Source organism: Chionomys nivalis, chromosome 13, assembly GCF_950005125.1.
Source record: "Chionomys nivalis chromosome 13, mChiNiv1.1, whole genome shotgun sequence".
NCBI lineage: Eukaryota > Metazoa > Chordata > Mammalia > Rodentia > Cricetidae > Chionomys > Chionomys nivalis.
The window spans coordinates 41,365,319-41,435,791 of NC_080098.1; the positions used below are offsets into that span (position 1 = coordinate 41,365,319).

General features: G+C 43.1%; 2 protein-coding genes and 10 non-coding genes across 12 annotated transcripts; 7 read left to right on the forward strand and 5 right to left on the reverse strand.

Annotated features, from left to right (window-relative positions):
- Positions 1-2,074: 2,074 nt before the first annotated feature.
- Positions 2,075-3,013, reverse strand: LOC130886075 (putative olfactory receptor 2W6). The gene has a single exon (XM_057787980.1). The coding sequence runs from the start codon at positions 3,011-3,013 to the stop codon at positions 2,075-2,077; it is 939 nt and encodes a 312-aa protein (XP_057643963.1).
- An 18,408-nt stretch (positions 3,014-21,421) lies between these two features.
- On the reverse strand, positions 21,422-21,493 carry Trnae-cuc (transfer RNA glutamic acid (anticodon CUC)). Its single transcript has one exon. It is a non-coding gene; the product is annotated as a tRNA-Glu (tRNA).
- A 514-nt stretch (positions 21,494-22,007) lies between these two features.
- On the forward strand, positions 22,008-22,080 carry Trnaf-gaa (transfer RNA phenylalanine (anticodon GAA)). The gene has a single exon. It is a non-coding gene; the product is annotated as a tRNA-Phe (tRNA).
- Positions 22,081-25,382: 3,302 nt separating this feature from the next.
- On the forward strand, positions 25,383-25,455 carry Trnam-cau (transfer RNA methionine (anticodon CAU)). Its single transcript has one exon. It is a non-coding gene; the product is annotated as a tRNA-Met (tRNA).
- Positions 25,456-25,862: 407 nt separating this feature from the next.
- On the reverse strand, positions 25,863-25,935 carry Trnak-uuu (transfer RNA lysine (anticodon UUU)). The gene has a single exon. It is a non-coding gene; the product is annotated as a tRNA-Lys (tRNA).
- Positions 25,936-27,303: 1,368 nt separating this feature from the next.
- Trnam-cau (transfer RNA methionine (anticodon CAU)) lies at positions 27,304-27,376 on the reverse strand. The gene has a single exon. It is a non-coding gene; the product is annotated as a tRNA-Met (tRNA).
- Positions 27,377-27,662: 286 nt separating this feature from the next.
- Trnal-aag (transfer RNA leucine (anticodon AAG)) lies at positions 27,663-27,744 on the forward strand. The gene has a single exon. It is a non-coding gene; the product is annotated as a tRNA-Leu (tRNA).
- Positions 27,745-29,689: 1,945 nt separating this feature from the next.
- Trnaq-cug (transfer RNA glutamine (anticodon CUG)) lies at positions 29,690-29,761 on the forward strand. The gene has a single exon. It is a non-coding gene; the product is annotated as a tRNA-Gln (tRNA).
- Positions 29,762-30,096: 335 nt separating this feature from the next.
- Trnal-caa (transfer RNA leucine (anticodon CAA)) lies at positions 30,097-30,201 on the reverse strand. Its single transcript has 2 exons — positions 30,164-30,201; positions 30,097-30,142 (listed from the first exon to the last, which is right to left on the reverse strand). It is a non-coding gene; the product is annotated as a tRNA-Leu (tRNA).
- An 8,911-nt stretch (positions 30,202-39,112) lies between these two features.
- Positions 39,113-60,488, forward strand: Trim27 (tripartite motif containing 27). Its single transcript, XM_057787802.1, has 8 exons — positions 39,113-39,912; positions 41,012-41,107; positions 42,940-43,170; positions 49,393-49,415; positions 51,509-51,624; positions 51,744-51,776; positions 52,992-53,018; positions 58,046-60,488. Exons 1-8 carry the CDS (start codon positions 39,493-39,495, stop codon positions 58,639-58,641), a joined length of 1,542 nt encoding a protein of 513 aa, XP_057643785.1. The 5' UTR covers positions 39,113-39,492; the 3' UTR covers positions 58,642-60,488.
- Positions 60,489-64,861: 4,373 nt separating this feature from the next.
- Positions 64,862-64,934, forward strand: Trnak-cuu (transfer RNA lysine (anticodon CUU)). The gene has a single exon. It is a non-coding gene; the product is annotated as a tRNA-Lys (tRNA).
- A 2,662-nt stretch (positions 64,935-67,596) lies between these two features.
- On the forward strand, positions 67,597-67,701 carry Trnal-caa (transfer RNA leucine (anticodon CAA)). Its single transcript has 2 exons — positions 67,597-67,634; positions 67,656-67,701. It is a non-coding gene; the product is annotated as a tRNA-Leu (tRNA).
- The last annotated feature ends 2,772 nt before the right edge of the window (positions 67,702-70,473 follow it).

The window sequence follows — 70,473 nt, forward strand, 5'->3', positions numbered from 1 at the left end:
CTATTGGGAATATACCCAAGAGATGCCACATCAAATGACAAAAGTATCTGTTCAACTATGTTCATAGCAGCATTGTTTGTAATAGCCAAAACCTGGAAACAACCTAGATGCCCTTCAATGGAGGAATGGATGAAGAAAGTGTGGAATATATACATATTAGAGTACTACTCAGCAGTAAAAAACAATGACTTCTCGAATTTTGCATGCAAATGGATGGAAATAGAAAACACTATCCTGAGTGAGGTATCCCAGACTCAAAAAGAGGAACATGGGATGTACTCACTCATAATCGGTTTCTAGCCATAAAATAAAAGACATTAAGCATATAATGTGTGATCCTATAGAAGCTAAATAAGAAAGTGAACCCAAAGAAAATCATATAGTCATCCGCATGGAGAGGGGGAAGTAGACAAGATTCCAGGGCAAAAACTGGGAACTTGCGGGTGAGGTGGCATGGGGCAAAGAGGAAATGGCATGAGAAATATGAGAAGGGGAGGATGGGAGGAGCTCGGAGGATTGGGATGGTTGGGATATAGGAAGGATGGATACGGGAGCAGCGAAGTATATATCCTATCTAAGGGAGCCATCTTAGGGTTGGCAAGAGACTTGACTCTTGAGGGGTTCGCAGGTGTCCAGGAATATGTCACTTTTAGAATTTAAAATTTAGAGAATTTTCAAGAAGAGGGTCCTAAATTATAGACCCTAGATGGTCTATTGCTGTGGTTCTCAACCTTCCTAATGCTGCGACCCTTTAATACAGTTCCTTGCATTGTGGTGACCTCCAACCATAAAATTATTTCATCGCTACTTCACAACTGTAATTTTGCTACTGTTATGAATCATAATGTAAATATCTGATAGGGGACTCACAAAGGGGTTGCAACCTGTAGACTGAGAACCACTGTTATCTTTGTACTAAAAGCCTGGGATGATGGATTAGTAGAACAATAACTGAAGGGGATTAGACACAAATTACATCTAAACGCCTGCTTTCACAAAGAGATCCTTTATTAAACAGGGAAGAAAAGTTAAAATGGTTGATTTCTGAGTCAGGCAGAAAAACAGCAACAAATGTCATTGCAGGTATAATTCTTAAGAGGAGAAGAAGGGGAGGTCTGTGTTAGAATGGGCTAGGATGCAGTGGTAAAGGACATGGGTTGAGAGAGAAGGGGCGGTCAAGGGAAAGGGGCAGGAGTATTTGTCCCAGAGGGACAAAGGACTGCCTCTGGATAGAGAGGAGATGAATGCATCACAAAGATAAATAGCAGTTTACAAAGGTAAAGAGGGAACCCCATGCTAGGATGAAGTGTTTCGTAATTGTGCATGTGAATTAGGTGAGGCAAAGGAACTTCTTAATGCTGGACCACGGTAGTCAGCCTCAGGGAGAGGAAGTGGCCAAATGAGGGAATAGCTCTTGGTGGCTAGCTTTAGGAATGTAATCTAACAGTTTTGAGCAAGGCAGAGGGAATGAGGCCTGCCAGAGCCATGCTCCAGTAGGGTAGTATCCCTTCTGTAACAACAATAAAAATGGATGTATGTGTGCTGCCTTTGGATAGCCCAGTTAACAAACAAGAACATAAGACATGATTTTTTTGTTTTCATGTGGTCACTATGTGCACTTGCATTCTTTTGAAAGGGTTAAAAGCTTTAATATTCATTCAAAGCCACCTCCTCCTGCGTGTCTGTGTGTGTCTGTCTGTCTGTCTCTCTCTCTCTCTCTCTCTCTGTATGTGCATCTGTCTCCCTCTCACCTCCATATCGCCTTATAATAACTACTTTTCTCAATGATCTGATAAAATTACTGACAAAAGCAGCTTAAGGAAGGAAGGGTTTACTTTGGCTCCCAGTTTTAACACACACACTCCATTACAGTAGGAACAGGATGTCGCTGGTCTTATCGCATCCATAGTCATGAACTTAAACATAGTGATAGTTAACATCATGCCAAACAAAATTCTAGCTACTAAGTGACTGCCAGAGAGATGGTCTTGAATCGACTGATTAAGCTGCCGGTGACAAGGACCGTTATTTCTTTAGCTCTCCACATTCTGGCTGGATTTTTTCCCCACTGGTCTCACATTTTGGCAGAATGCTTGTCTGTTCCTAGAATTCGCTTCACTGCACTTTTTACATCTTTGTTTCTTAAGGTGTAGATCAAAGGGTTAAGACTGGGGGTGACAATGGTGTAAAAAAGAGTAAAAAACTGTCCTTCCTCATGGGATATGGTATTCTGTGGCTTCATGTACATATAAATGAGTGTTCCATAAAACAGGGTTACTACTGTGAGGTGGGAACCACATGTATTCAGAACCTTTTTCCACCTTGCTGCTGCCTTGATCTTCATCACAGCCTGAGTAATGACTCCATAGGAGATGAGAATTAGTGATAGAGGTACTAGAAGAAATATAACTCCAAGGGTAAACACAACAACCTCAATTACTCTGGAATAGACACAAGCCATCTTGATCAATGCTGGCATTTCACAGAAAAAGTTATCCACTTCCCGGTGCCCACACCTTGGCAACTTCAAAGTCAAGGAGCAAAGAATTAAGGCACTGCCGAGACCACCCAGCCAGGCCGACAACACCATCTTCTGGCAAAGAACAGGGTGCATTATAACCATGTAGTGAAGAGGTTGACAAACAGCAGCATAGCGGTCATAGGCCATCACAGCCAAGAGGAGACATTCTGTGGCTCCCAGGTCCAGGGCGAAGAAGAACTGGAGGGCACACCCTCCATATGTGATAGACTTCTTTGACCCCCATAGATTTACCAGCATCTGTGGGACAATGCTCGTCGTATAACAGAGGTCCACAAAGGACAAATTAGATAAGAAGAAATACATGGGAGTGTGGAGCTGCGAGTCCAGATAGGACACTAGAATGATAGTCGTGTTTCCTACCAGAGTCACGATATAGAAGATGAAGACAACGACAGAGATGATGTGCTCCAGCTGGGGTCGACTGGAAAACCCCAGAAGGATGAAGTCTTCTCCAGAGCTGTTCATTTCCATTGCTCCTCAGGAAAGGCTAGGAAACAATACTATCGTAACCAAAAATGGAAAGTCTTTGGCTTTTGTTATGAGTATCTAAAATCCATCCATTTGTGTGTGTCTTCTTATTGTAGCATATTTAAAAATATTTGTCAATGACCAGAGCTTCTCCATGCTTACTTGTATCCAAATGATTCTACAATGTGCTGAACTGAACTCAGTCCCTGTGCATTAGAAATCATTGGAAAGCAAGAATATTCAGTATCACCTCACCCATAGTTCTGTGTTTTTTGATTGTGTGTTAAAGCCATAATAATTATAAAAGTGATGTCATATGCTGTATATGTGTGTATGTGTGTATGCATGTGTGGGTATATGTATATGACTCAGGCCTATGCAGTGTTACCTATGCTGGCCTTGAACCACTATACCCTGCTTAAATGGAAAAGATCTTGAAATATTCCCCTATGACATTTATCACTTGATTATAATAAAGTATTCCTTTATCAAAGGAGCTAAACTTCAAGCAAAAAGTTTTAACTTTTTATATGCTCCACCACTTGATAGCATAATCCTTTTTCTTGTGATCATTTACAAACGCCTACTTCCCAGCCGTTCTAACTACCATAGTCACACCATCACCTCTTCCTTCTCCTCTGAGTTTTCCTCTCTTCAGCATTGCAGGCATTAGGCTTTCTGTATCTATTTTAGGGTTCACAGCTACACTTTTTGTTGTCGTCGTTGATGGTATGCCTTTGTTTCTCAAGAAATAACCTTTCTAATGATTACCCTTTATGAGTTTTGTGTCACTTTGAATACCTTTAAAATGCTACATGGTCTACTCAACTTTATGGATCTATTTCAGGGTTAAACATTGAACTAGTTCCAGAATCACAGATGCATAGCAACAGCCACTGTCAGCTTCTGGTCCCTCACCCATTCCACAGAAGAGGCCAGGCCGATGATTTAGCAAGAGACAGTTCATACGACAAACAGTAGAATGGCCGTCCTTATCAAACTCAGTAGCAAGGGGATTTTCTGGCTACTTTGGAGCCTGTTAAGAAAAACCATCACCTGGTTACCTCTAAAAGAGAAGAGATAAGGAATAATACTTTTATGAGCCTTGCTATTTCTGAATAGTGTGACATATCCTTACACACATGTAAAGTTCAGTCATTCAGCATCTCCTTTGCCAGTGAGCTCTGACCATGAACTGCAGATGTAGAGTTTCTTATCTTTATAGTGTTCTTATGGGCATGAAAATAAAACCTCATTTTCATTCAAATAAGATGATGATAAATTATCTCAAGTAAATCATTGTTATATAAACCTTAGAGCATGAAAAATAAAAAATGAAGTTTTATTCACAGACTATATGGAGTGAAGATGTAGTTTTCTTAGTACGAAAGAATAAATTTAGCCGAATATCAAGTTTTTGTATTAGTAGGATGTTTTTATACCAATGGGAAGTCAAATATAGTACTTAGATGAACTTTTTTCTTTTTCTTTTGATGGGGGATGCTTTTTGAGACAGTTTCTTATAGCCCAAGCTGACCTTGACTTCAGGATCCCTCTGCCTTTACTTCCCAAGTGCTGCAAGTGTGGGGTTGCAAGCACCCCTGATAAATTCCAAGCAATGTACATGACATTAAATCCCAGTCATAAACTGTGCATAAGCTGTACTCTTGGGCAGTAATTTTACCTGTTTGAGTACTAAGATCTTCATATGTGAAGTGAATATACTATTCCCTTCTTCAGTGGGACGTTATGAACATTAATGCTCATGAAAGTTCTGGAATCTGAGCTTAGCTTTAATTTTAAAAAGACAGACTACCCACACTTCAAATAAGCACTATTATCCCTGACACCTTCACCTTCTGTGCTACTGGTTTTACATCATAGTTTAGAGCTAAACTCAAACATCTTGTTTTTTTAACCTGGCTTCTAAAATGTACAAATGTGCTTCTCTTCTGTGCACAAAAGTATGCACAACTGTAGCATGAGACACGTTCTGTTGAGAGAAACCGCAGGATCAGGAGCTGATGTCAGCTCCCGAAATGCTGTGGTTACTAATTATCTGTGCTCATTGGGTTTCTTAAAGTGGAGAATGTTCAGAACTAAAATGCCACGGTTTCTAAGGTAGAAACGGACCTCAGAAGTTCTGACTCTAGCTGTCTGCAGCACAGATGCTCTTTCCAAAGAACAGTCAACAGCTCAGGGGCAGGGAAATGGGCTTTCCTTTTAAGTGGTGCCTGTTACACTGAGCACAAAATCTCCCTTTTGGTGAAACCTAGGCACTAGCTCTTTCTTTTAATTCCACAATAAATACCAGAAGTGGTCTAATCACCATAGCTTCCCATCTAACGTGGGTTAATTAATAAATAAGACAGATACAATGACAAAATAAGGAAGATGCTGAGTAGATAAACAGTCTGGTAACTAAGTGTGTATTGGATCATTTGACTTATCAAAAATTGGAAGTCCAGAAATATAGCTCAGCAGTTAAAAGGCTCTTATCTTGTGAGTCTGAAGACTGAATTCTATGTTAGAACCCACATAAGGGTGAAAGGAGAGCAGTAACTCCTGGTACTTGTTCCTTGACCAATATGTGCATATCACACACACACACAGAGAGAGAGAGAGAGAGAGAGAGAGAGAGAGAGAGATACATAGATAAATGTATATATAGAGATAGATGATAGATAGATAGATAGATAGATAGATAGATAGATAGATAGATAGATAGATGATAGATAGATAGATGTATTAAATACATCTTGTTTCTTTTAGCTTTAGAAGTTATTTTCAAATAAACCCTTATATTTCTCTTTACAGGAAGAGCACCTTATCACATGTTCCTTTGGCTGCCTGACCTAAATTCTCAAGTTTGTTTTGTCCCTGTCCAGGGGCTGTCATGGCTTCACCCATGCCTCAAATTCATGAAGTCAAAGATGAGAGCAACATTGTAGAAATTCAACACTATGGAAGAAAACTGGGGATACCTTTCTTAAACACATGTCAGTATTTTCAGATGTAAATCTTACTGGATTTTCATAAAGTTTGGATCGCTTAAGACCCTGGGCATTCTTATTATAAATGCCACAGCAGAAATGCTCTTTGTAACCTAAACATAGCGTCATTCATGTTTTAACCATTCTGTTTATCAGTGTAAGCCTTTGGCCTCAAATTTGGGGCATCATTTAACTAATGAAAGTGAGTATAATGTTAAAAATAAGGCTTAGAATACTGTACTTGAAAACATAGGTGGTCAAAAGCGGCAGCTACAATGTAAAACAAAGCTGATTTGTCATTGGCATATTTCAGTTTCCAGTAATTTAACATATTGTTTCAATTACTAATGGAACAATAGTCAATAGTTTTTAAGATAAATTAACTAAGCATATCTGGGCATAGATATATATAATGATCTGATGAGAAAACAGAAACAAAATTTTGAAACCATCTTAATAAAACATGTTCATTTATTAATGGTAAACCAAGATGTATATTGCTGTCATACGAAGTCCAAACAGAAAAAGATCAGGTCAAAAGAGTTAAGATCCTGGCTTCAGAAAACCTATCTCCTGCCACGGTCTCTGCCTCTGCTTTACCGTGTGAACTTCATCAGGCTATCGAATTTTGTAGCTCTTGGTTTCTTCACCTGCTGCTATTCAAACGGAACCTGCTTTGTTCAATGCTTGGAGGAGGCTTAAGTGACAGAAAATCTAGAATACTTAGCAAGGTTCTTGATGCCTGAAGACCATTCAGAAACATCAAAACACACAAACTCTTGACCTTGAGTTTTTGTCCTCTCTCCTAAGAGGTCTCCAACGTGTCCATAGTATGTACATATGCTACACCTTTCAGAATTGTGTTTGTATGTTCAGCTGAGGCCCACACTGTCTATGATCTGGTTCTGGCTCTTCTGTTAGATGCAGTAGACAATACTCACCAGAGGACAGGATGGTTAGAATGGGTTTCCAGGCAGGAAGCACTTGAAGTTGTCATGCTTTTCTCTAGACAAATGTGCCCGTGAGCCCACTATGATGACCTCTCCTTTCATTAATAATGCAGAGAAAGTTCTTGTGCAGAAAGATGTGAAAGTGCCAAAGTTGGCACAAAATTGAGTTAGCTACCAGCTTTCTTTATATCCATCCCACAAACCTAGTCATACTTAAAGGTAATAGTTGGACTAAGATGTAATAGTAATAATATCTTTTAATTTGAATGTTGGATTAAAATTAGATCTGAAAAAAAATAAAAAAATGAGTAAATCAGTTTTGGCTCACCATATTTTGGTTCAATATTTGAAATTGTTTACTGCATTTTCTTATTCATAATTACACCTTACATTTTGCAGGAGGGCACTGTGTTGTTTGCTTTGTGTTCCAAGGCTACTTAACTATAGTGAAGAAGTACTTGTGTGCAACTCTAAAGGCTACTTACTGTGTTGGTGTGGTTTAGGCCCAAGGGGAATGGTGTTGCACAGAGGTGATTAAGGAAATCTGTAACTATAGTCAGAATCCTGTCCAAATTCCAATTTTATAAAGGGTTCCCTTAAGACAATGGTTTCATCTCTTAATTTTGCTTTAGATTTTTACTAATAAAATAAAATTTTATTAATTTTATTATAAATTTATATTTTATATCTAAGATATCCTTTTAATTATAATTTTAGTATGCCAAAATAAATTTTGTTAATTATAAGAAGTTAGTTTCATAGGTTTAAATACTTAGTATTGTATTAAGTCCATATTGAAAATTAGAAGTATTACATTATCTCTAAAAATTAAGAATATTTGAAATGTCTTTTGATTGATTTTGAAATGGATATCAGACTGAAGAACTTATCTAAGTGTTTCATCTATGGAACAGAAAATAGTTCGTCTCTTAACATACTTATGAAGTAATCATAATCATTAGTACATGAATTTTATCATCCTTGTTTAATGAATTAAAGTAACAGGTGAAAAATTCTTGAGGCTATCCCCAATTTGAGGACTGGAAACTTAGCAATAGGTTGGAGCCTTCTGCCTTCCCACTCTTCTCCCATGTCTATCTGACTCAAAGTGAGTCATGGTAATGAATCATGTTCATTACACACTCACTTTAAAAATTAAAATATATCTTACCCTACATTCATGTGGGAGTGCTTAAATGACATGTGTTATTAGACTTACTTGCTTTTAATTTAAGCAAAGAAAATATGCCACTTTGGGGGATTTTCGTCTTTTGCTTGACATTTTTATATGATTTATTCATTACTGTGTCCACCTGTCATTCACAGTCCATTGTGTAAGCATGTTATTATTATAGATTCCAATGCTAATAGACATTCACGCATGATGATTTCCAGCTTATGTGAATGGTTTCATAATGATTACATAATGATCACTGAACATATAGTCAAAGTCTTTGTGTATTTGTGTCTACTATAGGAACTGCTGGATTATGGAATAAGCTAGGAGTAAACTTTACAAGTCATTTTTCCCAAGGAAATTTTATCAATTTGTCCTACACTTATTATGTAGAGAGTATTCTGATCTACAAACTCTGCAGCACAGCAGCACAGAAAACCTGTGCTCCACAAAATTGGAAAGCTTAAAGGAAATAGACAACTTTCTGGATAAATATCACTTACCAATTTTAAATAAAGACCAGATAAGCAAATTAAACAGACCTATAACTGCTGAAGAAATAGAAACAGTCATCAAAAGTCTCCCAACCAAAAAAAGCCCAGGACCAGATGGTTTCAGCTCAGAATTCTACAAGATTTTTAAAGAACTAATACCAATACTCCTTAAACTATTCCACACATTAGAAACAGAAAGAACATTGCCAAACTCTGAGGCTACAATTACCCTGATACCCAAACCATAGAAAGACATTACTAAGAAGGAGAATTATAAACCAATCTCACTCATAAACATTGATACAAAAATGCTAAATAAAATACTAGCAAATCAATTCCAAGAACACATCAGAACCATCATTCACCATGATCAAGTCAGCTTCATCCCACAGATGCAGGGATGGTTCAACATATGAAAATTTGTCAACGTACTCCACCATAGAAACAAGCTGAAAAATAAAAACCACATGATCATCTCATTAAATGCCAAAAAAGCTTTTGACAAAATATAACATCCCTTCATGATAAAGGTCTTAGAGAGAGCAGGGATACAAGGAACATACCTAAACATAATTAAGGCAGTACACAGCAAATCAACAGCCAACATCAAACTAAATGGAGAGAAACTCACAGTGATTCCACTGAAATCAGGAACAAGACAAGGTTGTCCACTCTCTCCATATCTATTCAATAGAGTTCTTGAGGTCATAGCTAGAGCAATAAGACACCAAAATGAGTGCAAGGGGATACAAATTGGAAAGAAGTCAAACTCTTACTGTTTGCTGATGATATGATAGTCTACAAAAGTGATCCCAAAAATTCTACCAAGGAACTTCTACACCTCATAAACACTTTCAGTAATGTAGCATGATACAAGATTAACTCAAAAAAATCAGTAGCCCTCCTGTACACAGAGGATAAAAGGGCTGGGGAAGAAATCAGAGAAATATCACCCTTCACAATAGCCACAAACAGCATAAAATATCTCGGGGTAACTCTAACCAAACAAGTAGAAGACTTGTTTGACAAGAACTTTAAATCTTGGAAGAAAAAAATTGAAGAAGACACCAGAAGGTGGAAAGATCTCACATGCTCTTGGGTAAGCAGAATTAACATAGTAAAAATGGCAATCTTATCAAAAGCAATCTACAGATTCAAAGCAATGCCCAGCAAAATTCTTCAAAGACCTTGAAAGAGGAGTACTCAACATCATATGGAATAGCAAAAAACCAAACACAGTCAAACAATCCTGTACAATATAAGAACTTCTGGAGGCATCACAATCTCTGACTTCAAACTCTATTACAGAGCTCCAGTACTGAAAACAGGCTGATATTGGCATAATAACAGACAGGAGGACCAATGGAACCAGATAGAAGACACAGATATCAATCCACACATCTTCAAACACCTGATTTTTTTATAAAGAAACTTATGCTGGAGAGGTTGTTGGGAAAAGGGAACACTTCTGCATTGCTAGTGGGAATGCAAGCTGGTACCACCCCTTTGGATGTCAGTGTGGCTATTTCTCAGAAAATTAGGAAACAACCTTCCTCAAGACCCAGGAATACCACTTTTGGGTATATATCCAAAGGATGCTCAATCGTGCTACAAGGACATGTGCTCAACTATGTTCATAGCAGCATTGTTTGTCATAGCCAGAACCTGAAAACAACCTAAATGCCCCCCAATCGAAGAATGGATAAGGAAAATGTGGTATATTTACACAATCGAGTACTACACAGAAGAAAAAAATAACAATATTTTGAAATTTGCAGGAAAATGGATGGAGCTAGAAAACATTATTTTGAGTGAGGTAACCCAGACCTAGAAAGACAATTATCGTATGTACTCACTCATAGGTGGTTTTTAAACATAAAGCAAAGAAAGCCAGCCTACAAACCACAATCCCAGAGAACTTAGACAACAATGAGGACACTAAGAGAGACTTACATAGATCTAATCTACATGGGAAGTAGAAAGTAAAAAAAGACAAGATATCCTGAGTAAATTGGGAGCATGGGGACATTGGGGGAGGATTGAAGGGGAAGGGAAGGCAGGGGATGGAGTAGAGAAAAATGTAGAGCTCAATAAATATCAACTTAAAATTAAATAAATAAATAAATAAATAAAGTCACAGGCTAATGACTTTTTCATGAATTCGTACCCCAAAAGTTGGGTGCCAAATATATCATGAATAATAAAAACTCAGAGGCAAATATTGGAGTTCAACCTGAAGATCAGAAAAGCAAAGCAGCCAACCACTAGAGAGACCTTTTACCTCTACCAAACCTTCAGACCACAAGGGCCAGATCTTGTCTCCGTGAATCCTGAGACTCTACACTCCAGTGAGTTCTTGTCTCTTCCCCTTTATATTCCTCTCTCTGCCCAGTCGTATCTCTCCTATGTCTTCCTTTCTAGTGTTGGGATTAAAGGTGTGTGACTCCCAAACACTGGGATTAAAGATGTGAGCCACCACCACCTAAATCTGTTTCTGGATCAATCTTGTGTAGCCCGGAATAGCCTTGAACTTGTAGAAATCTGTCAGCCTCTGTCTCCCGCACCCTGGGATTAAAGGTGTGTGCCACCACTCCCTGGCCTCTAGTGGCTTAGCTTTGCAATCTGATCTTCAGGCAAGCTTTATTTATTAAAATACACATAAAATACCACTGCATTCCACCTCTCACCACCTGTGGTCAGTGGGAGAGCTGGCCTTGAGATCATAACAGCAGAAGAGCTACCCCTGTCCCTCATCAGCTGCAGAGCTGGGGAGATTGGCCCTGCACCTTGCCTGGCCAACACAGTAGAGCTGGCCCTGATGGGGTAGGTGAGGGTGAAGCAGCCCAGAGGGTGTGAAGGCAGGAGAATTTACCCCACCCCTTGCTCCTTGTTTCATAGGGTGAACTAGCTGGGGCAGTGCTGGAGAGCTCACCCTGGTGAGAAACAGCTGGTGGGCGGATCAAACCTGCAACTATCCAGTTCCAAAATCAGGGCTGAGTCGACCCACCCCAAAATCTATGCTATCTATGATATGCTGGAGCACATGAAGAGGCTGGACTTGTAGACCCAAAGTTGCAGGACTTCTACAATGCAGGGCAATGATGGTATACTTAAGAGGAGTCCCAGTGAGAACCCACTATTGTTACTATAGCAGAAACCATAGGGTTCGAACCAGACCAATGACTCTTTGCAATGAACACTTGCAAGTAACATATATGGACTAAAGGCTATACTGTATAACTCATTGTATCATACTATAGTATTCACAATGAGCTTTTTGTTTTTTTCATCTTTCTTTTCTCTTAATCTTATTTTATTGTGGGACAGAGGTTGCAAGGGCAAAGGGCGGGTATGAAGGGATGGGGAGATGAATGCAGTTGAGATGCATGATGTGCAAGCCACAAGCAATAAATAGCATTTTTTTAAAAAGAAGGAAAGAAAGAAAACAGAATGGGAAAGCCATGAGAAGCAAGTAAGTAAGCAGCACTCCTTCACAGCCTCTGCATCATTGCCTACCTTGAGGTTCTTTTTTTTTTTTTTTTTTTTTTTTGGTTTTTTGAGACAGGGTTTCTCTGTAGTTTTGGAGCCTGTCCTGGAACTATCTCTTGTAGACCAGGCTGGTCTCGAACTCACAGAGATCCGCCTGCCTCTGCCTCCCGAGTGCTGGGATTAAAGGCGTGCACCACCACTGCCCGGCTTTTTTTTTTTTTTTTTGGGAGGTTCTTGACTTGAGTTTTTTCCCTGACTTTCTTTGAAGATGGGCTATGGAATGGAGTATAAGTCAACCACGCTCTTCCCTTCCCATGCTTCTGGTTGTGGTTTTTATTGCAGCAATGAAAGACTAAGGCAGACATTTGTACCAGGTTCAGGGGATATTACTGTGAAAGACTTGGTCACACTTTGGGGAGGATTGTCGAAGGAATTTGGAACTTTGAGCTGGAAAAACCACTGAGTGTTGAGAGTTTAATGAACTATTGTGGGAGCTTAGAAGATAAGAATATTGAAAAAAAATGGAGATAATGGTGACCTGGCTCATGAAATTTCAGAGGAGATTGAAAGTACCTGAAAGACTAAATCAGGACCATTTGATATTTTGAATGAAGAATCTGTGTTTCTGGTCAGCTAACTGTGATTAACAAGAGACCAGAACACTAAAGTAAAATTTTGATTTTACTGGGACAATTAATGATGGTTAGCTGGAGGAAGCAATGAGTTGTGATCAAGAAGAGGCCAGCATCACCAAGGCAAAGTCTTCCAGAAAGTGTTTCCTGGGACCCTATGAGGGACATATGGATCATCCTGGGAAGAGGAATTAGATAAGATCTCCTGGTTAAACTGGGGTTGGGGGTGGTAAAGGGAAGAGGATGGGAGATGAGAACATGAGAGAACAGAATGTTCAAGGAAGGAAAGGGATGGATGGGAGAGCAATGAAAGAGAGATCTTGATAGAGAAAGCCACCATGGGGCTATGGAGAAACCTGGTGCTAGGGAAATTCCCAAGAGTCGGCAAGGATGATCCCAGCTAAGACTCCTAGCAATAGTGGAGAGGGAGCCTAAACTAGCCTTCCCCTCTAATCAGATTGGTGAATACCCCAACTATCATCATAGAGCCTTCATCCAGTAACTAATAGAACCACAAACTGAGATCCACAACCAAGCACCTGACCGAGCTCCGGGAATCCAATCAGAGAGAGGGAAGAGAAAATATATGAGCAAGGGAGGTCAAGATTGTGATGGAGAAGTCTACAGAGACAGCTGAACCAAGCTCATGGAAACTCATGAACTCCAGACAGACAGCTGTGGAGCCTCCATGGGACTGAAGTTTAGACTTCAGTGGAAGACAGGGGAAATGTTGTGAAATAATCCTTTTGTACACTGTGAAGAAGTGTCACTCTGGTTGGTTTAATAAAAAACTGAATGGTCAATAGCTAGGCAAGATTTCCAGGCACAGAGAATGCTGGGAAGAAGTGGGGGAGGGTAAAGAGACATGGAGGTAACAGGAAAGCAGAATGGACAGTATGTAGATGAGGAAAACAAGTTTCAAGGCAGCGTGTAGATTAGTGGAAATGGGTTAATTTAAGTTATAAAAGCTAGCTAAAAACAAGCCTAAGCTACCAGCTGAGCTTTCATAATACTAAGTCTCCATCTCATGATTTGGAAGCTGGCTGGTGGGACAGAGAAAGATGCATTACATACAAACCCAGTAGGTGTCAAGAAATATTAAAAATCTGAGCAGAAATCTTAAAGCTAAAAATAAGAACAACAACACAAAGAATCAACAAGTCTAAGAGCCGTCTCTTTGAGAAGATAAATGAGATTAGCAGGCCCTTAGTCAGACTAAGTAAAATAAATAATAAAGACCAAAATTAGCAGAGTCAGAAAGGAACAGGGAGACATCAGAAGAGACACCAAAGAAATTCAGAGAATTATAAGGGAATAATTTTAAAATGTTTACTCTATTAAGTTGGAAAATCTAAAAGAAATTAATGAATTTCTAGATTCAACTAAACCAACACATTTAATTAAGAAGAAATCATCAACCTAAAGAGACCTATAACAAGTAAATAGACTGAAATAGTAATAAAAAGCCTTCCAGATAAAAAACAAAATCCAAGGCCAGATTGATTTACAGCAGAATTCTACCAGATATCCAAAGATCTACAATCCATATGTCTTGAATTATTTAAAAAAAAAACAGAAAGAAAGGGAATAATCCCAAACTCTTTATATGAAGCCAGTATTATTCTAATACCAAAACTAGATACATACACAACAACAACAACAACAAAGAAACTAAAGGCCAATATTCCTGAAGAACATAGGTTCAAAATGCCTTAATAAAATATTTGAAACCTTACATAGTGAGTTCCAGGACAGGCTTCAAAGCTACACAGAGAAACCCTGTCTAAAAAACCAAAACAAAAAACTTGAAACTGAATGCAGACACACATCAAAAAGATTACCACCATGCGCATGCTGGATTTATTCCATATAATAATGTGGAATTATGCAAGGATCATTGAACATATGCAAGTCAAATGTAATAAATCACATAGGTGGATTCAAACACAAAAATCAATTGGTCATCTCAACAGATACAGAGAAAGGCTTTAACTAAATTCAACATACTGTTCTGATTAAAATGCTTCATGGGACTACAGGGACCATATCTCAACATAATCAAAGGTATATATGAGAAACTCATAGCCAGCATCATCCTAATTGAATAAAAACTTGAAGGAATGCCAGTGAAATCAGAATTGAGACAGACTTGTCCACTATCTCAGTGTTGTAATAGGAGCGGCGGGGCTGCGTCCCCGGCACCCGGCTGCCCACATGGCTAGCTTATGCACCCAAATAATTACACGGAAACTGTATTCTTTTGAACACTGCCTGGCCCATTAGTTCCAGCCTCTTATTGGCTAGCTCTTACATATTGATCTAACCCATTTCTAATATTCTGTGTAGCACCATGAGCTGGCTTACCAGGAAAGATCTTAACCTGCGTCTGTCTGGAGTGGGAGAATCATGGCGACTCCCTGACTCAGCTTCTTTCTCCCAGCATTCTGTTCTGTCTACTCCGCCTACCTAATTTTCTGTCCTATTAAAGGGGCCAAGGCAGTTTCTTTATTACTTAACCAATGAAACAACAGATAGAAAGATGACCCACCTCCATCAATCTCAGTGTGCTAGTTAGAGCAGTAAAACAAGAGAAGGAAATTAAAGGGATATAAACAGGAAAAGTAGTCAAACTACTCTTATTGGTACATATTATACATAAAAGGTCCAAAAAAAATCTGACAAAAATACATCTAGAAATGGCCAACTCCCATTTACGGAAAATGGGAGCACACAGAGTCAACTTACAAAAATCAGTAGCTTTTCTATATACCACCACCAATTGAGGTGAGAAATAGATCATGGACATGCTCCTATTCACAATAGCCTTGAAGAAAATGAGATATCTAGGCATAAATCAAGCAGGTAAGATATGTCGAAAATATAAACTTTAAATCTTAAAGAAAGAGATAAGGAAGATGGTAGAATTAATGTTGTGAAGATAACCATTCTACCAAAAGCCATTGCAGATTAAACACAATCCCAATCAAAATCCCCATCTCATTTTTCACAGAATTAAAAAAACTATTCTAAAATTCATATGGAACCACAAGTTTCACAGAAAGCCAAAACAATCCTGAGCAAAAATATCAATGTAGGAGCGATTACCATTCCAGACCACACATATTATAGATCTCAAGTGTATTATAGAGCTGTAATAATAAAACAATATGGTACTGGCAAAAAATACATATATAAACCAGTGGAACAAAATTAAGAAAAAAACAAACATTAGTACATGTAATTACAGCCATCTGATATTTGATGAAGATTCCAAAAATATACACTGGGAAAAAGAATACAAAACAAATAGTACTGGAAAAACTGAATGTCCACCGGTAAAAGAATGAACTTAGATTTTATTTATTTATTTATTTTTTGAGTTCTACATTTTTCTCTGCTCCCCTCCCTGCCTCTCCCTTCCCCTTCAATCCTCTCCCATGGTCCCCATGATTCCAATTTGGGTATAGTTAGCCTTTTATTCAAACTAAAGATTTCCTTCTAGTTTTTTTTTTTTTTTCTGTAGCTCTAGGCTGATGAACAGAAATTGTTTAAATTTTTAATTGCTAAATTGTTTTTCTTTATCCATCTATTGTAATTGATACTTTTGTTGAATTTTATAGTCTGAGCTGGCATCTGTGGTTTCTGAGAGTTTGTAAAATATCTGTCCAGGCCCTTCTGCCTTTTAGAGTCTCCATTGAAAAGCTGGGTATTGTTACAATGGGCCTGGCTTTATATGTAACATAGTCCTTTTCCCTGAAGCTTTTCAGTCCTTTCTTCATTTTCTACAATTGGTGTTTTTATTGTGTCACAAGGAATTTCCTTTTTGGTCCTGTCTATTTGGTGTATGTCTTCTATGCCTTAATAAACATCTCTTTCTTTAAATTGAGAAATTTTTTTCTATGATTTTGCTAAAAATATTTCCTGTGCCTTTTACCTGGGCTTCTTTTCATTCCTCTATACCTATTATTTGTAGGTTTGGTCTTTCCATAATGTCCCAGATTTCCTGCATGTTTTGTGGGATTTTTTTTTAACATTTTTTTATCATTTTTTTCTGGGTGACCTTGGAGTCTCCTGGTAATGAGAGCCTCTTATTCTTATTGGCTTAGAGGCAAGAGTTTGCTACCGGAACTGCCCAAGCCTTGGGTTCAGCCCGTTCTTTCAGCCCTACCCCTCGGCTATAGGGAAGCAGAAGGGGCTGGAGTCTGAGTTAATAAAGCGGGCGGTGGTGGCACACGCCTTTTTAATCCCAGCACTCGGGAGGCAGAGGCAGGTGGATTTCTGTGAGTTCGAGGCCAGCTCTGGTCTACAAGAGCTAGTTCCGGGACAGGCACCAAAGCTACAAAAAAACCCTGTCTCGAAAAACAAAACAAAACAAAAAAAAGCTGCTGTGGTTGAGGTGATTGAATCTTTCTAACAATCTCTAAATGCAGCGTTCAGAGTTCAGAGTTTCCAGACTGGAGCCTCTTACATTTGCTGCTCCTGGGTTGTTGTATCCTTTGTATTGTCTGGTGAACATAAGTGAGTTTTCTGAGCTAAATAGGGCATTCCAGAATGCCATCAAATCTGGGGAGGGCTGGATTAAGGTTTCATTCTCTTTAGGGATGTGGGTTTGAATCCCAGCACTGCCGAGGATTTTCCTCATTAGTGATGCTGTACAGATTCTTCACTCGTAATGCACAGCTAAAATACTTTTAATAGCCGACTCAGTAGCATATGATGGGACTCAGAGTGGTGCCTTGTGATTGCCTGACATCCCACATCCCCCAGCACCCAGACCTGAGCACTCTGGATCCTGTCTACCTCTGACTGGATGGTGCCCTCTGCTCTGGGCAGTTCGCTGCCCACACATAGGAAGCTGGCGCCTCTGAGAGCCCCCCATCATCCTTCTCCCAGTTCCAAGGTTACACTGAAGAAACTAAAAGGAACCAGACAGAAGGGAACCGCTGTACAGAATTTACAGATCAGCAGTTCTAGATATGCTCTGATCAGAGTAAAGGTGCTAGAACTAAAATTAATGGTTAATGATAGCTTGTATTTATGTACTAGATGAAAAGTCGATTCCCATCAATTACTGTTGAAATGAACAACTTCATCCTCTAATTTATGATTAGGAAGAGTGGCGGTTTAAAGGAGAATGGACCCCATAGGCTCACATGCACTTTGTCCCCAGTTGGGGGAACCCTTTGGGAAGGCTTAAGAGGAGGTGCGTCACTAATGTCACTGAGGATTGGGCTCTCTTTCTCTTCTCCCTCTCCCTTTGTGCTTGTGGGTGGAGATATGAGCTCTCAGCTCCTGCTCTAGCTATGCTTACTGCCATTGCCATCATGGATTCTAAGCCCCTGAAACCATGAGCCCCGAATTAAATGCTTTCTCTCATCAGTTACCTTGTTCACAGTGTCCTGTCACCGCAAAATAAATGCAACTAAGGCAGGAAGTATATGCCATAAAAGCTTTTTCGTGGAAAACAACATTGAGTGGAACCTAGGGAGCTTAGGGTACATTGTTAAGGAGGAAAATCCTTGGCAGTGATGGGATTCCTCCCAGATACAAACCTAAACCCGGCACCTTAGATGGCCTGGACACTCCTACATGAGTGTTTACCCCATGTGCAACTTTGGGCCCTTGAGGTTCCCCTCGGTGCTATCCCCTCCCCGATTTGACCAGTGCGCTGGAGAACACCAAAAGCCTCCATTCCCCTAATCACCCAGGAAGGGGAGGGAGGCGTGAAGACACCTCATTGACTGACCTGTGTGCCTGTAATCTGTGAGATAAATGTCCTCATGTCCCACCCCAGCCCACTCCGCTGCAGTTTGAGGCCCAGCTGTCACAGAGAGACCGTACACAGAGGACTTCCCACCAAACTGTCCCCAGGCGAAAAGGCCGCTCACTTTGACAGGCCAGGATTCAAACGCGTTAAAGAGCAGTTGCTATTACGACATAATCTGTGTTAGTAAAGTTCTACCTTCCCCCTCAGTCCTCCACCTCCACGTTTCTGGGTCGGGGAGGTGGCCGGGAGCAGCAAGGTGTTGGTCCTGATCCAGAAAGTCAGTGAAAGGAATCTAAGGCACTCAGTCAGGGAATATATATAAAATGAAAAGGTAAGTCATAACAGGAAAAAGAATTCTGTAAAGAAAGTTCCTTGAAGTTCATCTTCCGCCTGCTTTGTCGCCTTCTGTAGGAGCAGACTGGCTGACTCTGTAGCATCTGACCTCCTGGCTCCCTTCTCCGCACTTGGTAGCTGTTATTTCCTGGGGAAACGAAGATAATGACGAGAGAGAGAGAGAGAGAGAGAGAGAGAGAGAGAGAGAGAGAGAGAGAGAGAGAGAGAGAGAGAGAGAGAGAGAAGGATTCCCCCTGCGGAAGAGAGTGAGGGGGATTGTGGGAGCCAGCGGGGTCAAGGACACCACAGGAAAACCCACAGTGTCAACCAGGCTGGGCTCATAGGGGCTCACAGAGACTGAGCTGACAACCAGGGAGCCTGCATGGAACTGACCTAGGCCCTCTGCCTTACAGCTGTGTAGCTTGGTCTTCTTGTGGGACTCCTAACAGCGGGATCCCGGGCTGACTCTGATTCTGTTGCCTGCTCTTGGGACCCTTTCCTCCTTCCAGGTTGCCTCATCCAGCTTAATAGGAGAGGAGATGCCTAGTTTTGCTGCACCTTGGTATACTGTGGCTGGTTGATATCCATGAAAGGTCTGCCGTTTTGTAAAGAGAAACGGAGGAGTGCAAGGGGCGGGGAGGTGGGAAGGACTGGGGAGAGAGGAGGGAAGGAAAACTGCGATAGGGATGTAAAAACAGAAAAATAAGTGAAAGAAAAGAAAGGAGGGAGGGAGGGAGGGAGGAAGGGAGGGAGGGAGGGAGGGAGGGAGGGAGGGAGGGAGGGAGGGAGGGAGGGAGGGAGGGAGGGAGGGAGGGAAGGCAGGGGGGTATTCCTAAGAAAGCCAAACCAACACGGTTCCCCACTCCTTTTGCCCATCCGTTAATCCAAAGCCTTGTATTTACACGTTTCACCTGTTGTGTGACTGACTGTCAATCTCTTTTCTTCCTATCAAGGGTGATCTCGCCACAATTAGTGCCCTGTAAGGATTCTAAGGGCAAGGTTGCAAGGCTTGAAAGTAAACCTTGAGGGACCGAACTGGAGCAGGGGTGCCTCCTTCTGGTGTTATTTGTTTCAACGCTGTCTCAACTGTTTCTTGTCTGCAAAAACATCCATCCAGGAACTGATTTTCTCTCTAGTGTTTGCATTTTGTTTATTTATTTTTGGCAAAGACTACAAGTAGAAAAATGAAGAAAGAATTTCAGAGAATAAGATCATATAAACAACTGAACATCAAGGACTAATGATCAGTGAACTAATGCCTGGTCACTTTGGAAGAAGCCACACCACCGCCTGGACTGCCTTGCACCTGGTCCTAACCCAGTCAGGATCCCGTAAGTGTGTCAAGTTAAACGGCAATAGCAAATATTGATTATGCAGTTACAAGTATGTTACTGGACTTTTTAACTAAGTTCTGGTCCCTAGAGTCCCGACAACAAACGAGAATCAACCGCCGTGTCTCACATGCCAGAGAGGATTTGTGAAGAGCACAAATTGTGTTACAAATGTCACAAAAAAGTGGCATTTAATCAGGGAGGCCACGCTGGAAAACAGATAACTGCATTGGAGGATTCCACGTTCATTATCAAAGGGCAAACGGGAACTTCGTGAATTATGTGCTGTACACATGAATGAAGGTTTGGGGGTATGCATAGTTCTCAGGACAGCTCAGACCATGCATGCTCTCACTGTTCTCTCTGTTCTCCTTCTGCAAGGGAAGTTGTAGACAGGAGGTTGATGTCCTTCACAGGGCAACTTCTCCGTCAGGTTCTCTGGTGCTTGGGGTTAATTCAGGTCCCTTATGATGTCTTAGAATCTTAGTTAAATCGACGCACTGAGAATTTAATGTGCCTTCTCTTTACACAAACTAATTTAAAACACTGTAAACAGTTCTCTTGTGCCAGTAGAACCCAGAAATTTTAAGCCCCTCCCTTTTTCACCCCAAAACTTCCCAGATGATGGGGAAGCACCGAGAGCTCCCACTTAACTGGAAAGCTCTTTAAAAGGCTCTCGCTGAATCACCCTATAGCATGAGTTGTTGAATATTAAAGCCCAGAGAGAGGTGGGGAGGAGTAAGGAAAAGGGCCCGACAAGAAGGAACACTTGCTGCTATTCCAGAGGATTGAGTTCCAGGCTCAACCCCCAACAAGGCAGCTCGCGATTACCCCTAACCCCAGCCTGTGCGGGCACGTGGTATACTCAGGCACGAACACTGCAAATAAACTTAATAGGATTTTTTTGTTTATATTTTAATACATGAGTGAGTGTTTCGCCTTTGCGTACGTCACTGTGCCACGTGGATGTCTGGTGTCCATGAAGCAGAGCTTCGAATGCCTTAGGAAATGAAGTAATCGGCAATTGTGGGCTGTCCCGTCGGTGCTGACAACCGAAACTACGTCCTCTAGCAAGAGCTCTTGGTCCATCTCATAATATCCGTCTTCAAGAGATAAAATAATTATCAGTAAATTTTTTAAATGGTGACATCATTTGAAAATTTGCAGTTCTAACACCCAAAGTAAATCGGACACAAAACAGAAAACTCCCTTATGAAAACGAGCAAAGAAGACGCAAAAAGTCTTTTCCCTGACCGGGAATCGAACCCGGGCCGCGGCGGTGAGAGCGCCGAATCCTAACCACTAGACCACCAGGGAAGTTGAAGACAACTCTCTTTGTAGGATATGTGAACTGAAATAGTTACTGTGTTACTGCTGACCGAACTAATTACAAATCCCCGTAAACCAAATTCAAAAGGCTCGAAAGTGTATGGTCAGTACTCCTGCCTAAATGTGTGAATTGACCCAAAATATCCTGTAGCATTTAACAAAGTCACATTTCTATTTTGAGCTAGTGTCTCAGCCCTGAACTGGAACTCTATGAAGGCTAGTAAAAAGATCCTCCTGCCTCTGCCTCCCCAAAGCTAGGTTTAAGGACGTGTACCACCACTCCCCGCGCTGAGGCAAGTTTAAAAAAGCAATCTAAACTGTTTTCTTGCTTTTCTCTTTGTAATACCGAAAGATGTTCAACCATCAAAATTCTTTTTTTTTTTTTTTTTTTTTTTTAACCATCAAAATTCTTAATCTAAGGTTCTCTTGTCAATTCTTTGGCATAACGAGAACCTAAGTGACAAAGTTATTAGAACTTAGTATGGAGCACCCACAGGGCGTGGCCGAAATAGCTCAGTTGGGAGAGCGTTAGACTGAAGATCTAAAGGTCCCTGGTTCGATCCCGGGTTTCGGCAACACCAGCCTGCATTTTTTTTTTTTTGTTTTAATGAAACACGGTTCTGTATGTACTATCTTCCCTTTTGTTTCGAGCCGTCATACATCTGTTTTTCCGATATATCTGTTTCCTTCTCCGAACATATCTCTTCTTTATATCCATGACGTTGACCTAAAAGCTGTAAGCCAAAGCCAAGGAAAACAGAAAGCCTTACTGTCCTAACTAAAGACAACACACCTTGGCAACAGCGTAGGATGTGCGGACATCAAGGGAGTAAGCAATGTAAGATTGGCATGGTGTCACTTGCCTTTAATCTCAGCACCCAAGAGGCAGAGGCAGGCAGATCTTATGAGTTGGAGACTAGCCTGGTCTATACAGTGAATTTTAGTCCAGCCAAGGATACATAAGGAAGCCAGGTCTCAATAACTCCCCTCCCCCCCAAAAAAAAGTCTAAGGAAGATTAGGAAGATTTTCTTCACTTTCTGTAATAAGTTTAGAATCTGAATGGAATTTGTGGAAATTTCTATTTGTACAATATCAGTGAGTATTGACCAAGTAACAAAAACCCTTTGTCACGTTTCCTGGACGGGATGGTACTTTTGTCAATCACTGAAACCAAACAGCTGAAACAAGCAGCTTACGAAAAAAGAGCTTCCTGTGGCCTACAGTGTGGGGGTGCCATCCATTGTGCAGGAAGGCACAGACGCGGGGTCTCACGGAGTCCACAGCAAGCAGAAAAGTGATGATCCTGGGTTTTCCCTTCTCACTCAGTCCAGCTGTCGTTATTCAGGGCAGATGTTTCTTCGTCAGCTAACTATCTGCGGAAGCACAGACTGCTGGAGGTGCGCCGTCTCTGAGCATGCTAAACCCGTCAAGCTTGCAGAGGAAATAAACTGGCACATGAGGTTTCATTAAGTGTCCATACTAGGCAAGATGATTTTCAAGGCCATATTCCAAACTTAAGATCTAGGGAAAGCATTTCGGTGGCTTTGATTTGATACATGACCTGATAGAGAGCAGGGTCAGAATAGCTTCTTCAATGGGGCTCGCACAGGGCATTAAGATTTCCTGGGGTTTTCTCCCCCAGACTGCTCTAATTTCTTAATCTAGATAGTAACCCAAGGAGCTATGTCCGGGTTGTTTTGTTTCTTTGTTTTTTTCTTGTCAACTTGACGCAGGCTAGAGTTTCCTGGGAAGAAAACATGGACTGGGAAATGGTTTCCATCAGGTCTGTAGGACATCACCTTGATTAGTGATTGCCGTAGAGGGCCCAGTGCATTTCAGGTGGCACTGCCCCAGTAGGTGGTCCTGGGGTGTAGAAGCCTCTGAACAAGCCATAGGAAACAAGCCAGTAAAGCAGCGCTCCTCCATGGCCTCTGCTTCAGTTCCTGCCCCCAGCTGTCTGCCTTGAGTTCCTGCCCTGACTTCCCTGGATAATGATGGACTGCAGCTGTCAGGTGAAATGAACCCTTTCTTACCCAAGTTGTTTTTATGGTGTTTTTCACAATAACTGAAAGCTAACTAAGGGAAGCCACAAAACAGCATCTGCTTTCAACTACTAATGCCCAATGATGTTTTAAACTCAGCATTGGTACTGTTTGGAAATTCTTTACTGTCTAACTTTTACTATCTGATTCCTTGCAGCCTTGTGAGTCTTGTTGTGATGGCTCTTCATGACTGTCAACTTGACTAAATCTGGAATTAACTAAAACCCAAGCATCTGGATACACCTGTGACAGATTCTTGTCTTGATAGGGTGGAAAGACTCATTCAGCCTTTGAGGGGAGAAAGACCCACCTTTAATCAGGGCTAGACCGTCTGTGGCAGTTTATATAAAAGGCTTAGAAAGACGCTTGCTCTCTCTTGGGCTGCTCACTATCACCAGCAAATTCCTTCCTTCCCTGCCATTCGAGCCTTCTTCTTAGGATTCCAGCTTATACTAAAGACCAACTCAGATATCCAACCGTGTAGACTGAACAACTTACTGGACTGGCTTTCCACTGGTCGACAGCCGTTGTTGGACTAACTGGACCACAGCCAGTAAACTACACTAATAAAGACTTCCTTCTATCGGTTCTGTTCCTCTAGAGAACTCTGACTAATACACTCCCTATGCATGGCTACATCTAAATTCTTCCTTCCATGCTCCGCAGTTATTCCGCAATTCAGTTGTGTGTCCTTCCATTTTTTTTTAAATATTTAATTATTTATTATGTATACAATATTCTGTCTGTATGCCTGAAGGCCAGAAGAGGGCGCCAGACCTCTTTGTAGATGGTTGTGAGCCACCATGTGGTTGCTGGGAATTGAACTCAGGACCTTTGGAACTCAGGACTGAGCCATCTCTCCAGTCCATCTTTTTTTTTTTTTTTAAATTGGACATCACTTAGAGTTATCCGCTAACGTCTGGGTGGTGTTGGCATTTGCCTGATAACCTTTCTCATTTTCATTATCCGAACTCTTGGGAAATATGGTCATGATATTCACTGTGTTCAAAAATAAACCATCATAAACCTTGATGCGAAGTAGCACTGTCTCAGCGGTTAATCTACTTTTACACGGGTGAAGACAGACCACTCAGGACTACACACACTACCATACACTGAAGCCCCGTGGCTGGGTCACTTGCAAGTCTTACTATCAAAGCCAGGGTCCTAACTCAGCAGTAGCTGGCAGAGACAGCTGGCAAAACAGTTTGTTTTCTGGCGCGCGGCGGGTCGGGGTGGAGGTGGGGGTCGTAATTTAAAAGGTTTCTGTATTTTCTCCCACTTCCACACTTAATGCGAAAAACCAAACACTCAATGGTTTTATAAATCCCAGGCAGACGCTAAGAACGGGAAATTCCAGTGTGGAACCAGAGGCACTCCCGGGCGAGTCTAGGTAAATCGGGTTTTCACCTCTTCCTGTTCTCACACTATCAGATTTCCCGAGAGTTTGTGTAAAGAACAATTTATTCTTGAGGCTTTGAGATCTCTTACATCCCTTTTGGACTCCTGGGGATCGAGGGGTAGTAAGGAGACAGCAGAAAAGTCGATGGGACTTAGGAAGACGACCTTGCAAATCTGACTTGCAACGAAGGAAGTGAGATGAAGTGAGGAAATGCTTTTATTAAGATTACAAACTCTTGTGTGTGTCCGAGGAAGAGCAGAAGAACAGGGCGACTCTTTTTATCTTTTCAGTTTGGGGAAGATGTTGAATCTTCCAGGTATTTTCAGGAATGAGAAAACAAACAAACAAACTCATTTAAGAACACTGGCCGGGCTAACGTGGGCAAAGTATAATTTGTTACTAAAATAATATAACCCAAACAGCTTGCCACGTGCCTCCTTAGCGCAGTAGGCAGCGCGTCAGTCTCATAATCTGAAGGTCCTGAGTTCGAACCTCAGAGGGGGCAGTATCTTTTAATTAAAAAAAATTGTATTATGTGGTTTAAAAACTCAAAACTGTCTAATTGCTTTCTAAGTAGCTTCCTTTCCCAGTTGACAGGAGCCATTTTCCCAAGGTCCTTCTTCATACTGCGTTCTACCCTAAAATTTATTTGAAAGAAGAAATGCATAGATGAACAATTGATGCTGGATTTTGCCTGGAAGTCCTTCGAACACGTACGAAGCTTCCTTACCACCACGCCCTGGATACATGATGTAACCTAGGTTTTCAGTCACGTTAAACAGAGCTCTGCAAAATTGCCAGGCCTTCTAAAATATCGGTTTGGTTATTGATAAAGACAACCTTACTACAGCCCAGTCTGTAACGCCAGAAATTTAGATGCTACTAAGGAAGTTGTTGGGAGAAAAAGACTAGCGCCCGAACAGGGACTTGAACCCTGGACCCTCAGATTAAAAGTCTGATGCTCTACCGACTGAGCTATCCGGGCTCTTAGTTCGTGTCTTTTCGAGAGTGAATAAAGACACATGATGTTAATATTTGTTTTACTTTTTTTTTTTTTTTTTAAATATTTTATTTGGTCAGCTGATTTAAAATTCTATTATCCCTCATTCACCACTAAAATGAAAACTCCCGGAGAGCATTTCCTGGATGCTCACTGTTAAACATTCACCGCTTTGAGCTCAGGAAAGGGGGAGGGGAGCAGGTGTGCTACTCCAGCCGCTGGTAACTTCTATAATGAGATGTCCTGGGACCCCACGAAGAGAACAGAGGTTGGGACAATTCGAGAGTTGAAGAAAAACTCAGACCCCAAGTCGGCCTCCTCCCTCCTGCCTGCCAATTTCTCTGACTCTTCTTTTGACCGACTTTAAGGGAAAGCCTGAGACGCCGGCCGGCAGATCCGGGACTGAGACGGGATGGACGGGGACGCGGATTTAGACAGTGGCCGCACGACGTGAGGGTAGGGGACAAAATACACACTTGTGAGGCGTCCTTCCCGGCTCCACAGAGCTGCTAAAGCTGGATGTAAAATGCAGTCTTAACCCTGAACATTTGTCTTCCTTGCTTGCTTTACTTATTTCTCCTTTAGAGTTTTTTTCTTAAAGTATGAATAACTTAGAAATTCTGTCAAGAGCAAAGGTACAACGTGGTGAGACTGGAGAGGAACGTTTGTGTTTTGTTTTTATTTATTTTTGTATTTTCGTTTTGTGTCATCTTTGACATAGAGAATCATGGGTGGAATGGAGTGACCCCGATAGTAAGCAATCCCAGAAGAATGGTTAAAAAGAAGCAAACCAACAATTACACACATTTTACACCTTAAACGTCGCTTACCCCTGTCGCACTTGCACCCCCACCTCCCTCTCTGTTACATTCTGGCCTGGGGAATTTTCTGGTCATGGTGTGTTAACATGAACAATTGCCAAATATATCTCAAAGCACCTGAAATTCTCCTGGCTCCAATTGGAGTCAATGATGATTATATGTTTAATGTTTTTGTTGTTTGTTTGTTTGTTTTTAAGACAGAGCCCTGGAACTAGCCATGTAGAGATTCACCCACCTCTGCCTCTCGGCTGTTGGAATATTATAGGCATGCTTCACCACGCTTGTCGAGTGTTTAATACGTAAGAAAAAAAATTAAAAATCACTATTTTATAACTTTGTAACCGACCATTACATTACACAAACAGAAAATTACCTGTTCAGTTTCATTAAATAGAACAAAGAACATTGTACTTTTTATGTTGAGAGAGAGAGAGAGAGAGAGAGAGAGAGAGAGAGAGAGAGATTTGCCTACCTACACACTCGAGCTCAATTCTCTTCTCCGAAATAAAAGTAAAAAAAAAAATATTGCGGCTGCCCCCTCTGAGGTTCGAACTCAGGACCTTCAGATTATGAGACTGACGCGCTGCCTACTGCGCTAAGGAGGCGCCTGTAAACAGCGCCGCACGAACAGGTACCTGTGTTCATCTTGATCAAAGTCTTTACAGCTACGGTCGCTCTTCAAACAGCTGCCGTTACGGAAGCTCGAGGCACAAAGCAGAAACCGAGCCTGCTGTGCCCCTGTGCCCACAAGCCTCCGCGGCTGCGCTAAAAAACCATAGAGACGGCCGAACGAGAGCCCGCCGCAGGGGGCCGTGCGCAAGGAACTGCGGGAAAGGAGCCCGAAAGTGTGCAATTACTCCAGAGGACAAGACAAAGCAGTCCAACCACAGGGGTAGCGTGGCCGAGCGGTCTAAGGCGCTGGATTAAGGCTCCAGTCTCTTCGGGGGCGTGGGTTCGAATCCCACCGCTGCCACCATTTTCTTACGCTTCCAATTCAGATCAATGAATATTTTTCTCACCCGCTAAGATTCTCCCCTCCTGCTTTCTGTTTCCTCGGGTTACAAATCGTACTCATACGTACCACACCCACAGCAGTCCCGGGAGTGGATATGCCTTCAACTATTTACTTCAAGTAACAGTCAATAAGCACGTAATGTGTGACCTTTATTCCCCTAATCTCTTCCTTTTCACCGGCCAAAAGGACCTGCCAACAGATAACAAGTTTTTCTTGAATTCACTCATGTTAAAAAATATTATAGCGCACCTACTGTGAGCTAGGGCGTAAAGACTCCACACTTCTTTCTTGCTACGTTGGTCGATGAATGAAGAACTAATGTGAAACTTTCCCTTTCCCTGAGTCGACTTCCAACCAAATCGGGCCTCTGCCACTGAAGAAGTGAATTCCTTCCCATCCCTGAGACGGAAAGCCTGCCCTCAGCATCAGCGCAGCCTTATCATTTCATTTGTACCCAAACCAAGATCATCTGAGCTGTATGACTCTAATACCTTGCAAAAGGAAAACAAAACAAAGCGGGAGGGGACAACCATGATCTAAATATACTGTATGAAAAAGTTGATAAAAGTAGATTTGTAAATAATAAAATAAATGCCTTGCCTCGCCACTGCCTCTTATCCTCCAGCTAGAGACCCCTTGGGTCCTCCTGCTCCTCAGTCTTGGGCCTCAACTCAGAAATTATCTTCTCCTGAAGGCTGTCCTGGGTCTTCTATCAACTCAGTGATACCGACAGAAAAAGAGAGAGAATGCCTGTCCCCCAGGAAGAGGGGAACCCGGGAGTGGGGGAGGAAGGAAGGAAAGGGGAAGGGAGGGAAAGGGAAAGAAGGAGAAATTGACTCATTGAATTGAGCCCGTGGAGTGAAGACAAAAAGAGACACCACCACCCCGAAAGTCTAAAACCGCTCTGCGGTACTGACAGGACTGAACCTTCCTTTGTTCTTCCTGGAGCCCACTGTGTTGGTTTCCGGGTTCACGCAGCACGCACCAAGTGAACTTTGGCGGATCCTGGGGCTGTAGAAGAGGGAGAAAGATTCCGCCTTGGCACCAGCTGCCTGGTGATGAGGGAAAAGCATTAACAAGCCGCAGCCGTTCACGATTGCAGCTGAGGGCATGCTGCCCGGCACACAGTAGTTTCTCCTGACCAGTCCGCAGATACCGCGTATCGAGTAAATGAAGCAGGGGGAAGGAGGGGCTATATACGTCTCTGTTCAATTTCTAACGATAGGACTAATAGTCACTTTGGCTTTTGTGCTGGGGGAAAACGCACAAACTGCAGGAACTGCTCTGGATGCTGCCAGACCCCGAGATGCAGAAGAACACACGGGAGGTGTGGTGCACACCACGTGGCGCCGGACCATTTCTGTAGTCCAGACACTGAAGACGAAGCTTTTCCACTTAAAAAGTTAATTCCTCCGATAAAAATACTATTAGGATCATGGAGAGGCAGAGATAAGAGATAAACATTCCATTTAAGGTCGTGTTCCCCTTCATTTGTGTACCAAACGTGCGTTTACAAAGAGCGCAAGGACAATTGTGCTGTGAAAGCAGACTGGGGGCAGGGGGGAGCCAGAAGAGAAGGGAGATGGGGAAGGGTGTTCGGGACAAGAGCAAAGTTTACTGACTTATATATTTGAAAACGTCACAATTGGACTCATTTACTTGTATGCTAACCAAAAAAAAAAAAAAAAAGATTAGGAGAACAGCAAACAATCTAACAGGAAAATAAACAAATAAAAGAAGGACCAAGGATACCGCTGAGAAATTCATGAGAAGGTAACAATAAGTCACTTTGCAACAAACTAAATTTGTAACAGAATTTCAAATAACACCCGTGGGATGGTTCTAGTTTTGTTTTTTAATCAGTGTCCAGAGATACACGTTGTACAAGTGAGGGAAGCGAGTTGGTTCCATGGTGTAATGGTTAGCACTCTGGACTCTGAATCCAGCGATCCGAGTTCAAATCTCGGTGGAACCTTACTCCTTGTGGTATTTTTGTTGGAATATAGTTTCATTGAATTCCATACAATGAACGGCTCCTTTTGTATTCCAGCATTTGGTTCTATATGGCCCTGGCAGTGAAAAAGGTGTATTTGACCCTGTCAACTCCACACTCAACTGTCAGTTGTGTCACTATGGAGTTTGTGCACGTTTCCTAAACGGAGATGTTTTCCCGCTGGTGGCAAAGCACAGGACTCAGCGCGCTTTGTGATTAATAGGACAGACGTAATAAAGGTGCCGAGCCGACTAAGACAGAAAATGAAAACGAGAGAAGAGTCTGTGAAAGTAATTGAAAATGAGTAAAAGACGATGTGTCAGGAGTGGGATTCGAACCCACGCCTCCATGCGGAGACCAGAACCCCCATCCAGGGAAGCTGAGCTTGAGTCTGGCGCCTTAGACCACTCGGCCACCCTGACACCGCGATCGGTTGTCAATTAATGAATCTTTCAATGATAATGAATGTGTATGCAATTGTTTGCGGACGTAGAAATACAAATCCCTATAATGTAAACTCTTTTGTTCTGTCTAATCAGGAACTCAGACAAAAAAAAAAACAACTCTCAAGGATTTTTGCTTCCAATTCCATTTGCAATTCAGCGTTTATCGGCCCTTGGGTGCCCCGCCCTTCTAGAGTGCGGCGGAGTTAGAAATCTCAAAGATCCTGCAAGCTCAGGTCTGGCTCAGAACCATTCATCCGCGTCACCCCGGGACTCACAGCTCAGGCTCTGTTCCCAGAAGGTGTCCTCTAGCTCCCGGTTGATGGACAGACAGGTTGGAAACATTGGCTGCAGTGTATGTGAAAACTGACGGCAGGTCTAAGAGGAAGACGGAAGGAAGATCAAGAATTAAAGGGTAGGAACTTTGGAAGGGAAAAGTCAGAGTGAGACCGAAATGTCGGTACAGAGCACAAATCCCACATCCTTTGCTCCGCAGACTTGCAGACCAGACCGCTGGTGCTTCTTAAGGAAAAGGCGAAACTGTCCCATCTCTGGAAAATGGTACCATAGTAACAACAGACACTGACATTTGAGTTATTCCAAACAAATAGCTGGGTCTTGGTTTAGTCCCGAAGAATCTCTAGGCTACACAGCGTCCAGAATCTGTTTTAATTTCTAATCTTAGGCATGAATAACAACCAAGGAAAAATCAGATACTTGTGAAATATTTCTACAATAAAGAAAAATTAAATATAATAGGAGGTCTGAGAGGACCTAAGGTGCGTGTGAGGGACGAGGGACAAAGACAACACAGGAACTTGGAGTTTTGTTTTTGTTTTATTATAATAAACCCCTTCCAGAGGTAAAAGAAGAGAAAAAATTCCTCAATAGTTTAGTGACAGAATTTTTTTTGAAGTTATGAAACAAAGTTGAAGAAATCTCCTAGAAAATGGGTGGGGAATAGAAAATCGGAGATGACAAACAAAACCCTTTTATAAAGTATGGTAGAAGACCTGCTCTCACACCCTGGGGCATCCTGGGAAGGAAAAGCTGAAATGACAGAAAGGAGACAGAGAGTTTAGCAGAACAAAGACTTCAGATCAAATGCCCCACATTAAGGCAAGTTTGTTCTGTCTATTCGGCGTGGGTAGTCTGCAAAAAGAAAGTCAAATGCAAGATAGTGATAAAGGATTCGGATTCAGAATGCTGCCCTTTTATAAACACGGTAAAACTGAAAGCTAAAAGACAGAAGTCAATGACTTGTAAGATTAAATAAAAAATAAAAAATCCAAAGTAGGTCTTCTCCTGATGGAGTGCAGTCAAGTTGGAGCTCAGTTACTCAGTCACTCCTTGAACTCGTGACATCATCCTCCGAAGCAGACAAGGTGAGTCACGAACACATCTAGACAACTGACATACTGACATACTGACAACACATACATAGACATTTTCATTACCTTTGTTTATCCAGGAGGGGCAGATGGTGTGGTGTGCATGCGGAGGCCAAAGGACAACTTGCAGAGTCAGTGCTCCCGTCTGGCCCTGTGGGACCCAGGCGTCAGACTCGGGCCTGGGAGCAAGCACGTTCACCACAGAGTCGTCGTTGCCTTACCAACCCTAAACGAGGGGGTGGGATTTACATGACTCCAAACATTTTTATGTCCCACATCCTCTCTCTCAGGAAGTTTTTGGAGAATTGTTCTAGCGAACACGACTTAAATTAATAAAAGCATGTGAAATCCCATAATAGTGACGTTCTCACAACAAAGAAGTAAAACAAGATCTTCCAAGGCTTGCTGAGTTTCCAGGGTAGAGAAAAGCCAGTCTATGACAGAAGAGAGGGTAACACAACAGGAGAACACACATGGAACAGGAGACAACAGATTCTCACACCTTTGACCCCAGGAACCTGTCACCCAATGAATTTCTTTTCCCCAGTACTTTTTAGTCTCTTCTTACCGCAAGACAAGAACCCACCACATACAGGTAATATTGAGATGTATCTAGGAACAAACAGGTCATTAATCTGCATCTTAAGTGGGAAAATCTCCTTAAATCATAAGAAATTTCCCGGAGTGGGGGGTGAGAGGAGAGAAAAAAAAAAAAAAAACATTCTCATGACTAATAAACCTTACCCCTGCAACAACTCAATAAAATGCCTGCACTTTTCCAGGTCTGTAGGAAACTGAGTTTCTGGAAAGCTGGATTGATCCTGTTCTTTGACCCCTTTTCTTTCCAGTTAGAAATTCTGCCCGAGACTCCATACTCGGTCTGTTAGGTCTACAATCATAGGGACAAGTTCTCACATGTTCAGTATCCACAGGCAAACTAGCGGCTCCAGGAAGACTCGGCAGGTCAAAAAACATTTCTACCCAACCTGACTGGGATCCACAAGGCAGGAGGACACGGAATCTTGTGATTTGTCACTGACCCTCCCCGACACAAATGCTGATATATGCATATATTTTTATGTTTTATTTTTTGTGATGATAACTGTACCATCCGCCTTTCCTTTCCTGCCATGTGCTCCTCTCCCTTGCTCTCTCATTCCCTGGCCTCCTTTTCTTTGATTGTTGTTAGATAAAGGAATGGATCAGCAGTTAAGAAGAGTTGCTTCCCTTCGAGGCGCCACAAATTCAGTTCCCAGCACCCATGTTCCATGGCTCATACTGCCGGTAATTCTAGCTTCAGGGTATCCCACACCTTCTTCCGACTTTCAAGGGTACATACACTCATGTGCACACACCCACACAGAAACACACAAATAGATATAAATAAAAATAAAAAGGGAAAATAAATCTTTACATTTTTTTATAATGAGGTCTCAGAGATGATATTTCTAACTGGGAAAATGAAATTGACATATTGCCTCAAACATATGACCTTGAGATAATGTCACAAAACTCATATGAAGGCTAATTGTACAACACATGTGGCTCACACCTATGGTCCTGGGGGAGAGAGTGAGAGAGAGAGAGAGAGAGAGAGAGAGAGAGAGAGAGAGAGAGAGAGAGACTTTGAAGTGCTCCCTTTACTTCCTCCCAATGATACATCTTTTTTTTAATTTTTATTTGTGTGGTGGCTTAAGTGAGATGTTTCCCATAAACATCCGAATACTTGGTCTTCTGTTGCTGGGACTATTTGGGGAAAGAGGTGTGACCTTGTTGGAGAAGGTATGTCACTAGAGATTGGCTTTAACAGTTTAAAGACTTGTACCATTTCAATTTTGCTCTGTTATTTTGAGTTCACACATAGACATCATGTGAACGATCTTCATTCTAGATGCAACACTGTGCCAGCCCAAAGAATTCCATGCTGCCTGTTTTAGGTAGGGTTTCTAAATAAAAGAGACACTGTGGCCAAGGCAACTCTTAATAAAGAAAACAGTTAATTGGGGTGGCTCGCTTACAGTGCAGAGGTTCAGTTTATTTTCACCATGGTGGGACATGGCAGTGTGCAGGCAAACATGGTACTGGAGAAATCTCTGAAGAGTCCTACATCTCACAGGCAGCAGGAAGTGGTCTGAGTGTCACACTGAGCAAAGCTTGAGCAAAAGAGACCTCAAAGCCTGCCCCCACAATGACACACTTCCTCCAACAAGGCCAACCTCCTAATACTGCTACTCCCTTTGGGGACCATTTTCTTTCAAATCACCACACCACAGGTATTGCTTTCCACTATCTGCCTCAATCCTGGAAACTACTGACGAATGTTTGCAAATAATTTTAATATTTCAAAAGTACTATGACAAGAATGGAGAGATGAATGGTTAGAAGCACTGCCTGCTCTTCCATAGGACCCAGGTTTGATTCCCAGTACCCACATGGCTTACAAAACTCTGTAATTCCAGTTCCAGAGGATTCATGTGAACATTCACACATGCTGGCAGAATAGCCACACACAGAAGTTAAAGCCTGGCAGACTTTAGAAGTCATTGGTCTCCTTAGAGTAGGTAGAATAAAAACAACAAATAGGAATTTATTTTACAACAAAACATTTTATTTAAAAAAAATGCTGTAATTATAAGTGTTGGTACACACCTGTAATCTTGGCACCCAAGATACTGAAAGGGTGATTGTCAAGTTCTAGGCCATCTTGGGTTACTTAGGGAGACTCTCAACAAAACAAAATACATAATAAGTGATAGTTTAATAACATTTTTGCTTGCTTGGTTTTTGAGAAAGAATATGGCTATATAGTCCTGGCTGTCCTGGAACTTGAACTCAGAGATCTACCTGTCTTTGCCTTCTGAGTACTGGAATTGAAAGCATGTACCACCATATGTGGTTGTGTTTTAATATCTTTGTCCTGTGTTTTAAAGGGTTTGATCAATGTCTTGAAAGCAAAAATAAATAAATAAATAAATAAGAAATAAGAACAGACATGAGAAAATACCTTTAATCCCAGTACTCAGGACATAGAATCAGGCAGATCCCTGTGAGCTCCAGGACAGCTAGGGCTATGTACAGAGACCCTGTCTCAAAAAAATCCACAATGCAGGGCAGTGGTGGCGCACGCCTTTAATCCCAGCACTCGGGAGGCAGAGGCAGGCGGATCTCTGTGAGTTCGAAAACCACAGAGAAACCCTGTCTCAAAACAACAACAACAACAAAAAAAAAATCCACAAGATCGGTAGAGGAAAACAGAGGAGAAAGGAGGAGGAGGAGAGGAGATAGGAAACAGGGAGAGAATGAAAAGGAGAGGGGAAGGGGAAGGAGGGGAGGAGGTGGGGAAGAAAGGGAGATGAGGGAAGAGAAAGAGTGATGTTGTCTGTCAGTTTAGCAGTTGCACATGAATCTACTGATATTTTCATTATCATCTGCCACCCCATGGCCCCTCAGTCAGTGCCCCATCGGCCACTCAGGCTGCATCCTGGCAGGTCCCATGGCTGCTCTATTATGACCATGATATGTAGGTTTAAATTCAGTCTTTGTTCTATTTATCCATAAGACTCGGGACTCAAAGGTTGGGGCAAAAACCTACTAGATCAGAGAGGTTGGGTAGCAAATAGCTGACCTTGCTTTTTGGCCGGAGACACTGCAAAGAGACATGCCTCTTCCCTTGTCTCAGAACCAAAAAGGAAAGCACCAAACCTGCCCCTTCCTTCCTGTTCTTCCTCGCTATCCAAACTGTTGGCTTTTCTATGGCCAATTCCAGTCAGCTAATTGCTGGCTCTGCCCTGATTCAAGATTTAACTTTATTAGCAAGTCTCAGGAGTGTCAGAGTGTGAACAAAATACCCTACAACAGAAGAGAGGAGGTAGAGAGAAGAGAGAGGGGGAAAGAGAGAAAGAACACACTTTTCCCATGCCAACTGAAGGCCTGAGCAAGGCATTGCTGCTCAGTGTGTACTGGTCCTTAACACTGCTTTACAAGAGATGCTGAAGATTGTCCTCATTCATGATGACCTGGTACTTGAAATTCCCAAAGTGGCCAAAGCTTTAGACATATGCCAAATCCATCTTTGTGTTGTTGTATCTAATTGCAATGAACCTGTGTATGCCAACTTGGTGGAAGCCTTCTCATGGAATTTAACTAGGCAAAGACGTGTTACATTTGTTTATGCTGCATTTGTTTAACTGTGTAAAGATATGTTGTATTTGCATTAATTAAATAAAATTAACCTGGCTTCAGAGAGGTGGGGTTGGCAACTAGCTGACAGGAAGTAGGTAGGAATGCAGCATGGATTTTTCGGTTGGGGCCCTGTGGAAGGAGAAAGGCTTCCCGGAAAGCCAGCTAAGAAAGAAAGTTGGTCAGTTGCTACTCTAACTCTTTGAGCTCACAGGTTTTCACCCTATTTTGAATCCTTGGTTTTATTAGAACAATTGAGACTTAGTTAATTCTACCTTTAGGCAGCAACAGTCATTATCTGGGAGAGCAGAATCCCCCTAAGCTACGGCCTTGGGGAGCCTAGCTGATAGAAGGTTAAAGCCCTTCGGCTGTGACAAGGTTAAGACAGCAAAGCCCCTTCACCAAGGGCCAAACTGGAGCAATGGGTGGGTCTCTGTAATACTGACTGAGAGGGGAAAGAAGCCCAGTAAAGTGACTGGTTGCTATTGTGTAATAATTAAAGAGGATGGCAAATGATCTCTGGCTAAGGATGTCTTCAAAGAGTACTTCAAATGCGAGAAATGAACAAATAAAAAAATGGTTCAGTAAAAATAAATAAATAAAATAAAAAAACCCAAAAAACCTTTAACATCACATCACGGCTTCTCTCATAGGCAGAATCTAGATTTAGCAATACACACAGAGAGTACTAGGTACCTAACACGAGGAAAGTACAGCGACATATATTATGAAAAGGCCATAATGGACAAGGGAGGGCAAAAACTTAACTCAATAAAAAGTACTTAAGAATTTGACAAAATGAAAAAAACATGGAGAAGTTTTAAGGAGGACTCTTCCTGGAAGTGGTATGGAAATAGTTGGGAAGGAAAGATTGGGAACACAATTGATGGCAGCAGTTTCATTCATCTGACTATCAGTTCATTTCAAACTCGTTCGCAAACTGATAGTGTACTGCAACGATTTAGGTCAAGGCGGATTAACGAAAATTCAAATGGCATGGATGGAATTGTAGAAGAGCAGTTGCCTAGCACAAGGCCCTGAGTTTGATCTCCAACACTGGGACCGTGGAAATGAGTTGACAAATTAAGCAATAAAGCAAATGACAACTCTACTAAATTTCGTGGATAAGGAGAAAACAGCCATCCTTTGGGAAAGGAGGGGCTCAGTAGGAATCCCAGAAGAGAAAGCTTCCATTCCCCCACCCCCACCTCACCCAACAGGCCAGTTTGCCTGCCTCCCGCTCCAGGCCATCTGCCTCCAAAGGTTAAGAAAGCAGAGGCCACTTTAGCCCTGAATGACAAGCCTAAATAAACTCCAGGCCTGCGCAGATGTCCTAAGGACACACGTCTGCCATCTGCATATCCTATTCACGCACTGGCTTGCAAAACTTGTTTCTTCCTTCTGGAGAAAAAGAGTGGAATTTTCAACTCCTTTGAACCAGAGCAGACTCTGGTGTGACCTAGGCCAAATATTGGACCTTTTTACTGGGAATGCTCTTGATATTTGGGCCTGGAGTTTCAAAAGGGCAGGTTGGAGAAAGGAGGCTTGGTTTGGCAAGACCTGTTAGCACCTCGAATTTCGTGTCTCACGGTGAAGATCTGAGTAAAATCCTCTAAGGTAACGCTCTGGATGCAGAAGCCCCTGTTGCTCAAATCAAGGGCAACACTGAGACAGTTCCAGAAGAAAGCAGGAAATGCCCCGGTAGAGGTGACAGCATGCAGAACTGCAACATATTCTGTGACAGGGGAACGAACATTTTGGGGCTACAAGACCTCGGGTCATCGTGGGATTCTCAATAGAGCAAAAACTAGCAAGTTTTAGGTTCTACTCAATGCCATCCAATGTACATGGTATTTTACTTAAACTGATGGGTGAGCATTGTTATGTCCAGGTCTGCGAAATCCCCCCAAAACCAGCAAGGAGACTGAGTCCCGTATGTAAAAGCAAAGAGTCTTTATTTCATGCAAGTTTGCAAACTCCACCTCTCCACATGTCCAATGTATTGGAACAAACGGAGAGCCCCGAGCTCAGTTAGAGTTGGGTTTTTATAGTAGTAAAGGTGGGAGTGTGGGATTTCTGAGGTTCAGGACCCGATTGACTGACATTTATTTGTCTAGGGATGTCCTGGTGAGTGTGTGCTGGAAGGTGATCCTATCTACAGCGGTTGGAACGTAAGGCGTAAGGCATTTCTTTTGGATATTCTGTTCTTGGGTGGTGCTCAGGTAATCTTAGTTTATCAGCAACCTACTGAGATTCAGGCTTCTATTAAATTTATCGATGGCTGAGTTCTACTCTGGCAGGTGATAATGGTTGGAAGTAAAGAACTTCCTTTGGGTGGTCTGTTTTTATTTAGCTTATCATGGCTGGCTCCCACAAGCCCCTTTATGGCTCAAACAGTTAAAATAGAAAATCAAGTCTAACTCCTTGCTGGAGTATATCCCTGGGGGGGGGGGACAGGCTCAAGGGGGACACTTAAGTGGGTTGTTAGGTGTAAGAACTTACTAGAAGAATTATTAACGCCTCGCTCGGAGGGACCACAGTACGGTGGACACTCAGAATTTCAGGCCCCAACGACGATGAGTGCAGGCTCCGGTGGGGGTGGGGTGGGGGGTCCCAGAACGAGGCTCAAGTGACAGAATCCTGGTCCTTTCTTAGAGGGTCTCCTAGGAAACCGCTGATTCCACAGCAGGTGGCAGAGGAGGGGAGGGAGCCCTTTGACACGCCTGGTCTGGCAGCCTCACTTGGGGAAGTGAGAAGTTTGGGCACTTAGCCTGTTGAGAAGTCGTCTCAGTGGGACGGCCCCCCAGTAGTTGTAACGCTAGGGAGAAAGGGGAGAACTTCAGTGGGTATCGTGCTCCGACCATCCGCACTCTGCCCTGAACTCTGCCAAACCCCATTTCACACGAGAAGAAAATGAGGCTCTCAACGGTAAACCAACTTACTCCAGGGCGGAAGTAGACCTGGGCTTCTCCGTTTCTGCCATTCAGAAAACTTGCTGATAATTCAACCTTTTTCAGGCAGTGGGAATCGCCGGCAGTTGGGTGTGTTTCTTAGTGCTTCACACACAGGGAGGGGCTTATGCGGTCTCTCCGCCCGGCTTCCCAGGACTTCTACAAAGCCATCTTACTTTTAAAGGAGACGAGGCCTAGGCACTAAGAAGAAACCCAACAAAAGACTACGGATCCACAGACGCCTGGAGTGTCCGGACCCCACGGCCAGGGCAACGCTGCGCACAGTACACTGGGCGGCCACCACCGACCCCTAAGCAGGGTACCGGGGCTCCAGCTCCGGGGTCTCCAGGACAACGCCGAGGAAGCCCGCCCGCTCGCCTAAAAGAGAGCGGCGCGCGAAGCCAGGCCCCGCCCCCGGCCCACCTCTTCCGTTTGGCCCGTGGAGTCTGCGCGGCCCGGGGATCCGTTCCGACACGGCCACGTTGCCCTGTGAGCCAGTCGGCGGCGCCGGATCCCCGACGCCCCTCTGTTCGGCCCCCGGCCGGGCTCCGGAGTCCAGGCCTTCCCGCGCTCTCGGCGGGGTGCAGCGGTGCGGGGATTGGTCCGGCCGCCGGAGAGCTCGGCGCGCCTCGGCCATCCCGGCCTTGGAGGCCCCGCCCCGCTCCGGAGAGGAGAAGCCGAGCGAGCGCGCCGGGCTCAGCCAGAGCTCGGCTCCGGGCTCATGCCCTGCGGCCCAGCCTGCCCGCGACATGGCCTCCGGGAGCGTGGCCGAGTGCCTGCAGCAGGAGACCACCTGCCCCGTGTGTCTTCAGTACTTCGCGGAGCCCATGATGCTCGACTGTGGCCACAACATCTGTTGCGCCTGCCTGGCCCGCTGCTGGGGTGCGGCGGAGACGAACGTGTCGTGCCCGCAGTGCCGGGAGACCTTCCCGCAGCGCCACATGCGGCCCAACCGGCACCTGGCCAACGTGACCCAGCTGGTGAAGCAGCTGCGCACCGAGCGGCCGTCGGGGCCCGGCGGCGAGATGGGCGTGTGCGAGAAGCACCGCGAGCCGCTGAAGCTGTACTGCGAGCAGGACCAGATGCCCATCTGCGTGGTGTGCGACCGCTCGCGGGAGCACCGTGGCCACAGCGTGCTGCCCCTCGAGGAGGCGGTGGAGGGCTTTAAGGTAGGGCCTGGCCGGCGGACAAAGGGGCCAAGCCGGGGGCTTCCCGGGGCCTGCCGCCGAGAAAATGGCGAGCCGGACGTGGGGCCCGGCGCCGTCATTTCCTCCCTGTCGGCTGCGGAACCTCCGCTCTCAGACTCGGAAGGAGAACCTGTAGCTGGCGGGGCCAGAAGCGTCCCCACCCCCAGGCTTCCCCCGCCACCCGCCCCCCCCCCCCCCCCCCCGTTAACTGCCTCAACGCGTGCGGGGCAGGGACGGCGCGAGGAGACCCTCCCTTTTGACAAAGGAGTTGCACATCAAGCCACGTCCACTTTGATAAAGGCTTTGGAGACCTCGAACTCCACCCGGCCCGGGATAGCAAACCAGACAGTCGCTGCTGGCCGGCTAATTCACGTCAAGCAATGCCTATCACTTAATCTATGTCCCCAGCTCTTCCCTGTAACCTGTTTTAGACGCTAATGGAAATGAACAGCTCTTTCCTGCTTGAGTAAATCATTTAGCCACTCTGAGAATCGGGAGAGAACAGTTATTATGAAGAGTAAGTGAACTCACAAGCCCTGAAGAGGCCTTTGTGGACTGTTGGATAAACACTGGCGTGGCTACACGGTAGTGCAAAAACGTTGCTTATAAAGCAGCTCTAAAGTGGCAAGGAGTCTATTTTGACGACTGCAGGGATACAGACACCCCGAATTATATTTGTTTAAATGTGAGCTCATCCAAATATCAGTTGTGTTTACATAGCTGACACATGTATCTTCACTCACTGGTGAGGGGTTGTAGCATAGGAAAGTGATGTTTGCCGATTCTGTGCCTGAGGAAAATAAGTCATTGTCTCTGTGCTCCTCCAAGGAACTTTGTGTTCCTTAGCCTTTGAGCCTCCTTACCCAGATGCCTCATAACTTAGGCAGAACTGGTAGGTGGCTCAGAGTTCAAATAACAAACTCCTCCAGGAGAGCTGTGCTGACCCCTACACTTTGGGCTCTTCCCAGGAGTGGCATTGTGGTCTGAGGACAGTCCATCTGGGCCTTGGCATCTGTAGTTTGGGTTCCTGTTTGATAAGCAGAGTAACGTCTTGAACTGACCAATTGTTTCCTTTCTTCAGGAACAAATCCAGAATCGACTCGACCATCTAAGAAGAGTGAAGGATTTGAAGAAGAGACGGCGGGCGCAGGGGGAGCAGGCGAGAGCTGAGCTCCTGGTAAGGGTCCCATTCTCCAGCCTATAGAGCATTGTGTCTGGATAGTAACCTTCTGAACTACTGTCTCTGATAGTCCTTGAGAAAACTCAGTGTTGGTCAGGGTACAGTGAAAAACTTCGAACAGAGGTGTCAGCTCTGGGAGGTTTGTCCAGAGAGAGACAGCCTCTAGGAATCCAGAATCTTGGGTTTGCCTCTTGGCTCTGGCGCTTGCCGGTTTAGATGGAGAGGTGGTGCAGCCTCTCTCGGCCCTAATTTCTTTGTCTGTTAAGGTAGAAAAGTCGGGTGAAAGCTATGGTGCTGCTCTTTCTGCCCTTCAAATGGTAAATGTTTGGTTTTGGGCCGAGTCAAAGATCAAGTGGGAAGACGGGACAAGGTTGGTCAGTGTTTTATAGCGAGAAACAGACCTGTGCCGGCAAATTGTTCCTGCCAGGGTGTGAGTCACGTCCCTTTTGGAAACACTGATCTTTAAGGTTTCTTTTAGCTTTAATTTTGTACATCTAAGATTGTATTGTATGCTTTATGCCTTTGAAAGACTTACCCAACTGAGAAGAGGTATGAGCTTAGGAAAAGTGTCAATAGGCCGAGGTGTGTGTGTGCATGCGCACACAAGTGTGCTACAAAGATGCCCAGTAAGTGCCTAAGAAAATTGGTTTGGTTAGAGGTATGATGGGGTGGGGGTTCTTGGGACAGCTGAGTTCAGGTCAAAAAAGGGCCAGTAGTATTTTTAGCTTTGTGGGTTTACACAAGCCAAATCACAACTAAACAGCTTGGTATTGTATCTCAAAATCAGCCATGTCTAATATATAAATGAGTGGGTGTGGCTGGATTCACGGAAAATGTTTCGTGAGTGTTTTTTGCTGACCATTTGTTATTTATTTAGAAATAATTTAACTGGGTAGTTCAGGAATGTCTTAAATTCTGAATATTCTTTGCTTGGCTTCCCCAGATGCTGGGATTACAGGTATGCCCTGCCACACTTGTAATTCCTTAGGTAGAACGCTTGCTTTTTTGAGATGAGGTCTTCCATAACCCAAGCTGATCTTGAATTCATTAGTTAAAGTCCCAATCTTCCCATCCCTGCCTTCCAAGTGCTAGGAATCCAGGAATACACTGGCACACCTGCCTCTACAGCTTCTTGGCAGTCGAGGAATTGGGTAGAGAAGATAAGATAGACAAACTGTAATAGACACATGTGTAGGGCAGCTTCAATGCCAAACCCATAAGCACTCCCCAAGAATCACTTAAAGGGACCAAGTAAGCGAGTCTAGGAAAGTGTGCGTGATCATTCCGGATCACCTCCACAAGGTACACACCTAACCCTGCCACTTCTGTATGGCTGTGTTTCGTGACTCTACCAGGCAGGTTATGATCTGATCTTGTCCTTCAGTGCTCATGGGCTCTAGGCATATAGAACCAACCATGTTTTCTCTCCCCTCTTTAAATGCCTGTGCCATTTGCTCAGCCTAAAAAGCCTATCTAACTCATGCTTACATGGCATTCTACAAGATCCTGTGTGAACATGGATTTTGGGGAGACTGTTGAACTTCTCCCATTGTCTTTACCCATCATGACGGTGTCTCGTGAACCTGACTATCACTTGACTGAGTCTTACAGTAGGGACTATTTCTTAATTACCGTTAGAGTAATTCAGTTCGTGGTGTATAAAGACTGGAGGGAGGGAGGGAGGGAGGGAGGGAGGGAGGGAGGGAGAGAGAGAAGGAGAGAAGCTGTTATAGTATGAAATGAGGTCTCGGGGTTAAGTCATTGGGAAGATTTACAAGAGTTCTAGAAGTGAGCCTTTCCTATTCACTACCTTTGCATGTCGTGTACAGAGCCTGACCCAGATGGAGAGGGAAAAAATCGTTTGGGAATTTGAGCAGCTGTATCACTCCTTGAAGGAACACGAGTATCGCCTGTTAGCTCGCCTCGAGGAGCTAGACTTAGCCATCTACAACAGCATCAATGGTGCCATCACTCAGTTCTCCTGCAACATCTCTCACCTCAGTGGCCTGATTGCCCAACTGGAAGAGAAGCAGCAGCAGCCCACCAGGGAACTCTTACAGGTAAGCAGGAAAGCCCTGCAGGGCAGCTTTACCATTGCCAGGTAGTGTTCATGATGCCCTTTGTCCTTTGTAACTGCTTAAGTGTTGGGCATTTTGGAAGGAAAACTGTATACTAGAAGTTGTTTTTTTTAGTTTTTTGGGTTTTTTTTTTTTTCTTTGTTTGTGTTTTGTTTTTTCAAGATAGGGTTTGTCTATAGCTTTGGAGCCTGTCCTGGAACCAACTCTTGTAGACCAGACTGGCCTCGAACTCACAGAGATCCGCCTGCCTCTGCCTCCCGAGTGCTGGGATTAAAGGCGTGCGCCACCACGGCCCAGCTAGAAGTTGTGACTGACACAACTCAGTCAGTTTTTCAGTGTATCATGGAAAGGGCAAAAGAAAAACCTAGTCTTTGGGCCCCTCCTGCAGTATCTGATTGTGGGCCCATCCCTTGACTCTGTTGGGGCTTCATTGATGGATCTCATTTGCTCAGGATCAATTATAATAAAGAATTTGAACCACATCTCTTTCAAGGCCCTTTTATTATCCTGAAATTTTAAAATATATGTGTATATTACCACAGCCAGATCAGAAGCCAAATCCCACAGCTGGAAAAGAGAGACTGGACCCAGGCTCTACATCAGCATATATAGTATAAGAGGCCACGTCCCCGTGGGCTGGTAACCACTGGCTGTAAGACTTCCTACAGCAAATGCCTTTTAAAACAGGTCATAGGATAGTACAATAGTGAGCAAATTATGACCTGCCTTTTGTTTCTGTTGGTGCTTGGAACTAAGTAGGTTTTTATATTTTAAGATGTTTGGGAAAGTTGAGAATATTTTTCATTGTAGGTGAAACTGTATGAAATTGAGGTTCAGTGTCTATCAGTTTCCATAGCCATGCTCGTTCATACACATAAAATTCATCCCTGCTTTCCAGTACGTCAGTAGGACTAACTATTTATGTGGATACTGAAACATAAACTGTTTACCATCTAATGCTTCAGGGAAAAGTTTCCTAACCTGTTTTAGCACAAGAAGGGCAGACAAGCCTTGATGAAGGTCATTGTTTTATTGCTAGAGAGAGAAGGGAGAGTTTGAAAGGGGGGCTGTTGACCTGTGAGGCAGAATGACCAGGATGGTGGGAGTAGATGACAGTCTTGTAGTTGATGCCCAATAATATCAGAGCTCTTAAAATGACTGATGACTTCACATAGAATTGTCACAGAAATCATTTTGAGCAAGAACCATGTCAGAGTTGAAAAGTGACCAGGTTAGGTGAATAGAAACTGTCGGTAGAGACTGAAGGATGGTGATGGAGAAGATTCCTAGAGACAAGGAGACTAATGTGCCTTTATCTGGAGGGACTACTTGAAGAAACTAAACATTTTAAAAGTGGGGGGAGGGTGTCTATGGTAGAGATCAGGTGGACACTGTTCAAACTGATGGGACATGAGAAGTCTATGCTACTAAAAGGGTTGGAGTAGAGTAGCACATTAGCTTGCAGAAGGTCCTCGGTTGTTTGGGAAGACTGCTGCAGTGTCTGGGCAAGCCTCTGCTCTCTGAGGCACGGTAGGATTGTTAGCTTAGTGACAAATAGATGATGACTGATGATAGGTAGATATGAACATGTGATGGTGGGGGCATGTATGTGCCATGATACCCATGTGACAGTCAGAACAACTACCTGGGTTCCATCCTCTCTTTCCACCTTTATGTGGGTTCTAGAGATTGAACTCAGGTCGTCAGGCTTGCAAGGTAGGTGCTCTTACCCACTGGCCCCAGTGACAATTTATTTATTGGACTATTCTGCTCTTTGTGAGTGATGTTGGCTGCCTCGCTTTCTTGGGTCTTCACTGCTCTCATGTAAGCACTGGGAAGCAATTGGGCCTGTTTGGACAGGACTTTTTTTTTTTTGGCATGGAAAACATAAATCTCACCATTTCAAAATGTCATTTCTGTAGCACAAATAGCATTTTAAAATAGTGAATTCAATTTTCAACTTACTGTTTAGATCAGAGCACTTTTATTACCTCCCAAAAGAAACCCCATTCCATTAAGTCCTCTAGTCCCTGGATCTGGGCTTTTACATTTTTGGGTGTTCAGTAAAATCATACAGTATGTGGACTTTTTAATTCTGGCTGCTTTTACTCAGCATAATTTTTTTCAGTATTCATCTTCATTGTGGAATGGATTAATATTTTATTTTTTACAGCTTAATGATATTCCATTGTGAGTATAATCTACTCTTCAGAGATTCACCTACCTCTGCTTCCTGAGTGCTGGTATTAAAGACATGTGTGCCTGATATATATATATATATATATATATATATATATATATATATATATATATAGAGAGAGAGAGAGAGAGAGAGAGAGAGAGAGAGAGAGAGAGATAGTATGTTCATTAGTGTTTTGCCTGCTTGTATGTCTGTTTGAGGGTGTCGGACCTCCTGGAACTGGAGTTACAGACAGATATGTGCTGGGAATTGAACCTAGGTGTTTGGAAGAGCAGCCAGTGCTCTTAACCACTGAGCCATCTCTCCAGCCCCTTATCCTATTCTTTTTTTAGACAAGGTTTCACAGTGTATCCCTGACTGACCTCGAATTTACAGAGAGATGTAGAATTATACGTGTGCACCCACATCCAGCATGTTTTGGGGAATCATAATGGCCTTTTGTTTTAGTTTGTTTATTTGAGACAAAGTTTTGCTGGCCTCAAACTGGAATATTCCTGCTTTGACCTCCAAAATGCTATGATTTCTTGGTGAGATGGCTCAGAGGGTAAAGACATTAGTTGCCAAGCCTGAGGATCAGAGTTCTATCCCTGGTACCCAACATGCTGGAAGGAGGGAACCAACTCTTGCGAGTCGTTCTCCGATCTACACACTTGTGCTGTCTTAGGCATGCATTCCTACCCACCTCCAACAAGCAAACAAATAAAAATAATTAAGAAAAAAAGGTGCATATTACCAAAATGCTATGATTTCATTCCAACATGGCTACACTTAGCATATGAAAATATTTTTTACTATATGGACCATGAAATTGAAGATGGATAATGGGAGTTTGCAAAGGATGTATGTTCATGGATCCAGTAAGGAAGAAAAGTCTGGCAGCTATCCAGAACTGTCTAGAGTTTAAGCCTTTGGAATAGCAAACGTCCAGGGGTCTGGGGACAAAAGGCAGAATGTGCACTCTCTACTTCTGTTCATTGTTTGGTTTTGTGAGATGGGTCTCGTATAACCCAGGCTGACCTCGCATTTACCTTCTACCTCGTTTCCAAAGTGCTACAGTTGCATGCTGTTTAAAACTGTATTGGCAGTTTTAACCAGTTGAATTAGACAAGAGACCACATAAGAATTGGGGGTCGGGAACTGGTGTAGTTTATACCTGTCTTCCCAACACTGAGTCAGAAGAAGAGCTATGAGTTCAAGGCTGAGCTAGGCTACAGAGGGACTCTGTCATTTGGGAAGAAGTAGGAGGATCAGGAATTTGAATCTTCTTGGGCCACATGAGACCCTATCTGAGGGAGAAAAAAAAGGGTGAAGGAATATTCTATAGGAAAATGGGCAGAAGTCACAAAGAGACAAGCTGTGGAAGCATAAGATTGGCCCATGAATGTAAGCAAATGTACCAGCACCATTAGAGGAGTAATGCCAACTAAAACTCCACTGAGGTGTCCCTTATCAGTTAGAATAGCAAGTGTTTGGGATGTTGTTAGACCCAAGTATTAAAATATATAGCAAGATGGTTTACCTCAACATTGTGTGTAAGTCCTGGAAATAGTCTAAGTTCCAAACTTAAAACATTGACTGATTTAGTCAGCTAAACACATGCCCAACAGAATACCATGCAACTTAAGAAAAAAAAAAAAAGTAACTGAGCAGCCTGAAATAGTAGTGCGTACCTAGGCAAAGGTAGGAGAATTAATGAAATATTGAGGCCAGCCTGGTCGGTGTGAACAGATTCAGGTCAGCCAGGGCTGGCTACATAGTCAGGTCCTGTTTCAAGAGGGGTTGAGGACAGGGATGGTACCTGTAAGCTGATATGGGTGAAGAAATCAAAATGTAAAGTAAGTGTGGGGGCTGGGGAGACAGCTCAGTGGTTTCCTGCTTTTCTAGGAGACCTGAGTTCAGTTCCTAGCACTGACATCAGGTGACTCCCAGCTGCCTATGACTCCAGCTTCAAGGGATCCAGTTAGTTCTTCGAGGCTCTTTGCGCACACACACGCTATTTTGTTGTTGTTGTTGTTATTTTGTTTTGTTTTCCGAGGCAGGGTTTCTCTGTGGCTTTGGAGCCTGTCCTGGAACTAGCTCTTGTAGACCAGGCTGGCCTCGAACTCACAGAGATCCCCCTACCAAGTGCTGGGGCTAAAGGCGTGCGCCACCACCGCCGGGCTCACACACAAATCTTAAAGTAATAGTAGAGTGCCATACATTGTGGGTAAGAACGAGAGATTGGAGATTACATGTATGAGCTAGTTTCACAAAGAAAACAAAATCATGGAGAATGGGGAAATAAGATAGGGGTCAGGAGGAGTGACAAGGATTTGAGAATAAATTGTTAGATTTTTGGTTTTGAACCAAAATAAATAAAAGCAGCAATGGGTTACAGCCCATTGAATAAAATAATCTATAATTTCTAGAGGTAGGTGGATCTTCAAGTTTGAGACCAGTCACGGTTATATAATGAGGTGCTGTCTTAAAAAGGGGGTGGGATGGAGCTGAAGAGATGTCCTGGCTGCTCTTCCTGAGGACTCAGATTTGACTCCCAGCTCCCACATGGCAGCTCATAGCCAGCCATAAATCTGAGATTACGTGCCCTCATCTGGTCTCTCTCTGTAGGAATCACACGTACACGTAGGCAAAACCAGCCTATACAAGAAATAGCAAAATTTTTAAAAAGTAAAAAAATCCATACTATTGAGGGAGAGATTCTTCAAGCTCTGTGTTTGTCATATGGAAGGGATTTTAAAGTTAGAAATAACTTTTTGCAGCTATCAAGTCAAAAATTTAGACAAGAATTATTGGGAGGTGTGACTTATACAAGGCCTTGAGTTTAATTCCCAGCTTTGGGGTTTCTTTTAAAAACAAAAACAAACTTGTCAGTGGATGTTAAACCTTACGGAGAATGTTTGATAAGAACTGAAAGTATCACAAATACATTACTCACTAATGGGAAAATAGTAAGTGGTCACAGTCTGTATCACCATTTGCTCTATTGAGACTCCAAGTCACAGTAACCAGTGCATGTTCTGTACAGCCTAGGGTAGGACTGAGTGCCATTGCTGTGAAGAGTCTTAAGTCAGTTGATTAGAGTATGGACTGTGATTGAGATTAAGATTCCCAAACTTTATTATTTGGGTTTTGGAGGCAGAATTTTTCTGTGAAGTCCTGACTGTCTTGGAACTCACTATATAGACCATGTAGTTCCCAAACTCCGCCTGCCTCTCTCTCCCAACTACTGGGATTGAAGGTGTGCACCATGATTGCCCAGCTTCCCAAACTTTATGACAGCTGAAGTTGAGCAGGAAGATACAGTTCTGGAAAAGATAGATGGTAAACAACAGCTTTACAAAGTACTGAAGATGCTTATGCCATTATATGCACTGTGTATAAGAGATACAGAAAAGGAACGAAGGATAGTAAATGAGGAAAGAAACAGGAGTTCAGGGCTGGAGGGATAGCTCAGTGGTTAAGAGCACTGGCTGCCCTTCCAAAGGTCAAAAGTTCGATCCATGGCAACCACATATTGGCAAAATCATTTGCCGGGCGATGGTGGTGCACGCCTTTAATCCCAGCACTTGGGAGGCAGAGGCAGGCAGATCTCTGTGAGTTCGAGATCAGCCTGGTCTACAAGAGCTAGTTCCTGGTCTACAAGAGCTAGTTCCAGGACAGGCTCCAAAACCACAGAGAAACCCTGTCTCGAAAAACCAAAAAAAAAAAAAAAAAAAGAAAGAAAGAAACAGGAGTTCATCGTATGCATGGTTATTTCAATTTCTTTTTTTTTCTTTTAAGTAACTGCACATTTAGGCAGCTAAGGACTAAGAGTAAGATGCCTGAGTTAGTGAATCCTTGCTTCTTCTTCCTGATTTCTAGGTCTTTGAGGTTAAATTATATCCCAGTTAACCTTGTCTATAGTGTCTCTGAGAAAGTGGGCACATAGCTGGTTTCCAGTGAACATCTGGAAGAAAACTCAAGGAGTGCAGTGTCTCATGATTTTCCTTTCTTTTCTCTTGCAGGACATTGGAGACACACTGAGCAGGTACACTTTTCTGTCCTTGTGTTATAAACCAAGACTGGGCTCACATCTATAAATCTGAATTGGAGACTATCGCCTTATAAGAAGCTTATTGAGTTGCTGTCTCTCACTGAAGAGTCTTATTTCCCAGAGAATTTTAGAACTTGGCTGAGTCCAATGGCTCACACCTTTAATCACAACACTTTCTAAGCAGAGGCAGACAGATCTTTGTGAGTCCAAGGCCAGCATGGTCAACATAGTGAGTTCCAGGACAACCAGAGCTAGCTACATAGTGAGACCCTGTCTTTCTTAATTAATTAATTTAAAAAACCGCTTTTGGAACTTTTGACAAATTGACGTTGAAGTGAGAGAGTTCACTTGAGGGATATTGTGGTTTAAGTGTGAGGGTACTTCCAGACCTTGAAAAGAGCACATTAATGACTCTTGGTTCTGCAAATTTCAGAGTTTTTTCCATTTCCTTATCTCATTCTTTATAAAGGGAAATAAGGCCTTAAGGAAGATGTGACTGGCTTGGAGTTATTTAATTACTGAGCGCTCACATGGATTCTGGCTCTGGTCGTTTGTCTCCTGTGAAAAGTGAATGTAGCTCAGTGGTGTGACGTGCGTTTGCCATAAGCAAGCCTACGATTTGATTGCTAGTACTAGAAAGGAAGGGAAGAGAGGAGGGAAAGACCAGACCAAAAGAAGGGGAGAATTTGGAACAGGCAAGAAGACAGGACAGGGCCAGATGATGGTGGCACATGCCTTTAATCCCAACACTTGTGAGTTTGAGGCCAGCCTGATCTACAGATCTAGTTCTGGGTTGGGCTCCAGAGCTACACAAAGAAACCCTGTCTCAAAAAAAAAAAAAAGGAAGACAAGACAGTTGTAACTGTAGGTGTTTAGGCTTTGGAAGGATGACTGACGGTTACTATGGGAGAACCTACAAGATGAGACTGACTTTGACTTTGGCAAAGCTGAATTGTGATTAAAATCCTTCAAAGGAAAGTAAGTTTGATGGGCTGGCTAGGAGCTGTGTATAGATGACTGGTCCCCAGAGCTGCTGAGGTGGAGAAGAATTGGAAGTTGTAACATTCACAGTTGGGTGGTCAGTTAAGTAAAGCTATGTCTGCCAGATTTGGGTTTGGTTTGGTTTGGTTTTGAGATAAGTTTTTCTATAATGGGCTGGGCTGGTGCTCCTGCTTCAGTTTCTTACACTGAAATTATAGGCAGTAATTGAGCTGCAATGCCCAATTTTGTGTTTTCTTTGTATGGAGTTTTTATGGGGTTTGGTTTGGTTTTTCCTGTTCTGCGGTACCAGATATTGAACCTCGGCCTTCAGCACTCGATATGCCGTACTCTATTTTCTTGTTTTTGATGCAGGGCTGGCATGGCAAGCCATCAACCTTGCATGAGAGTCACTATCTCAGACCCTAGAAATCTGTAAAGATTTAGTTTTGGGGACCACAGAAATACAGTTTATCAATTAAGAGCTCTTGCTGACTCTTCCAGAAACTGGAGTTTGTCTTTCAGCACCTAACTATAAATTGTCTGTTACTTCAGGTCCAAAGACTACCTTTTCTAGCGTCCACAGGCATTCGAATATGTGACATCACACAGACACAGACACATAAATAAAATAACTTTTTTTCAATTTGGTTTTTCGAGGCAAGGTTTCTCTATAGCCCTGGCTGTTCTCTAACTCACTCATTTGACCAGGCTGGCCTCGAACTTAGATCCACCTGCCTCTGCCTCCCCAGTGCTAGGGATAAAGGTGTTAGAAGTTTTAAGACAAGATCTCACTTTGTAGCCTTGAAACAAGCAGTGATCCTCATGTCCCTGCCTCCTGAGGACTGGAATTGCAGAGAGGAGCAGTGTCCCCACTGAGGACTTACTGTTCACAAGACCATGAGCTGGTGCTTTGGGAGAGATGAAAATGAGCAAGATTATCTCTCACTGTCACCTCTGAAGGTGATCTAGAAGGAAGTTGTGGAAACTTGTGGTAACCAGTTTTAAAGACTGCCTGCCCACTAGTGCTAGACAGGTTAGTCAAGCCCTAGCCTGGGCCTCAGAAGGTTGGAGAAGGTAATCACATGTGGTTTGTTGTTTTATTTTAGGGCTGAAAGAATCAGGATCCCTGAGCCCTGGATCACACCTCCAGATCTACAAGAGAAAATCCATATTTTTGCCCAAAAATGTCTGTTCTTGACAGAAAGTCTGAAGCAGTTCACAGGTAATATGAGGAGAGGAAGTGGGTTAGTATTCTGATGTCTGTATGCTGTGATCATCTATCTACGGGTGCATTTTCCAGTCAGAGTAATACAAACTGAATCTCTTCTCTTTTATCCTTAGAAAAGATGCAGTCAGATATGGAGAAAATCCAAGGTAAATTTGTCTATTTTCTGGACTCTTGATGTTCTAAGTTTCTTGAGGAGCAGCAGAGTGTATTGAGAGCTCAGGAGGGTCAGCAGAATGGCTCAGTAAGTGCTGTGCCTTGTGCAGACCTGTTGACCTATGTTTGAGATGTGGTGTAAGGAGAGAACCGACAACATGTGCAGTGTGATATGTGACCCCTCACTAGCACACATACATCATGCACAGACTTTCCTGTTTACATTATTATTGTTTTAGTTTGGGTTTTGTTGAGACAGCCCAGTCTAGCCTTAACTCACCAGCCTGCTGCCTCACAGCTTCAATTCTGAGATTAAAAATGTGCCATAGCTGCCCTCCACAACGACATTTAGTTCAGTGGATAGTTCAGAAGTGGCTTTCCTCAGTCTGATTCTTATTTCTCTTCCTCTTCCTTTGCCACTTCAAAGTCTCTTGTGTGAAATCCCCCACAAATTAATGATGGCAGTGGGTGTCATTTGAGCCACTCAGCCTCCACAGCAGACGGTTTGTACAAATTAAGAGTTGTAAATATGTATGTCATGCATTTGAACTTTTAGCCTTTGTAGAGTCAGGTCGTGCTATGGAAGGTGGATTCTTGATTGTGACTCAGTCTGATACTATGTTCTACCAAGTTCACACATGTTATCTGTATAGCCAGGGTTTTCAAGCCCTCTGGCCCTAAAAATCCTTCCATGAGCAAAGTATAATAGCCGTACTTATAAGCCTGATACTTGGGCAGCTGATCAGGGACAACTGTCATGAGTTCAAAACCATCCTTGGCCAAATAGTGAGTTTCAGGTCGGCCTGGGTTACATAGTAAGACTGTCTTTTAAAAAAATTAAAATAAAAAATAGAAGAAGAGCCGGGCATGTCCTTAATCCCTGCACTTGGGAGGCAGAGGCAGGTGGATCTCTGAATTTTATGCCATCCTGGTCTACAAAGCAGGTTCCAGGACAGCCAGAGCTGTTATACAGAGAAACCCTGTCTTAAAAAAATGAAAAAGAAAGAGAGAGAAAGAAAAAAATTCTGGGTAAATGAGCAGATACGGAGTTCTAACAGTGAACTTAGAAATCAGTGCCCCGTTGATGTAAGGGTTCTGGAATGCCAGTAGATTCCACTACTTTATGATTTTTAACCAAATTAAATTCACTTAACGTACTTCCTAGAAAGACACAGAGGTTCAGTAACTTTTCTTTCTTGTTCTTTCAGAATTGAGAGAGGCTCAGTTATACTCAGGTACGTGCTAGAAGACGAACAATGTTGAAGAAAGGGGTAAAAGCCCTATAAATCTAACCACTATTAGAAGTGGTTATAGGCTGCCTGAGTTTGGATCCTTTGGTTGCATATATGCAAAATAACATACAGCCAGAAGCCTCTGGTTGTTTCTATGTGCTTTCTAAAGTGTCATCTTTGTCACTTTAAAGATTTGTAGAATGCTAGACACATGGTTCCCTTGAAGCAGAAAATCCCACTCTAGAATGCACCTTCGCACCAGTATCTGGGACAATGTACTATTTGTTTGCCCCAATAGAAGTGATTTAATCAGCTCTTTTGTTTTTCCCCGTGTTGTTGAGTCTGGGGTTCTTAACTTTTCAGTGGTATGCTCTGGGCCAAAATTTGACAAACCGTAGACATCCATCTTTAAGTTATGATTCAGAGACTGAGTCAGTCTGATTCCAGGAGACCCAAATCTGAGGTATGTTTACTTCCAGCCTTTAGTTATCAGGTCTTCCTTAACTGGGACAAAGGCTGTTATCAATGTTTATTTATTTAAACATTTTAAGTATTTGGAATACAAGTATATATGTGTACCACATGCCTGTCTGCTGCTCACAAAGGCCAAAAAATGGGGTTAGATTCCCCTAATCTGAGTCACAGGTGGTTGTGAGCCACCATGTAGGTGCTGGGAACAAGACCCAGGTCTTAAGCAAAGGCAGCAGTGGCTCTCAACTGCTGAGCCATCTCTCTTGCCTTTGATGTTTTGTTCTTTTAATATTGGCTGAGTATGCCACACGTAAGATGCTTTAGAAAGCAGTACTCTGCCCTTGGAATTTATAGTCTGGTTGGAGACAAGAGGTTTACCCATGGCACAAGAAAGACAAGTTGGGGCTGGATATGTAGCTCATCAGCAGGGTGAATAGACTTTGTGTATGGGTTGGGTCCTTTGTTAGATCCATAGCACTAGAAGAAAGTGGGTGAGAGTAGGTGGATGACTTTTGTGGACAGATAGTTGAAAACAAGGATCACCTCACCTGTTAAAATTTTTTTAATGTTTATTTTTTGAGAATTTTATTCAATATTTTGATATTGTCTTTCCCCTGCTCCATCTCCTCCCACATACTCTTTTACATCTCTACCCATCCTACTACATGTTCTTTCTCTTAAAATTAACAAACAACAACAACAACAAAGAAAAGACAACAGCAGCAAAAACCATGGGATCCAATTTGTGTTGGCTGATAACTAGCATGGAGCCACCCTGGAATGTGGTTGATATACCCAGTATCACTCTGTTGAAGAAAACTGATTTTCCCTTTCCAAGCAGCTGTTTTTTGTAAATAGCTTCTCTTCTAGGAGTAACACTCTGGGCCCACTTTCCCTCTTCCATGCTATGATTTTGTCTGGTTTGAGCTTATGCAGGACTTTGTACATGCTATCACATTGTATGTGTGTTCATACGTGCATCTGCCCTGTTGAAGTCATCTACCACTTCCAGCTTGTAAAATCTTTCCTCCCCTCTTCTGCATAGTAGACTCCTGAGGAGGAGTGTTATACAGACATCCCATTTAAGACTGAGCATTCCAAAGTCTACACTGTGTTAATTACAGTTCTAATGCAAAAAGAAACTTCTCGATAAGGGTTAAACAGTGCACTTATCTATCCATATAGCATATGTCATTAGTAGTCACTCTATTGAACTGTTTATTTAGTAGAGTAACTGTTCCCTAGGACCTCTGACCTATATGGCCTCAGATTCTTAATCTTACTGACATCGTCAAGTATGGGTTCCATCTTGTGTAGCAGGCCAAAAATATAAAGTGGTTGGTTACTCTCATAACATGTGTGCTACTATTGTACTAGTGGACGTGTCTTACAGGCTGTTCACAGGACTCTGAGTTGAGTGAGATTGATGATGACTTTTCTTCTCCAGTAGCAGGTATAGCAACCTTTAAACTAGCAGGTTGGGTGAAGCTTCCACGTTGAGTGTCAACTCAGTTTCTTCCTGCTTGTGATATAACTATGTGGTGTCTTCAGCAACAGGGACTTACATCAGATTGTTGAGCATAGCCAATAGTGTTGGCAATGGCCTGTAATGTGAAGGCATGGATAGTGTCTGAGACACCATTGGGCAACAACTCAAACAATTATGTATCCCATTCATGGTCCTAGCAGGAGGTTATTTGGTAGTTTCTCTTGTTTAGTTGGGATATTGTCCCCAGAATCCCACTATATGGTAACTTCATTTAAATTAATTTTGTGTGTGTGTATGAAGCTTCTAGAGTATTAGGTTTCCATGTGACTTAACTAACGACTTTAATGCTGTCTTTTCCCCATATAACCCTTTGTACCCTTCCCTCCCATCACCTATGCCATTTAATCCTCCTAATTTCCCCCTTATCTTTTTGTTTTGTTTTCATTGGTTTTTTGGGGGGTGGGGGAGGGGCAGGGTTTCTTTCTGTGTGTAGCCCTTACTGTCCTGTAACTCACTCTGTAGATCTAGCTGGCCTTAAACTCAGAGACCCACCAGTCTCTACCACCCAAGTGTTGGGATTAAAGGCTTGCACTACCACCACCCAGCTAAAAAAAATTTATTAATGCTATAGTAATGAGATTATTTCCTTGATTTCTTTCTAAATATGTTTGTCATTTGTATATAGAAAGACTACTTATTTTTTGTGTTAATTTTATATCGTGCTACATTGCTGAAGTGTGTTTATGAGCTGTAGAAGTTTCCTGATATATTCTTCAGGGTCTTTTGTGCTTAAAACATTATGTCTTCTTCAAATAAGAATATTTGTATCCCCTTGATCTCCTTTGGTTGTTCTAGTCCTCTAGCTAAGACATCAAGTACTATACTGAATAGATATGGAGGAAGGAGATGTCTGTCCTGGCAAAGTAAAGGTTTTACTCCATCGGTACTGGATTCTGGTTAATCACAGCTGTTTCCTCAGCTCCAGCTGACCAGGCATCACTCATTCTTAACACAAAAATACCATACAGAAGACCACAGTAGAGTCTTTGCTTCTTCCGGCAGCTTCACAAGCCAGGCCTCCATCATTTGCATTTCTCTGAACACTCTTGTTTTCCAAGTTCAAACAGAAGAGCCTACTGAGCTGTGAATACCCAAAGGCTTTTCCAGCCTAAAGTTCAAATGCAGTCACAGTCCTCCAAAAACACTTGGTCAGACTGTATAGCAATTTCCCGCTTTTGTTACTAATTTCTGCCTTTGTTAAGGTTTCTGTTGTTGGGATGAAACAACCATGACCATAAATAACTTGCAGAAGAAAGGGTTTATTTCTTTTGCACTTTGTCCATCACTGAGGACAGTCAGGGCAGAAATTGATGTAGAGGCCGCGAAGGAAAGCTGCTTATGACTAGACATGGCTTGTTCAGTCTGTCCTCCCCTCCTCCCCGAGCTGAAGACTGAACCCAGGGCCTTGTGCTTGCTAGGCAAACACTCTACCACTGAGCGCAGTCTGCTTTCTTAAACACCTCATATCCAACTACCCAGGGGTGACGCAAATTACCCACAATATTCAATTAAAAGTTGAGTAATGGAGTAATCAGTTCAAGACAAACCAGGCAGCCAGGTGAGGTGGTGCACACCTTTAATCACAGCACTTGGGAGGCAGAGACAGGTGAACCTCTGAGTTCAAGGCCAGTCTCGTCTACAGAGTGAGTTCCAGGGAAGCCAGTACTATGTAGAGAGATCTTGTCTTAAAAAAAAAATTTCTATGCAGAGGCCAGATATGATAGTGTGTATGCTTGTAACTCCAGATGTGATAGTGTGTATGCTTGTAACTCCAGATGTGATAGTGTGTATGCTTGTAACTCCAGATGTGATAGTGTGTATGCTTGTAACTCCAGATGTGATAGTGTGTATGCTTGTAACTCCAGATGTGATAGTGTGTATGCTTGTAACTCCAGATGTGATAGTGTGTATGCTTGTAACTCCAGATGTGATAGTGTGTATGCTTGTAACTCCAGATGTGATAGTGTGTATGCTTGTAACTCCAGATGTGATAGTGTGTATGCTTGTAACTCCAGCAGTTGGGAAGCTGAAGCAGGGGGAATCAAGATCATAAGACCATGTTTTGCCACACTGTTTGAGGCTAAGGTATCTGATCTACATAGATTGTCCCAAAAGGGGAAGGAAAAACACGAATAGCGAGCAGATGTGCAAGACAATCTCAAAAATGAAAGAATGGTTTGAAAGATGGCAAGTTTGGCAGATTCTCAGTTCTTTAACAAAAATTCTGAACTCCAAAATGTCTGTAAACTAAAATTTCTTGTATGTTTTTCAGTAAATTAATTAAAATAGCAACTCCTGGCACTGGAGACGTTACTCAGGTTAAAACACTCACTGGCAGCTCTTCCAGAGGTCCTGAGTTCAGTTCCCAGCAACCACACGGTGGCTCACAACCATCTGTAATGAGATCTGGTGCCGTCTTCTTCTGTGGACATACATATAGGCAGAATGCTGTGTATACAATAAATGAATAATTGTTTTAAAAAATCTAGCAACTTTTTGTGACCAGGAGCCTCTGTCTGTTCTATTGTGACTGTATATTTTCCGTCACTTCTGTTGATGCCAGAATTTTCAAATTCAGGACTTAGACATATGTACAGAAGTCTCAGATGCAGTCATTGGGGACTGAGCCTTAGATGTGAGAGAAGAGTGGGAGTAAAATTGTGTTAGTTTCATTGTTAGCCACAGAGAGGGTAATTAGCTAATGTAGTGATAAACTTTTAGGTTTTGGTACCGGGTCTTGCTGTACAGCACTGGCTGTGTGACCTAGGCTGGTCTGAAACTCGTGAAGATACTCCTGCCTCTGTCTTCTTAGTGTGCCACCATGCTTGGGTCCAATTTTTGAAAATATGCAGTAATTTTTGAAATATGCAGCTTACAATGTGTTCATCATAAAATGAGTACAACCTCTAGTGGGCATCTCTGCTGTGTTCCAGGGAAGTAGACAAAATGCCAGGTGGGCTCAAGTAGGCTCTTCCGACCTTCAGCTGACCACCCCTCTTTCTTTCTACAGTGGACGTGACCCTGGACCCAGACACAGCCTACCCCAGCCTGATCCTTTCTGATAATCTTCGTCAAGTGCGGTACAGTTACCTCCAGCAGGACCTACCAGACAACCCTGAGCGGTTCAATCTGTTTCCCTGTGTCTTGGGCTCTCCATGTTTCATCGCTGGGAGACATTACTGGGAGGTAGAGGTGGGAGATAAAGCCAAGTGGACCATAGGTGTCTGTGAAGACTCGGTATGCAGAAAAGGTGGGGTGACCTCAGCGCCCCAGAATGGATTCTGGGCAGTGTCATTGTGGTATGGGAAAGAATACTGGGCTCTTACCTCCCCGATGACTGCCCTCCCCCTTCGGACCCCTCTTCAGCGGGTAGGGATTTTCTTGGACTATGATGCTGGTGAGGTCTCCTTCTACAATGTGACAGAGAGATGCCATACCTTCACTTTCTCTCATGCTACCTTCTGTGGGCCAGTCCGGCCCTACTTCAGCCTCAGTTACTCGGGAGGGAAGAGCGCGGCTCCTTTGATCATCTGCCCTATGAGTGGGATTGATGGGTTTTCTGGTCATGTGGGGAATCACGGTCATTCCATGGAGACCTCCCCTTGAGGAAGTGGACTGAGACCACAAGTGCTGTTGGCTGTAATCCTACCCCAGACACACAGGATCTTGTCGACTTGTCAATTCCTGTCCATCAAAGCCAGGTGTCCTTACCATTTCCCATGCCCTTACAGAGAGACAATGAGTTCATGGTCTCTAGTATACTTTCCCTTCCCTTGCAGATTGTAAGATGTAATGAGAAGTATTGCTATTTCCCAGAAATAAAAACCAGATTCCTCCTCCTGTGTTTTACACTTTTGTTGGTTTTTACACATGACTGAAATAGATGAAGACTATGGATAGGATTTAGAGAACCGCTTGCAAGGTTCCTGTCCTGGCTTTTCTCAGTGATGGGCTTTGATGTAGAAGTGTAAGTCAAATAAACCCGTTTCTCCCCGAGGTGCTTTTGGTCAGCGTCTATCACAGCAGCAGAGAAGCTGAGAGAAATTGTTACTAGGCCGGTGAAAATGCAGTGATAGTTCTAACCTTGTTTTGGGAAGGACTGTGAAAGTGTTTGGAACTTTGGTTTGGAAAAGCCATTGAATATTAAAAGTATAATGGGCTGTGGGGTCTTGGAAAATAAGAGTGTTGAGAGAAACGCAGATGATAGAGACCCGACTTGTGAAGCTGCAGAGAAGCAAAGACTATTGGGGTCATTTGTGTGATTTTTCAGTCTGTCTACAAAGCGAGTTCCAGGACACCCAGCCGATACTGTTACACAGAGAAACCCTGTCTTTAAAAAAAAAAAACACAAAAAGAATGTGTGATTTCTGACAGCTGGGGCTGAAGAATTGGCTGTGAGCAAGAGGCCAGCACCACTGACGTGAAACCTTAGCTTTATTGGGACAGTCGATACTGGTCAACTGGGGTGAAGATCAGCTGATTAACAACAGGCTAACCCTGTTGAGACGAAATCTTCTGGGAAGTATTTCCTCCAGATCTGCACAGAGAGACTGGTCCAGAAGAGACCAATTCTGCATCTCAAGCTAGTAGCAAAACTTGGTAATGTGTAGGCATCTCCCATGTAGTACTTGGTTTGACTGCATGAACAAGGTTTAAGGGTCATGGCGAGAAGCTGCGATTTGGCATCCTGTAGTAGCGACACAGTTCCTGAAGAGAGGTGTGGCCAGTTGCAGCGGAGAGCCTGGCATACTGGCGATGATGGAACTATAGGATGACCAGCAGGTCCACCAGCAGATGTGGGCCTGTCAGACGAGTTTGTGCTGCATAAGGTGGAGCCAGAGAGGCGAAGCTATGTAAGCCCTTTGGAGCCCAGAAGATCATGAGTCCCAAATGTTGGACGGTTATTTAACTATTCAAATTGGGTTTAATTTGGTTTGTTTGTGACTGTGCCCAGGTTCTGCTCTCTTGAAGTGTATGTAACTTGTATTTTGATTTTACAGGAATCCACTTAATGAGATTTTGGACAATTTAAAGAGATTTTGGAGTTTAAAAGTGTTTGAATTTTTTAAAGCCTATAGAACTTGAACATATTTTTATTGCTGTTTGTGTGTGTGTGTGTGTGTGTGTATGTGTGCATGAATGCAGGTGCCTAAAGAAGCCAGCTAAAATCTGGGAAGAAGGAACCTCGACTGAGAAAATACCCCCAGCAAACTGGTCTGTAGACAAGTCTGATGGGGTGTTTTCTTGATTAATGATTGATATGGGGAAGGACCAGCTGACTGAGCAGTTCCATGTCTAGTCAGGTGGTCCTGGGCTATTTAAAGAAGCAATCCAATAAGCAGTGGTCCTCTGTGGTTCTCCTTCAGTTCCTACCTCCAGGTTCCAGCCCTAAGCTCCTGCCTTGACATCACTCAGTGATGGACTGTAATGTGGAAGTGTAAGCCAAATAAACCCTTTCTGCCCAAGATGCTGTTGGTCAATGTTTTATAATAGCAATAGAGAATAAGACAGTTTTTGGACCGTGTCTCCCTTCTCAGAACCCAGGATGGAACCACAGACTGTTTGAATGACTCCCTTTCTCCTAACTTTATTTTTGTGAAACAGTAATTCTACCCTGATTTCCAATTATTTTACTAACCCCATTATTCCAGTTTATGTTTTGGTTATAATTACTTTACACTACTGGTGATAAATGACCCCATTTATGTAGTGACATAATGTTTTAATTAGTGTCTCTCTGCCTCAGTGATTTTCCAATGGCTCTGTTTGCTTCCTTCCTGCTATTGAAAGGTTTGTCTTGGTGCTAGGCATGTGCAGATCTCCTAAGAATGTCCCTGGAGTGTTTGTGAGCTGGTGATTATCATACTACATTTCTAGAAGGCAGAGGCAGAATTCTGGGACTTCACCCCTTTGGAGTGGGGGAACAATGTGTTTCCTTGTGTGTGCCGTTAGAGTCAACTGCATGCAGTCTTTGGAGTCAGAGGCTAAGGCCACTTTGTACAATCCCTGCCATGGTTCTTAGTGCTGCTTCCCTTTGGGTACATGCCCTACTGTGTTTACCACTCTAACTGGAGCTTGGAGTTGGGAGAATGAAGCCTAAAAATGAGATAGACTAAGTACCAGGCAGTACCAATTTTTTTTTTATGTATTAATTATAATACTATTTGGCCAATAGCTTAACTGTATTTCTGGCAAACTCTTAAATCTTAAATTACAGTACCAATTTCATTCAGAGTACCACCAGACAGTTTATACTCTGAGGGTTAAGAAGACTCACCTGAGTAAAGTGTACATCACAAGGACAAACCACATGTGGCAAAAACATTTTCCGCAGCAACATATAAACAACGATATCCAGTTGTATTGAATAATCTAAACTCTTAGCCACCACACCTGGGAGGAGTATCAAAACACATTCCAAGAACAGGTCACTCAGCACTCAGAATTCCCCTTGCACAGCTCCTCCCAGGTGATTAAATTACTAAATCCTTGTCCCTGTTTAACCCCAAACTTCGTCCTTTATGAGATCTCTGTGAAAAATGAGAAGTACACAATGTGGTGGGACTATTTATTATTCATCATAGCAGGGTAGTCGGGGTGGTGGGAACTTGAAGCAGCTAGTCCCGTCCACAGCCAAGAGAAGAGAAGATGCAGGCATGCTCGCCCATGCTCAACTGCCTCTCTCCTTTTCACTCAGCCCAGGCACAGCCATGAAAAGGTGCTGCCCACATCCAGGGTGGATCTTCCCAACTCAACCCCAATCAAGAAATGTCCTTGCTAGGACTGGATAGAGAACTCAGTATGCACACTTCAGTTCATAACCACAGAACTTCAGTTCAAGGGGGTCCAGTGGCCTAGGGCACCAGGCACACATGGCAAACAGACATACATTCAGGCAAAAACCCATACACACGATGAAAAAGAAAGTCCTTCACAGGCTAACCCAACCCAAGCAATTCCTTACTGAGACACTCTTCCTGAGTGGTTCTAGATTGTCCTAAGCTGACAAAACCAAATATCACATGCTCCTGGTTACATGTCCTTTTCTGTATTAGAGGAGTGTAAATTTACTTGGGTCTACCTTCTTTATGGGGTTAATTTTGTATTCAAAGTTTGAATTTTAGTAAGACATTTGAAGATATCCACGTCGGGTACCTTCATGGCTCTTCATGCACAGCCTATGCAGAATGTCTATGAGATCTGAGCTCTAAATCCAGTTCAAGGTTTGTGATATGCAAGAAGAGAAGAGTAGGGGGAAGTGAAAGCTGTCTGTCTATCACTAGAAATCAAACCCAGGGCCTTCTTGGTAAAACTGTTTAACACAATGAAAAATATATACACTAAAACTCCTGCACCATCTCCCAACTTCCAACAATTACCAGTTTGTGTTGAATCTCATTCTGAATTTCACTTCCTTGATTTCAGTCTTCTCCTATTACCCTAGTAAATTCTGGACAGAATATGGGGAAATTGGGTACTCTAAAGGTCGTGGGTGTCAGTGCTGGGTCGGTGCTAAGTTCTTACCTGTGCAACAACTTGGGTTCAGCCCCCGTAAGTCATTATGTGACAGAGAAGAGAATTAAGGCTTAGGGTTTTATTGTTTGGGCTGGTTTTGTTTTCTGCGACAAAGTCTCAATATATATAAACTAGTGTTGGACTGTCTGTGTATCCCAGATTGAGAGTCAATTCCTGATCTTTCTGCCACAGCCTTAAGAGAGTACAAGTGAGGCCCAGCTCTTTTTAATTGTGCAGTCACCTGTCAGCCTGCCTTTTCCCCCATCCCCACCACTTCTTCTGGTAATCTGCCAGACTTCCAAATTCCCTCTGATAAGATGCTTTCATTAAAACGGAGGATTGGGGGCTGGAGAGATAGTTCAGCACTTAAGACCACTTGCTGCTCTTGCAGAGAACCAGAGTTGAGCTTCCAGCCCCCCATCAGCTTAGGAATTCCTGTAACTCCAGCACTGTTCTGGCCTCCATGAACACCCATACACACATGTACTCAACACAGGTACAAACACAGAAACGAAAAATAAATCTTAAAAAAGTTTATATTGCTGGGGATGGGGACAAGGAAGAGTAAAGTATGGAATAAGTTAAACCAAACAAAGAATTTATGAAAAGCCTTATGGAGGATTGCTATTTTATAAGCTAATTAAAACATGATATTAGCCAAGCAATGGTAGTGCACACCTTTAAACCCAGTACTTACAGGGAAGAGGCAGGCAGATCTCTGAGTTGGAGGCCAGCCTGGTCTACAGAGTGAGTTCCAGGACAGCCAGGACACAAAGAAACCCTGTCTCAAAAGACAAAATCTGCATGAGTGGAAAATGCTTTCTCCAAAAGACAGGTTATTAAGTGAAGATTCAGTGCCAGGTGTGGGATAACTTCCCTATCAGCTGTTTGGGGCACTCTATAAATTGCCCCCAAAGAACACAGACTATTGCTATCAGGGCCACTGTAATTGGATAGCAAGGAACTATTGTTGAAGACATGACAGACTTTGGTTACAGGACATAGACAAATCAAGCCTGGATCCAAGAAATATTCCTGGTTGTCCTGGAACTTGCTTTGTAGACCAGGCTGGCCTCAAATTTACAGAGATCCCTGCCTCTGCCTCCCATGTGCTGGGATTAAAAGTATGGGCCACCACTACCCAGCCATCTGCTTTCTAAAGAAATGGTGTGGATGGGAGGTGGGGAGGACTTGGGAGGAGTTAAAACTGTAATCAGATATATTGTTTAAAAGATCTACTTGCAAGTTTTAAGAAGAATGAGGAGAGAAGGGAAGATGGGGGAATAGGAAGGGAAGGAGGGGAGAAGGGAAGGGAGAAGATTAACAAAATTCTTCATGATCATATAGGTGGAAGGGTACCAACTGTTCAAAGGGACTTGATGAAATTCTTTTTTTTTTTTTTTATTCTCGAGACAGGGTTTCTCTGTAGTTGATGGAGGAAGGTCATTGGTTAAAAAATAAAGAAACTGCTTGGCCCTCATAGGTTAGAACATAGGTGGGTGGAGTAAACAGAACAGAATGCTGGGAGGAAGAGGAAGTGAGCTCAGATGCCATGCAGCTGCTCCCCAGGCCAGACGCGATGCAGACAGCCACCAGGTCAGACATGCTGAATCTTTCCCGGTAAGACTGGTGCTACACAGATTATTAGAGATGGGTTGATTGGGATATGAGAATTAGCCAGTAAAGGCTAGAGCTAATGGGCCAAGCAGTGTTTAAAAGAATACAATTTGTGTGTTGTTATTTCGGGCCATAAGCTAGCCATGCAACCAGGAGTTGGGGTGGCAGGAACACAGCCCGCAGCTCCCACTACAGAATGGCGCCCAACATGGGGCAACTATATCCACAGAAAGCCTGAGAAAGCTTGGGAAAGAATAAAGCATGTTTTCTTGGTAGCAGCAATTTCTTGGGTCTGCTCTGCTTGCTAGAGGCAAGCAAGCGCTCTCATCTAAGAGAGGCTTCCTGACTCAGCTTTAGCTGCAAAGCTTGCAGCTCTTTTAAGAGTTCCTGTCATGAAACACTTAAATGGTATTGATAAAAGCTGACTGCATGCTTGTTTGTTTTCAGCCGTAGCAGGAAAAAAGTTGTGTTGTTTTAAAATGCAGGCTTTCTGGGATGTCCTGCCAGGGCAAACTCTGACTGTTTGAGGCAGGAGGGCCGACTACAGAGAGAGGACTTGAGTGTTGTCTGTTGCAGCTTGTTTGCTGGCAGGGACCTTGAAACGCCACAGAGTTGTGGTGATAAACATGGCTACAGCCGGTACCTCAGCCATGAGGCTGGAAAGCTAAGGAATGGGCTGGATCCAGCCATCAAAGCCCGGCTAGCTCAGTCGGTAGAGCATGAGACTCTTAATCTCAGGGTCGTGGGTTCGAGCCCCATGTTGGGCGCCAGATGAAGGCGAAGGCGTAAGTCACAAACAATCCCACACTAGTTTGGAGTTATGATTAATATAATGGTTATTTATTTAAAGGGGAAAAAACTTACAAATCACCATCCCAGACAACAACCCTCTGCGCAATCAGGAAGGGAGTCTAGTCTCCTGAAGTGGAGCAAGAAGTAAGAGAGTGCAAGGAGGGAAGTGGCTGCTTTTTTAAAGGGAGAGAGACCACGCCCCAATGGACTGGTATCTCAGCGACTATTGGCTGGAGGCGCGGAAGGACCTCCCGCAACACGTAGTTTTTGGTTCCTGTCCTGGAACTCTGCCTCCCGAGTGCTGGGATTAAAGGCATGTGCCACCACTTCCCGGCCGATGAAATTCTTATTAAGAAAGAGATAAGGATTTCTACTTGGGCTCTTGACAAGTAGAACCTGTATCACAAGGGTTTGCTTTTCATAAAGGGAGGAAAGATGAATTAGTGAGGAAAGATGAATTTTCAATAAAAATGTAGTAAGGGACTGGAGAGGTGGCTCGGTGGTTAAGAGCACCTAGCAGCTCTTCAAAGGCCCTGGGGTTGGATTCGAGGTGCCCTCATGGTGCCTCACAACTGTCTGTAACTCCAGTTCCAGAAGATCCAACCTATTGTGGCCTCCAGCGGCAGCATATACATGCAGGCAAAACACCTCTGCACATGAATACATAAAAATTTTAAAAATAAAAGCTTAGAAAGCAATTTACTAAGGAAATAAATCCTTCAGTGTAAAGATTAAACCTTAAAAATCCAAGTTGGGAGATGATGGTGCACGCCTTTAATCCCAGTACTCGGAAGGCAGAGGCAGGTGGATCTCTGTAAATTCGAGGCCAGTCTGGTCTATAGAGCGAGTTTCAGGACAGGCTCCAAAGCTACAGAGAAACCTTACCTGGAGTCGAGGGGTGGGGGTGGGGTTTCATCTCTTAGAATGTTTTGATTTTCCAAGTTGGTCAGTGTTAAGTCAGTACATTTTGATCTGGTGATTTCCATGCTAAAAAAAAAATGAGTCGTTGAAAACTGACTCAGTTACTCTTCTAATCCTGTGACAAAGCACCATGGCCTGGGAAACATAAAAATCATTTACTGGGGCTTATGGTTCTAGAACCAGTCTACGATCACCATGGCCAGGATCATAGGAGCAGGCAGGCGCTAAGAACAGTAGCTAAGAGGCAGAGAGAGCTGGCTCGCGCAGGCTTCTGAAACTTCCAACTCACCCCAAGTAACACACCTCTTCACAAGGGCACATTCCCTAATCCAAACAACGCAAGCCACTGAGGATCACGTATGTATTCAAACATATGAGCCTATAGGGACTATTCTTATTCTAATCCAAACAGCGCAAGCAACTGAGGACCATGTATGTATATTCAAACACATGAGCCTATAGGGACTATTCTCATTCAAACAACCCAAAAGATTCACACAAAGATGATGATGATGATGTGTGTGTTCTTTTGCTTTAATTTTATTAGAACGTTTTATATGTGTACGAGTGTTTTATCTGCATGTCTATATGTGCACGACTTTCATGCCTGGAGCCTATGGAGCTCAGAAGATAGGTTCCACATTTGTGGAAAATCTTCAGTTATTAAAATGTGTGCAAAAGAATATTGGACAACTTAGAAAGTTTTCAACCTTCCTAAGTTCCTCATGTTACTCCAGCCATAAAATTATTTTTGTTGCTACTTCATAACTGTAATTTTGCTACTGTTATGAATTGTAAATATTTTTGGAGATAAAGGTTTGACAAAGGGTTCAGAACCACTGACTTACAATGTATTTGTGTTTGTATTGTGCTACTTTGAAAAGCAAATGGACAAGGTGATTCAGCTTTGATTTATTTCCATTTTCTGTAATTCATATGGACTTTGCAATTAGGAAAAAAATTATAAGAAGTGCCTTAACTATAGTCATTAATTATATCGATGCCTTGTTGGGTATCATTTCCTATAACTTTTTTCACAAAGAGCAATGGTTTATGAAAGAACACACAACAGACCCTGTATGCTGGAGGGAGGCTCCGTGTTGACTGTAGATTGTAAAAGCAAGAGTTTGGAAAGCTAGGATAAAGTATACTGATCCCAAATTATTCTCTTCCTGTAGAGAAAAGTACTTAATTTTTGCAGAAAGTTTTTTTTTGTTAAAAAAAAAAAGCCTCCGTGCTAATAAAAACAAACACAAAATCCTATCAAAGTTAATGAAAATTTGCAATTTTCTATGCCTCCTCCTGAACTTAGCTCTAAATACAGCAGTTTAAAGCACTAGTGTTCAAATACTGTACGAACGCCCAGTGCTGTGCCCCGAGAGCCTCCCAGGACTCTGGGGTGCAATTGAGTCGGGCCGGAAGCGACCGAGCAGCCGAGACCGAGACTGCTGAGCCTGTTTTTTTTCCTCCTTTCGTTCTCAAAATCTTGGCGAATGAGACCGTGGAGAACAGAGAAGCTCTGTCTTCAAAACAGTTACATCCCGTTTAACACACGGACTTTTCCCTTCTTTTTCACGGGCAAAAGGGTTTTCCGTTTTCAGTCTACAGGTGGCCATCTTTTGCCACCGTTAACCAACAAATCTCAACGTTGCTACGTCAGAGGCGGTGCTACGGCGTTCTCTATATCAGGAAGAAATCGGAGCTGCGCTATTGTGTGTCAGGATGGCCGAGTGGTCTAAGGCGCCAGACTCAAGCTCAGCTTCCCTGATTGAGGGTTCTGGTCTCCGTATGGAGGCGTGGGTTCGAATCCCACTTCTGACACAGGAATCTTTTTATTAACTCAGTTTCTAAAAACAGACACCGTTTTGAGCTCACAATTAAGAAATACCGAAACGCATATCTTTAAAAATTGACTTTGAAAAACAAAACAAAAAAAACTGACCTTGAAAACTTTCTAATGGGTCAGCCGACATTGATGCTAGAAGCGGAAGCACTGCTGTGGTTTTGAGGACGCGAGACTCGTTCTGACTCAAAAGGCGACTGCGGACCGCGAGGAAAACCGAGCAGCGGGCGCGTCCCGGGGGTCCGGTCACTGGAGATTCCCTACCCCGCGGCGTTTGGCCACGCGCCTTGCCCGCAGCGAGTGTCCCAACCCTGAAGTCCTGCAGGCGCCACAGCGCCCCCTGCAGGAGTCGCGAGATAAATCATGGTTTCACCGCCTTGTCCGAACCACCCGCCTGCGCTAGTCGCTCGCCCCGCTAAAGGCAGGGCAGGGTAGTACAATCAGCTACTTGATTCCATTTTCCCTACAAAAGCTTGCTCTTTCCTTCCTTCATTCTGTCTTGTCATTGCTCTTTCCTTTTTTCCTTCCCCTTTTCCATCTTTCTTTCCTTCTTTCTGTCTTCCTACCTCTCCCTTTCCCTTCCAGTCCTATTGACCCCGAAATCCTTCGTGCTCTGCATATTTTGCCTCCACAAAACTATTTTTTTCCCAAGAAAACAAAACAGATCACGTAAAAGAAAGATTTTAAATTCCTGTCAGAATTTACTCTAGCGCACGTGGTTTCTATTCTAGGTCCTATCCTATATATGTATTTATCCTGTTTTTCTTGCATGCTCATATTCCCAGACTAGGACCTGATTACCTTCTGAAAAAGCTTCCCCAAAGCTTGTGAGATGACTAGCCTCTCCCCAAACCCTTCGCTTTTAAAAGTAAAGTATTTGTGTGGTGGGGTGGAGGTGGTGCCTGTTTTTAAATCACTTTTCCTCAGAAACTTTCCCAAATGCTACAAATTCCCAGCATGACGTAGCTACCAGATTAAAAATAAAAAAAAATTCCCTAAGAGAATTTTCCTCGTTGTAGATACACTATGTCAGAAACACAAACCCCTTTGTGCTTTTCCATTTTGTCAGAATTTATTTAATAACAATTCACAAGTCCAGATGGTTTGTTAGTTGAAGTATACAAAGTAGTTCTGATTTCCCTTTCTAAATGAAAAACACATTCTTCACTTTAAAGAGAATAAGAGATAGTTTATTTTTGAGCCAAATATGAGTGACCATGGCCCAGGAACATGGATTTAGGTTAAACACAGAACAAAGAAAATTAATAAATTAAGGCATTTACCAAGTTGTACTGGTGGGTACGTAAGACAGTTTACAGCGAAGTAGGGAAATCTCTCCTCTAGGTTCCAGATGCTGTTGGGCAGTATTCTTAACTTCTGGCTTCCTGGAAGCTAACGGTCTGCTTAAAGTCTAATCTGAAGGTAGTACCTGATAGACAGGTGTGGTGGGTGGTAAGGGAACTAATGGAACTCACAACTGCACCTGATAATTCCGCTCTGGGTCCGAATACTTTAACTCTTTAGTTGTACAGCTACAGACATGCATTCAGCCTGGACCAGCAGGGGTGAGCCACCAAGGGGCAGGGCCCTCACAGTGAAGCCCAGGACTGGGTTGGACGGACGGATGGACTGACGGATAAAAGGATGAAGGAACCAAACAGTGACTGGGTAAAGCAACTGGGGGTCTGTAGCGTACTGTGTTGTACTGAGCTGAAGCCGTAGGGACAGTTGCAGGTTTTTGGTTTTTTGGTCCCTTGATGCGCGCGCACACACACACACACACACACACACCTACTGGTTTGATGAGGGTGGATGGGGCTGTCACCACCAGTGTTGTATCCCTTTTATGGGGTCCAGGTTGGTTCCCGGCACCCACATGTGGCTCCCAGACATTGGTAACACCAGCTCCGGAGGATCCAATATCTTCTTCTGGCCTCTGCAGGCACTGAACATACACAGTGCATAAACATACATGCAGACAAAACACTCACTCACATAAAAGAAAAATAAATGCATCTGTAAACACAGACAAACACTGGTGACTGGGCCAGTGGTGCACACCTTTAGTCCCGGAACGCAGGAGGCAGAGTCAGGTAACATCTGTGAATTCAAGGCCAGCTTGAGAGGGAGTCTTAAACCTGTCAGGGATATAGAGTGAAACTGTCTAAAAACCTAAACAACAGCAACAACAACAACCAAACATTGATGATAATATCAGGTAGGTAGCTTACAACAGGGCAGGGAATTTCTAGTTATTGGCTATCTGATGACATTAGCCTTTGCCAGTGGATTTGGGTTACTAGCAGCTGGAGTTCTGTTTGTACATTCCAAAAAAGATTCAATTATTATGAATAGGGATGTTAGAACACACGCGTAAGAGGACAATAGATGGGTGTTTAAAGTATAAAGATAGCCCACGATAATTGGGCTGTGGACCTGCAGCCTTCCAGATCTTCATGGCTCCAGAAATTTAATCAGTCAATTGATCTTGCAGAAATTTTTTAATACAAGTGCCTTGTTTCTGTTCGTAACACAAAGTAAGACACCTACAAACGATGTTCAAGACTCTGTTAGAAAAACACCAAGCCTCCTTCAGTCCCGAAAGCTGTCAAGAGAAGCGAACAAAGGTTAACTCTGGAGCCCTTAGGCAGTTTTTCTGGTTCAGGAAACTTTGGAAAATCACCAAAACCTCCAGCGTGCTAGAAGGGATTCGGGAGAAGCCTTGGTGTCTGACGTCTAACTCCACCCCA

What these genes read in the sequence shown, in the direction of transcription:
- LOC130886075 (XM_057787980.1), bottom strand. Translation starts at nt 3,013, where the DNA reads ATGGAAATGAACAGCTCTGGAGAAGACTTCATCCTTCTGGGGTTTTCC.
- Trim27 (XM_057787802.1), top strand. Translation starts at nt 39,493, where the DNA reads ATGGCCTCCGGGAGCGTGGCCGAGTGCCTGCAGCAGGAGACCACCTGC. An exon ending in AGGCGGTGGAGGGCTTTAAG is followed by an intron (nt 39,913 to 41,011) that starts GTAGGGCCTGGC and finishes TCCTTTCTTCAG; the next exon opens with GAACAAATCCAGAATCGACT. An exon ending in AGGCGAGAGCTGAGCTCCTG is followed by an intron (nt 41,108 to 42,939) that starts GTAAGGGTCCCA and finishes TGTCGTGTACAG; the next exon opens with AGCCTGACCCAGATGGAGAG.